The sequence below is a fragment of the Bactrocera neohumeralis genome, unplaced genomic scaffold, assembly GCF_024586455.1.
Source record: "Bactrocera neohumeralis isolate Rockhampton unplaced genomic scaffold, APGP_CSIRO_Bneo_wtdbg2-racon-allhic-juicebox.fasta_v2 ctg5232, whole genome shotgun sequence".
Taxonomy (NCBI): Eukaryota; Metazoa; Arthropoda; class Insecta; order Diptera; family Tephritidae; genus Bactrocera; species Bactrocera neohumeralis.
Genome location: NW_026092182.1, coordinates 1 through 51,549, shown reverse-complemented (window position 1 = coordinate 51,549; position 51,549 = coordinate 1). Strand labels below are relative to the sequence as shown.

Below are 51,549 nucleotides of genomic sequence, written 5' to 3'. Positions count from 1 at the left end.
TTTTGAGCCATGCGTCCCTCATGAGAAGGCCGTACTCCCCCGCCAAACTGGCTGCCGCCTCGGTGGTCACGACGGCCCAGCAGCGGCCGCACACTCCCAACAGCAGCCAAAGCCACGACGGTATCCATCACCACAGCCACAGCCACGGCAGTGGCCATCACCATCACAGTCACGCTGCCATCGAGAAGGAAATTGAAGGCGACAACCTGCGCCAGTGCCAGCTCGCCACCCTCGCTGGTGGAGCGACGAACGTCTTTTTCTGCGCGACAAAACTGTGGTTCGGGTCGTCGGGTGGATCCGTCGCCCTTGTCGCCGACGGCTTTCACGCGCTGACGGATATTGTGGCCGATGTCGTGTCCTACGCTTCGATTTCCCTGGCGAAAAAAAAGTTGCCGCGATGCCGCTTTCCTTCGGCATCGGCCGTCTCGAGACCTCCGGTGCCGTTTTTGTGGCTGCCGTCTTGCTAGCTGGTGGCATTCTGCTGCTAATGCAATCTTCCCAGAGCTGCCTGGAGGATCTAGGGCATTTTCTCGCGACGTCAACGGCAGTAGCAGGCACGGCAGCGGCCGTTGTCTCCTCTAGCGGCGACAACGAGGGTGCAGATACGCAGGAAGATCACGGCCACGACCACGGTGACCATCACGCACACAGCCTCGGCGGCGAGCACCACGGCCACAGCCACTTTGAAGTCACCAAAATTGACGAGGCCTCTGGCAAGCGCGTCGTGTTGTGGACCATGGTGATCATCGCCGCTTCGTCGGTTATTTGCAAGGAACTCCTCTTTCACTGGACGCGCCGCGTGGGGAAGAAAGCTGGCTCGCGCGTGGTCGTCGCGAACGCGTATCACCACCGCGCGGACGCGTGGAGTGGCGCGGCCGCGCTGGTCGGCGTTGCGGGAAAGATGATGGGCGTCCCCGGTGTGGACGGCATCGCCGGCCTTGTCGTCTCACTCTCATCTGCCAGATCGGGTACTCGCTGTTCCGCGACTCAGTGCTTGAGTTCTTTGACTACCAGAACGCGGAGGAGGTTGCACAAGTGCGGGAGCGGCTTCAGGACTTCCACTTGAGAGTGCGCGGCGATGGTGCGATTAGTGCGGAGCGCAACGCCGACGCCGACGCCGACAACAATGCTCCTCTCACACGCGCGCCTACCGGTCTGCAAGAGTGGAACATTCGCTACATCAACGTCTTTCTCATGCGCCACGGCCACAGCTACGCCCTTCACGTGCACCTGCTTGTCCACGAGACCCAAACCGCCACGCAGGTCCAGGAAGCCACCGAGCAACTCGAGAAGCTCGCCAAGGTGTCGTTGTCGGTGCAGGAGACCTTTATTTCAATCCTTGTGTGTAGCCCAAAGACGGTGTCGCGCGCGGAGTACTACCGTCAACTCTACAAAGAGACATTCTCTGCGAGCCCCAGCGTCTCCGACGTGGAGGGCGAAACGGGCAACGAGGGACACGATCACAATCGGGCCCACGACCCCGCGCCGGCGTCTGGCGACTCTTCTGACGTGGCGCGCGCGAAATGTTCATCGCCGCGCAGGGAGATTGGTGAACCCATCCCTCGAGAAGTGCCTCCGCGCGCGCTATCCGACTTCCACAACTTCACAAAACCGATCCGTTACAAATGGGAGGACCGCACGATCACAACACCTCAGGACTCCTCCTGCGACTGCAGCCGCGATGTCGAGTCGGTGGCCGAAATCTTTCGGTGCGTCCTCGTCGAGGCGGAGGGCAGCGACCGGGAAGAATGCCACAATCACACACACACACACCATCGCGGTCACACCGCGCACGACGCAGCGGTAAGCAAAAAAAAAAAAATGCAGTGAACAGAAGAGCCTCGCAATAGACGAGGAAAGCAGAAGCATCGTGAAAACGAGATGTAGCAAAAACGAAATTGTTGACCTCACACTTTTTTTTTCTTTCTTACATCTCCAACCCTAATGCTCCCTATTGCGCGCGTGTGTGCGTGTGTTAGCGGATGCTGTCTTTCATGTGTACAGAGACGCATTGCTTCCTCACCCGGTAATACGGTCAACCCCCCTCCCTCCCTTTTTTTCCCTGCCCCACCGCTACATTGAGTCGCCGTCAGTTTTATTTGTCTAATGCTTTTTTTTCTTCTTCTTTTTTTTTTTTTTTTGGATGTGACGCTTCACAGATTACAATTTACCTAAGTGAAGAAAGTTTATTAAAAAAAAAAAAAACGTACCCGCGAAAAACACGCACCGCTACCTTCACTTCCACGAACGGAAAAAAACTCTCGTCTTTTTCGTGTCCGCTCCACCTGCGTGGCAGAAGTGACAATGCAAACCAAAAGGGAGTGCATCGGCGCCTTTTGCTTAAACGTGATGAAACGTGTTTCTCTTCCTCCTTTCGGGGGCTGCTGTTTGAAATCTGTGATGGTGGGCACTCACTGGCATAGCAAAGCGGCACGTACACGCCAAGAAAACTAGAGCAAGCGAGAAAAAGGAACAAAAATGGATGACGACTTCATCTCGGATGGTGAGTTTGACTTCGACGCAGAGAACTTTGCCAATGCGGAGGGCGGCGCTGACATGAACGCGTTCGTCAACTCTGGTTTTCCGCTTGCCAACGACGGAGACGACGCGGATGGCGCGGAGCCGAACTCGAAGCGGCAGAGAACTGTCATAGGCGACTATGCTTCATCCTTCTCTACTTACAGGGAGCAGCCGGCGACGCATCACCAGAGGATGTGCCACCTCCCATTGAAAACGTTCAACTCTACCTCCCCAACGTGGCACCCGACGCGTTCCCGGTGGTGATAAACGTCCTTGCCCAGGCGACCATCCCGGAAGGCCCCGATTTGCGGAAGCTTAGCTGCGCGGCGCGTAACGTGGAGTTTATGCCGAAATCACGAAATGCGAGCGCGACGATGCGGCTGCAGGACCCCAACGCCGTTGTCACGATCCGAAGCAGCGGTTCCATGTCCATTATCGGCGCGGCCTCTATCAGCGAGTCGCGCCAGGCGGCCGAGCTCGCCGCCCGCATCGTCCGCAAGGCGCTAAACATGAGCTTTCAAACATTCCGCTTTCGTGTCCGCTCCATCTCCGCCCGCTTCAACGTTTGCAACCCTGTGCGCATCAACGACCTGGCGACGTTTCGTCTCGACCGTAGCGCGCGCGGGACTGTCCGAGGTGCACTGCAGCTACGAGCCTGAGCGGTTCAACGGCTGCGTGGTGAAGTTGGTTGGTACTGCGCAAGACAATAAGTGGGTGGTCACGAGTTTAGTTTTCGTCACGGGGAAAGTGACCCTCATGGGCGCACGAAGCGCGGATGAGCTCCGTTTTGCCTTTGATGCGCTGGTGCCCATCCTCGCGAGGTACATTGGCACGACTGAGACGCAGCCATTGGAGGGTCAACTCGGGAATTGACGAGGGAATGCTGTGACAGCATTGGTTGCCCTCTCCTTTTGTTCTTGTTGTTGGCGTCGTCTGGGAAGAGAGGCTTTCCGATGTCCCATTTGGAGACATGAGTTGAACGCCAACTGTGCACGCGCGTCTGTGTGTCTGTGTGTGTGTGTGTGTGTGTGTGCTCGTAGAGAAAGGAAGGGATGCGGGAACAGTGTCGGGCATTTATTGGGGTCACCCAAAAAGCTCGCACACGCAAAACAGAGAAACTGCTGTCCTACGCGCAGAACGGGAAAAATGTCGGCGGGGCAGTCGCATTCAAGTCGGCTCTTTGGAGCTGGTTGCAGCAACCTTTCCTAGAGCGTATTCGTCGTTTGGTCTACCACCACTCCTTTTGCTTTGCGCTTCACTGTGGCCTAGTTCGATCTCTGAATTGCGGTCCCTCCTCCAAAAACTATTCACGTAGTTTGATCTCTGAGAAAAAAGGAATTCTTCCTCCCCCCCCCTCCCCCTCCCCACACACACACACACACACATACTCCTTCCCAAAAGCCTCTTTCGCTTTCGCTTTGCAGGGCTACCTGAGCTTTGTTTTTTTAACTCTCAAAAAAAAAAAAAAAGGAATCCACTACCGCAAGAAAGAGAGAATGGCCGATTGGGAAGCCGTCGCCAAAGAGTCTGAGGCTATTCTCGCGAAGCCCGACATCAAGGGCTGTCATGAGTACCTCATCGCTGCCTACGAGGGCGGCAATCATCACCCTGAGATTCTCTGGCGCCTCGGCCGGTCCTACTACGAGATGGCAGAAGAGACAACCGACGAAAAGGTGCGTGCGCCGTACCTCACGAAGGGTCTTGAACTCTGTCAGGAGTCTGTGAAAGAGGAAGGCAACAACTTTGCCTCCCACAAGTGGCTCGGCATTCTCATCTCGGCCCAGAACGTGAGCACCAAGGAGAAGATTGGCAACGCCTACAAAATCCGTGACGAGTTTCTCAAGGCCATTGAGCTGAACCCTCACGATGCTACCTCACTGCATTGCATGGGCAACTGGTGCTTCTCCGTTCTCAAGGTTAGCTGGCTGGAGCGCAAGGCGGCTTCGCTTCTGTTCGCCGAGCCACCATCCTCTACCTACGAGGAATGCCTCAAGTACCTCCTTGCCTCCGCGAAGGAAGGTGACACCATTCACAACGCCACCATGATCGGTGATTGCTATTACCAACAGAGCCAGTACGAGGACGCGAAGAGTTGGTACCAGAAGGCCATTGACATGCCTGCCACCAGCGAACTGCAGAAGCGCAACCACAAGAAGGCGCAGGAAAAAGCTGGCCAAATGCTAAAAAAAAAAAAAACGAAAGGGTGGCATTCCGCGCTTGTTTCCGTAGGTTTTTTTTTTTTTTTTTTTTGGGAAGGGAGCTCTATTCCCGTCACTGGGTGCGTTTTCTCATCGTTCGCGCAGTCATCTCTGCCACCGCATTCAACATCCGACGGCCGAGTGCACCATTTTCTATTTACTGTTTTTTCCCGTTTTCTTCTTGCACGCGGTTTGTCCATCTTTGATGAATCAACCGATCGACATGCAGGCTGCAAAGAGAGGAGGAAGTCACTAGCATTTCCTTCTTTAAACGTGGGTAGCGGATGCTGCCCAAGGCAGCCTCTTGCGGAACTAAGGCACACGCGCGTGCGCGTCGCATTGCTCACTGCGGCCTTCTCTTTCGCGCGACTGAACCTCTCTTTTTTTATTCACTCTCCTTTTTGTTCATAGTTTATTCTTTTTTTTTCTCACCGACATTTTTATCATTTTTTTTTTTTTTTACGTGTGTGTGTGTGTTCAATCTGTGTACATATTCGTGTGCGTAGGCAGAACGTGGAAAGCGACATTTAGGCAAGGTAAAGAACACTCAGGAAAAATCACACTTGTCAAATACGCCCTAGTACCGAAACAAACACTTGTTTTTCCCCCGTTCCGTGGCGTACGTGTACACATATTCGCCAGTTTGCGAGAGCATCTTTGGGAGGATATTCTTGCCATACGCTACACATCTTTCTTCACGTAAAGCGCACAGGCACACTTCGATTTTCGTGCTTGGCGCCTTGAATTGTTGCTGTTTGGATTGCGCTGCTTTTCATCATCAGTTCATGTCTTCTGCAGACGAGACAAACAGTGAGGAACAACGGTTGAACACCATTCCTTCTCGTCCCATTGACCAAAGTGACGAGTCAGAGCTGGGTGCCGATGTAAAGTCAGTTGTTGCAGCACTTCAAAGCGAAGTGGCAGGCTACGTTCTCTGTGATCTGTGCAACGTCATTGTAACTAGCTCGATGGTTGCTCACATAGCTGACGAACACGGCGACGTGGACTACTCCATTGAAGATGCCGCATTCGTCGGCGACGCCACCAAGGAAGCCGACGACGCTAAAGACGAATGCGATGACAGCCATCTCAATCTACAGGTTGGCGCCTACGCGCGCCAGGCAGTGTCACACGCTGACAGGGGAGAGGAAATGTTTAACGTCATTACGAAAGCAACTGAGCAAATGAGAGCGCTGTTGGAAAAAGAGACAAGTGAATCTCGACTGTTCCTTTTTGGCAGTTGTGTGACGATGGGACTTTGGGACGGCATCGGAGATGCCGACTACACCGTCACCCTTCCGAGAAAACGAATCCGGAGACCGGTGTGCCCTCGGTCTCGGCGCAGAAAACTGCCATCATTGGTTTTGCTCGCCGGCTGCGACAAGGTGGCTTTCAGTTCAATGAACTCGAGTGCGTCGTGCACGCGCGCGTACCAGTCGTGCGCCGAAAACGCAATGCCAAGCGTCAACACGAGCTGCAGCATGAAGGCGAACAGTACGTTGTGGAGTTTTTATTCAGCACCGCTGAAAAGATGGGCCAGTTTGCGCACCACTCTGGCAAGGCACTCTTGAAGCACTATCGAGTGGAGGAGTTAACACGGGGGTCCAGAAGGAACGCGCTTGAGTACGGTTTTGCTAACGGCGTCGACGCACTGCAGGTCTTTGCGCGTCGCGAGCGCGTTGGTGAACCGACGAAGCGGTGGAAACCGCATTGTCGCCTCCCTGAGATCTTCTCTGTCGATTTTGATCTTTCGTGTCGAGTGTTCGGCGTCCGCAACAGCTGGTTTTGCGGAAGTACATGGAGCAAAACCCCATGTTTCGCGCAGGTAACCTCTTCACAAAACAATGGAGCAAGCAACGCGGCGTCAACAATTCCCGTCAGGGCTTTCTCACCAGCTACGCCGTCAGTAACCTTGGGTGTACTATCTTTTGCGCTCGGGCCAAGCAACCTTTGTTGACCCAGCGTCGGTGCCGGCGGCCCCAACGACGGAGGCTTGCAAGGATGTCCCTTACATGCCGCTCTGGCCTTTTCCGCAGGACGACAAGGAGCCGCTTGCTGCCCTCGGCGCCGCTATTCGCAAGTTTTTTCACTTCTACGCAGAGGTGTTCGACTGGGACAACGAAGTCGTTTCCCTGCGCCACGACTGCAGAAGCAACGACCCTGCCACAATAACGACAAAGAAAGCGCTTGGCTGGACCGTGGACAACGAAACAGACGCCATCATTCTCCGCGATCGCGTTTCTACCGCATCTGCATCGAGGACGTGTACGAGACGGATTTCAATCTTGGACGGCATATGTCGCCACCCAAAGCGGAGTGGCTCCGCGCGCAGTTCCGCAGCGCGTGGGCGCTGTGCAAGAGCGTGAACCCTACAAGCACTACCCCTAATGGCGATGTCGCGCGTGAGGTGAGCACGTGGTCCTCCCTGTTGAACGATGCCTACCTGCAAAGCACCGAACTGACTCTTCGCGTGGCAATGTGGCGCAACCTCCTTGAACAGGGCGGCACCATGCTCTGTCCCGCGCGCTGAAGCTCGCACTTCGGCGCAGCCACGCAAACCTCCTACCAACTTACGAGATGTTTCACCGCATCAGCGATTTGTGGTATGACTATGACGTCGTCGAAGAGGATGCGAAGAACAATGCGCTTCACCGGGATACCGGAGATTGCACCCCCGCTCCCTCGTTCATCAATGAGTGTTCGTGGGCAGCGGTGTGCTGCGCCCATCGCTCTTTCCCATTCCTAATGGACAAGACAAGGATGACCGCGACAACCGAATGGTGTTCCTTGCAAATGGTGACATGATAAACAGCCGACCTTCGTCAGACAACGAGTGTGAGGTCGCTCAGAAGCTTTATGGAGCACGCTCATTATTCTTGGAGGCTGCGAAAACCGTCGCTGACACCCTGAAAACATGACAAAGGCGGTGGCAGGCAGCAAAAACAACGAGCAAGGCGGAGCAGTCCTACCAATCAAAGTCCACACCTCCTCGGAACTGGTGACCAAAGCGCTTTTCACAATGGATGGGTTTGCTTGGCACCCTCAATGCACGAAACACCTTTGCCAAACACCTTGGTGCTGTTTCAGAGGCCCTTCGTGACAAAAGTGTTGCTCAGAACGTTGCCGACGCTCTTCATGGCAAAACGAAGAGGCTGGCGCAGCCGAGGCAGTCCCTTTGGTCGCTGATTTCTGCAGGCAAGCCACCGGGGACGCTATCAACCCTGACCTGGTGAGCTTCATCTTCTCGCAGAAGCAGTACGTCAATCGTAACGCGATGACTGGCAATCCCCGAGCCGACCCCTCTTCTCTGCAAGCACTTTGTGAAGGATGTCGTTGAGGAGGATAAACGACGGATTGCACCTGGCCAGCGAGCAAAAGTGTCCAAAAACCTGTCAAGCGGCCTATTCTCCGTGATTCCACGACGGGTGCGATGGACCGCTGCGCGCACAAAACGTCATGACGTACGCCACCAACCAACCGAACATGGACGGAGGCCGGTACTGCATGGTGTGCTGGGATGCCTATTGAAGGAAGAAGAAACTCACCAGCAAGTAGTGATCTAGCCTTGTTATCGTTCACTTCTTTTTTCCATTTGTGGAGTCGGTCATGTTTTTTTTTTTGGTCTTTGGTGTACCTTGGGCCGTTTCACTGCCTAGTATGCTCGGGCTTTAGATCGTTGAGGAACAACAATGTGCTGCATATCTTTGAACAAGCAAGAAGAAGATGAATCGGTCACGCGGAGAGGAATTGTTGCCCACTCTTGGGCGTTGACACAATTCTTGTGAGTGCCCAATTGATACTGATGTACACTACGACACAGCATCAGAGCAAGACAGTGTTGCGATATCTTGTTGGCGATCTGCATCATGGTTCTCTTCATTGACGCTTGTTGTTGCGCCGATGCCTCTCTGCATCTGTCCATTTGTTTTGCAAAGGAAAAAGGTCTCCTTTTCAGTTTAACTCTCTCACTCATTTTCTTTTTTTTTTGCCTTTTTGTAGCTACTTCTTGATTTTGCTTTTTCAGTTGCGCCTATAATACACAGGGTGGTCATTTTTTTTTTCAAATCAAGACTATTGTGACAGCTTCCTGGCACTTTTTACCGCACATTCACGCCATTTCTGCTTTCTGTGTCTTCACCAACTGTGATCCTGCGTTTTGTATTCCTTTTAGAACTTGCAATCAGGTTCCCAGCATCTCCCCCCTCCCCCCTCCCCCTCCCCTTTGCGCACACACACACTCACACACATACTCGCCGGAGGCTCGCTTTTCCGATCTCGTGTTTGCCTTTTTGTACACACAAAACGTTCGAACGGAAAAAAGATTAAAGCACGGACGAATGACCGCCAAAGTGATCGTTGTGCTGCTGGTAATGGTGGCCTTTGCCATGGCCACTACTGCCTCCGCCTTACCAAGTGAATTCTGCCGTTGAGGCGCACTTCGCTTCATTCAAGGAACAGTATGGCAAAGTGTACGCCACAAAGGCAGAGGAAAACCACCGCATGACGGTGTTCGCGCAGAATATGCGCACGATGCAGTCTCTGCAAGCAGTGAACCCCATGCCCGCTTTGCCCCTAATAAGTTCACCGATCTCACCCCGGAAGAGTTCCAGGCCCAGTACGCGAACGGCGCCTCCTTCTTTGCCAACGACGCGAACAAGCCAACGCCCACGGCTGAGGCTGTCGTCCGCACAGCCGCCCCGGCATCCTACGACTGGCGGGAAACAACGCCGTGACCGCAGTGAAGGATCAGGGCAGCTGCGGCTCCTGCTGGGCCTTCTCCGCCATCGGTGCCATCGAGGGCATCAACGCCGTTGCCGGTAACGGGCTTGTTACTCTCTCTGAGCAGCAGTTGGTTAGCTGCGACACGGTTGATGCGGCCTGCAACGGTGGCCTCATGGCCCAGGCCTACGATTGGCTTCTCCAGAACACCGGGGGACAAGTGTACACGGAGGACAGCTACCCGTACGCCTCTGGCGGTGGCCAGGTTGAGGCATGCAAGACCGCGCCGGGGGAGGTTGGCGCTACCATCACCGGTTACGTGGATCTCTCCGGCAACGAGGCAAACATTGCCGCTTGGCTCGCTGAGAACGGTCCCGTGGCCATCGCGGTGGACGCCACCACATGGCAAATTCTACTCCGGTGGTGTGCTTTCCTCCTGCTTCGGCTATCAGCTGAATCACGGCGTCCTTGCCGTTGGCTACAACGATTCTGCCACTCCCCCGTACTGGATCGTAAAGAACTCCTGGGGCCCCACCTGGGGCGAGGAAGGCTACATCCACCTGAAAAAGGGCGCCAACGTGTGTATGATGTCCGACTACGCTGTTTCCGTCACAGTCGGCGACAGTCCCACGACCTCTCGACACCCCACTTCCACCCCCACTCCCGGAGAGATGAAATTTGTGCAGCGCTCCTGCTTCAACTCGAAGTGCACCCTCCTTTGCTCCAGCGTCACCCAGCCCGTCGGCAGTTGCATCATTGGCAAGGGCAGAGGTTCGACCATCTTTGAATGCACCGCAAACGAAATTGTGGAGAAGTCATACAGTTCCGGTGACTGCACTGGTACTGCCTCGACTGCCACCATGCCGCTGCGCACTTGCCTTCAGAGCTACCTCGGATACTATGAAAACATCTGTCAGTAAAGCGTCACCGGTGTTCCTGCTGCTGCTGCGCACACCTCGGTGGCGCTCCGCCTCCAGGAGACCCACTACCACGAAGCGATGATCCCTCTGCAACTCTGAAGTTTCAAGTTTTCCACGCCTCTTTATCTCCTTTGCTTCCTTTACTTTTACCCTTCCCTCCCCCTCCCTTCCACCGTTGACTTCCTTTTCCGGCTGTAAAGATGCGAGTAACCAGCTTTTCTGTGACAGTCTCCCCTCTTGTGAATCCTGCAACCCCATGAAGGCCTCGCACGTGCCTCATCCTCTGCTTGTCTGACGGAATGAAAGCATACTTTGCTCTCTCCTTTTTTTCTATCACCCTCTTTATTTTTCTTTCTCCAGCTTTGTGCCTTTCCACTTTGCTGCCAGAGCGCGTGTCCGTTATTTCAATGATTTTGCTTTCCCGAACGCACAACCACAGAAGAAAAAAGGCTGCGGCGGCGACGGTCGACGCAGGGCGGCAACACAGCCGCTGGAGTCAAGATAAACTATTCCTGACGCGTTCACCAGTGTTATGCACCCATGTGCGGCAGTGTGCTCGTTATCTCTCGATGCGGATTTCTTTCCTGTCTTTGTCGACCCTCCCCCTTCTTTTCCTCCCTCTTCTTTCGCCCACTATGTTTAGGGAAACCTGCCCCACACGGGTGCTGTCGCCGGGCCGGCGAGGCCGCATGCCACACACGTCGCTTGGCGCCCAGGCGAGCGCGTTGCTTCTTCCGTCGAGGGGCGCCGAGGTCGGTCCCCAACGCGCCCATGTCAACAACCCTCTAGTTAAAACCTCTCGCTCTAGGAGTCACAGTTACGTGACGAGAAGGAGAAAAGAAAGAAGGAAGCGAAAAGGAAGAACTTTGTAGTGTTCGCTTCCGGGCGCTTGAGATGAAGCATTCAGGTGCGTATTCACCTTCCGCTGCGTGATGTCGCTCGCCAGGCGTGCGTTATCATCACGGCATTGCAGAAACATACACAGGTTCAATTCTTTGTGGGAAGGTCGTCGCTGTCGACGGTTTTGTGTCGCCTTCTCACTGGTGTGCCGGTCCCCTCTTTTTTGGCGTCGCCCATGTGGACCCATCTTTTGTTGATGTGCCCCCATAGGTCAACGCGACGCTTCGCAGAGCGGACAAAAGTACTTCGTAGGAAAGGGACCTCCTCACCCGTCCCTTCCCATTCCTTCAGCAACTCGTGGCCAGCGAACTGTCGTGAGAGACTGTCCGCCGGGTTCTGGGGACCAGGAATGTAGTAGAACACGGCGGCGATTCCGTCGGTGTGGAACTTGTCGTAAACCCACTCGTAAAGCAAGTTGAGCGAGCCACCACGACCGATGCCCCCATAGCCGTTAGCCTTTCTTTGTGCAAGGACAATGGCCACATGATCCGTCACCACCGCCACGCGCATGCGTTCCCGCAGCCTTCCTGTCTCGTGTAAGAGTTTGAGGCATTCCAGCACCGCGCGCGGCTCGGCGTGGGCCGAATGACGTTGTTGAAACAAGTGGTGTGCCCACTCGTTCTCTTGTGGCCTGAAGCGGCCGGAAACAAGCTCCTCATCCCAGCGCTTTTGTATGGAGGTCACGGTGTTGGCGCGTGTGTCTGTCACAATCGCGCCCCACCCCTCCGCCGAAGCATCCGTGAAGAGGCACAAGTCATAGTCGTGTTCGGCGTATGTCGCCAAAACCCTGTCAGGAATCTCTGCGCTCCCGTTGCGCTGAAGAACCGCGCTCACGTTGAAGAGGCTCTCCGCCACTCTTGGACTGATATGAGGAACGGGGGCGTCCCAGTCAAGGCCGGATGCCACCGCAATGTACACCGCCCGATAGGCCCCCAAAAGCAAGAAAAGCTTCGCCGGGTTCAAGCTCAGCGTATGCGTGGCAAAAAGAATGAGAGAGATCAGGCCCGCAAACTCGCGGCAACTGTAGTCCGGGTACTTTCGCAAAGACAGATTGAGCTTTGCGATCGTCTTGGTGGAGTTGCGCATTCGTTGTTCCATATTCGCCTCGCACCATCCGTACTCCTCCCAAGAAAGATACCTGAGCTTTTTCAGGTACATCGTTGCGTCGGTTGGAGTTCTCGCGTAGTCGGCGAGGAAACGTCGGAGGCGTCTCGGCAGCGTGTCTGCCGCCGCAATTTTGACGTCGAGCGGCACGGAATACAGGCAGGCGATCGCAAACAAACCGCAGTCCTCGCTGCCGCGAACCTGACGGGCACAAAAACGGTACTTCACTGAAAGCGTTGGCCAATACCTTTCCATCTTGCGCGCGATGTCGCGCTGCACCATCGGAGACGGCGCCGAGTCAAAAAGGTCGAGGCAATCAACGCCCTCAAAGACGTAGAGAACACCCGCGATCCAGTGACTGCGGGTGAAAATGGGGAAAAACACCGTCGCTCCCGCGCCAAGTCCGCCTTCAAGCGTTGGACAGCGCGATCGTCCAAAGAGGGAAAAGAGTGGGCCGGCGTGACCGTGTACAAAGAATTCACGCTTCCTATTGGCTTCAGGAAGAAATCCAGCTCCACATTTGAGGTTTTCCCCTCCGAAACACTGCCGCCAAGACAAAGGTGGTTTTTTGAATTTGCCTTGGTGGTGGTGTCGCTGGTACGGCCCGACGGAGCGGGCCACATTAGTTTTTGAAGAGCGTTCCGCCTCCGGCTCGCCGCCCATAAAACTCCCGCCGTTGCGTCCCGCGTCGCCCTGCTGCATGGGACCCGCGCGACGTTGATACGCGGCTCCGCCTCGACCACCGCCTCGGCCGTTCGAAAACGAGGCGCCACGCCCTGCCGGACGCGACTGCCTCGCCATCTCCTGCGTGAGGTGCTTCAGCTGCGCGTGCAGCTGCTGCAAGCGGGCGTCCGTCTCGGTCATCCGGACGGCAGAGATTTGCGTGCCAGATGCGTCAACGACCGGCTCATAGTAATTTCCTCCCTCGACCGTGCGCGTCCGGTAAAACTGCGAAACCACGTCTTTTGGCGGAGCTCTGCTGTCGGCACCCGCGCCGACGAGAAGATCACCCTCAGCGAGAATAGTCTCGTTCAGGGCTTTGAGCGGGCCAAACGGAGGGAAAAGCGGGACGGCCAAACGCAGGACCCGGTCGGCAATGCCATCGCGCTCCGCATCGTCGTAGTTGTACAGCATGTAAAGATTATGCTGCAGAACCCTCTCATGGTTTGAGACCTTGAGAAGCAGGTGTGTCATCAACCGTCGGGCCATGGCCGCATCCGAAAGAATGACCAAGTAGCTCCCCATCATGGCCTCTTCTTGCGTGAGGGACCGGGCACGGGCACGGAGGTAGAAGCTCTCGCGCAGCTCCTTCAATTCGTCCTTTCCTCCGTTTTCGACCGGTTTTTCGGCCGCCCTCCAACGTGCCATGGAGGATTTGAAAGGAACCCGCCACAGTTGAAGCACCTGCCGGTTTGTCGCGGCAAGGTGCTGCGCGATGGCCTCTGTGTCGCCGTTTGTTCCAAGAACGAGGTCCAGGGCCCTCTGTTCAAAAGATTCCTTTGTTATTGCGTTGTCCTCGCAAAGCTGGAACAAGCATTCAAAAGCGTGGCGTCTGGACTCCGGCATTCTTTCGAGCCACACCTTCTTGTCGAGCGTGGTCTCGGACATGTTGGAATGAATAAGCGGGCTAGAAGAAAAAGAAAAGAAAAAAAAAAAAAAGGGCAAGTGCCTATCGTAACGAATCTGTTGAGTCAGCTTTGTGTACGACGAATCTTGTTCTTTCAAATAGAGAAAACAATGAAAACAAGATGAGAGAAAGGAAGACGTTAAATACATGTAGGCAAAAGTGTTTCATGTCCAACCCTCGCCGTCTCAGCACAAGTGGAATAAATTAGTTTGTCAAAGTCCATTAGATAATGCTAAATCAATGTCAAGCCACATCTTCATCTCAACGTGTGGCCGTCCAACGTTCATTCAGATTAGCTAACCCAAACCCGCGCCCCAATTCTTGTCGTTTCTCCGGCGCCCCAATTCCGCCATGCTTTGCGCGCCCCAATTGAAGACGTTTTTACGGCGCCCCAGGCGCAGGCCGCAAAACGTCGTTTGACCGCTTTGGGGGACGCTCTGCCCATGGTCTGCGCGACTCCTGCAATGGGGTGCTTTTTCGTGCTCTCTGCCGAGGCCCGAGGGGGCGGTTGAGATGCGCGACGTGAGCCTGAATTCCTCAGCTGCTGGCAAAAGCGTCCCCGGAGCGAAAAGGACTACACCGTTCGTTTGCGCTTGGCTTTCGGATGTCAAGGGGACGCTGGCGAGGAGAGAGGCTAAGTGGACGTGCGTCTCTCACCGCGCATCTCTTTTTTTTTTTTTTTTTTTTTTTTTTTTTTGCGCGCCCCGGAGGCCACTCGGAGCCTTTCCGTAGCTCCGTTGGCATTTTCTTTTTGGCGCCCGCGTAGCGGTGGTGGGGGGGGGGGGGGGAGGCGCTCAGCTCAAATGAGGAACGGCCCGGCGCCATCCCACAAAAAGACATCTTCGTCAACGACGCGTTTGCAACCACCACGGGCAATCTTAGAGGACGCACCAATTCCCTGTGGCAAGCTCCGCCGAAAGGCACCCTCTGATTCGAGACGCGCCTTTTCCTCTCAGCCTCCCGCATCAAAACGTGGTCTACGAGAGAATCCCGAAAGTACCGCGGCGCGGGAAGACCACGCCAACCTTTGGCCTTCGTTCCCCTGTTCTGCTGTGGATTTTCGTCAGCCATCTGAAATGGTTCCCGATCCGCTTCCACGAACCGCGCCGCCGTCCTTGCCGGGCGGGAAGGCGCACCATGCACCACCACACCCCAAGCAACCCACCCGCGACAACGTCGCCCTTCGTGGGCCAAACTGCCCTCCCCAAGACACGCCGCCACCCGGGGTGCGGAAAAATATGCTCATTGTCCGGTATCGTCGGGGGCTCACCGAGCAGCCTGCTGCCATGCACGTCGTCTTCCTTTTCCCAACGCCCCGCAAGGAGTTAGCCGTCCTCACATGCGCTTCCCTGTTCTTTCCCCTGGCGGGTGAGGGCTTCTTCTCCAGCCGCACCCCTCCGACAGCTGACCAAAGCAGACGCACTGCACCTAAGCCGTCCCTCCTCACGCAATGTTCTCTGAGTAGCCCCGTGCTGGGCCACCGCGTGGGGTCTTTGAACGAATGGGGCGCCAAGAAACGCGGCACCTTGTCGAGGTTTGGTCGTGAGACGATTCGCTGGACAAAAGACTCGTAGCAGAGGAGGGCCGTTGCCCTCTTTGCGGTGTCCCAAAAAGGTTGGCTGCTAGCCCTTTTGCCTTTGCTCGCCTGCCTGCCTCAAGGCTGCGCTTGCCAATTCGATCGAATTGTTCGACGTACGTGCGTGGCTCTTGGCGGTTCTTTCCCACTGGAGCTGCATGAAGAGGCCCTACCGTCGTCCCTACGAGGGTTGCTTCTTTTTCGGCGCAGGCGGCGCTCATCGGAGGGAAGCCCCAGCGGTTCAGCGCCGCGAGCCCATCCCCTTGTCCACTCAATCTTCTGTTGATCACGGCTGGTCTGCAAGGGCCCTCGCCCATGTGTGCCCCAAACGCCCTTACAATTCCGAGGGAAGGCAACGCCTGGCAGCCTTAGTGCGGACACTTTGGGGCAGGTGACGGGCCAGGGGGCGTTTGTAGTCCCACCGGCCCCTTTGGACGAGGAAGGGCGGAGTACGGCCCACTCCCTTGTCCAAATCGCTACGGTTGAATTTGGGGCGCGCCTCATTCATGTCGAAGAGACTGCCCTAGGTCACCTTGATCTTCTTTAGTGCGGAACCGCTTGGGTAGCGACAGGGCGGGGCGCATCCCAGTCTCTGCGCCATCTCTCCGTTGGTGGAGTCGTGCGCCGCTTGCGGGAATCCAGCGATGTGGGGCTAGCGATGCTCCTGGGACACCTAAAACGGACGCCCGCTGGCCTTGCAAAAGAAAAAAAATGGGGCAAGGTTTGTCTTGAACCATTCCCAATTGGTGTCGTCAAAACCCCATGCAACCTGTACGCCTGTCCCTTGTGAAAGCGGATATCTGAGCAAACATTTTGCCTCCCGCGTACCCTCACAAAAGAAATGGGCTGCTTAGCTTTGTCTCGGATGTGGGTTCTGCCAGCGTGGGCTTCCATTCGCTCGCGCGGCGCGGCCCGTTGCTTCAGCTCACGCATCTTCTTTTCGGGTGCCTTCCTGAGTCTCCTGCGGCAACGGGAACGGGGAGGCGACGCTTGAACAGTTTTGGATAGGTGCCCAACGTTTTGGCGTCGACCTCGGCAGCGCCACATGAGAGACCCCAGGGCTCTGGAAGGGTCCTTTTTTGGGGCTGGCCGGCGGCGTCTGCGGGTTTCCCGTCGTTTGGGGCGGGGGTGTCCGTGAGCAAGCCCCGCGCATGGCGAGCGGCCTTCGCTGGCTTTGGGGCATTCGGAACGCCTGCCGGGCAGATGGCGGCGGCAAACAAAGCCACAAAGCGCCGGGGGAGCGCCCCCCATCGCCCCCATTCGGTTTCTGGCCTGCGACGCCCTGGGCCACCAAGTCGGTAAAAAGCCGCGGATTGGAGCGCACCGGGACCAGGTTGCGAGTTGCCATCCCGGCGAACTGCGGCGCATGATGGCCATCGCCCTGCTGCCGTCGCGCTGCCTTGACTGTTATCCGGGCCTCTGTTGCGCGCAGGCTGTGGGAAGCCAGGTGGGGCTTGGGTCCTGCGTCCCTGCGCCCCGGTGGGTGCTGCAAGGGGGGGCCGGCGGTAGGCCGCCCTGACCCCAACGGCGCCCCAGCCCCCGCCCCCGCCGACGGCTGGGCCGTGCGGGAACCGGCCGAAGATGCGCACCACCGACAGATTCCGTTTCCAACACAACGGGGTGCCGCGAACACTCCAAAGCAGTTTGACCTGGCACCTGCGCCCCGAGGTCGCACCCACCTTCGTGCCCATTTCCGAATTCCTTTACCGTCAGCGCCGCTGACGGTATCTTTTTCGACAACCGCATCATTTTCCGAGCAAACTGGCAGGCGGACCTCCACACACTGGAAGCTTGCAGATCGATAGCCGCCGGCTGGTATGTGTACAAGGGGAGGCTCTTGAGAGCCGATTGCACAAGACTCAGCTTGCGAACGTACGTTGTCCACGCGTAACGGTTCGCCACCGCGTTTCGGTTTAGCATCTCTAACAGCGCGTCCTCCGGCTTGTGGTCGAGCAGGTCCGCCGGCATGTCTCGAATTCGGCGGAGCCAGCGCAGATGAAGGCCTCGCTCTTCCTCGGACACCCCTCGCCATGCGACTTGGTGAATGTGGGGACTTTCTTTTGGGTGTATCACCCAGCTCCGCGGGCAGACGTTGCCCCAAAGAGAACGACCGAGCTGGTCGTAACGTCCGCCCCTGCGTTTTAAACAGATCGAAGCCAGGGTTTGGTTTTCCTCGACGTGTCGCAGAAACGCGCCTGCGTCGTCAGAGGGGTCAAACTCGTTCTTTTCTGCTTGCGCCTGTTTGTCAGGCGTCGGATTAAAGGAAGGATCTGGAACAGTCCCTCCGTTTTCATTCCGCACGATGTGAGTTGTCATCGTGCGCGTCACCTCGTCTAGGGGTTGAAAACTGGCAAGGAACGTTCCTTTTCTTCGGCTTCGTCGCGGCAGCAAACGCCTCTGCACACACAATCGTGGCAAGTACAGCCCGAGCGTGGCCTCCGCCAGATTGCTTGTCAGCTCGTAGTGCAGGAAGTTGTCCCCGTTGTCTCGTGCCACTCTGGCGCCGACGGTGAAGTACTTCCTTGGACAAGCCTCATGCGAAACGTTCTCTGGAAGCGAAAAACGAGAAAAGGGATCTGCCTTGTACAAAAATCAGTATCGAACGGACAGCGCTTCGCCAAATCCCAGGATAGTCTCCAATGTCAAAGACTCATTTCTTTTTTTTTTTTTTTGAATGAAATGCATGTCACTTCATTGAGGCAAAGCACGTCTACCGGGTCGGCGGTGTGCTGCGCCGGAATTCCCATTTTTGCGGCGCTGGAGGCAATGTTGCTGGGTGTCAAGACTCTCCGGGTCCGTTCCGCAATGCCAAGCAAGGGGAGAGCAACAAACACACCTCTGATCCTCCTGTTCCTTTGAAATGCCGGCCCCATGAATTTGCAAGAGATCTCAACCTTGCAAACTCTGTCTCCGTCCACTTGCGCGATTCCTCTTCGGGGGATTGGGCGTGGTCTTGTTCCTCCCCGTTTGTCGGGGAAGAATTTTCTTCTTCTTCGTTCCGATGCGTGTCATCAGACGATGGACCAGATCCACCTTCCAGAGTTGTTTCCTGGAGAAGATACCTGAGCTTTTTCAGGTACACCGTTGTGTCGGTGGAGTTCTCGCGTAGTCGGCGAGGAAACGTCGGAGGCGTCTCGGCAGTGTGTCTGCCGCCGCAATTTTGACGTCGAGCGCCACGGAATACAGGCAGGCGATTGCAAACAAACCGCAATCCTCGCTGCCGCGAACCTGACGCGCACAAAAACGGTACTCACCGAAAGCGTTGGCCAATACCTTTCCATCTTGCGCGCGATGTCGCGCTGCACCATCGGAGACGGCGCCGAGTCAAAAAGGTCGAGGCAATCAACGCCCTCAAAGACGTAGAGAACACCCGCGATCCAGTGACTGCGGGTGAAAATGGGGAAAAACACCGTCGCTCCCTGCGCCAAGTCCGCCTTCAAGCGTTGGACAGCGCGATCGTCCAAAGAGGGAAAAGAGTGGGCCGGCATGACCGTGAACAGAGAATTCACGCTTCCTATTGGCTTCGGAAGAAATCCAGCTCCACATTTGAGGTTTTCCCTCCGAAACACTACCGCCAAGACAAAGGTGGTTTTTTGAATTTGCCTTGGTGGCGGTGTCGCTGGTACGGCCCGACGGAGCGGGCCACATTAGTTTTTTGAAGAGCGTTCCGCCTCCGGCTCACCGCCCATAAACCCCCGCCGTTGCGCCCTGCGCCGCCCTGCTGCATGGGACCCGCACGACGTTGACACGCGGCCCCCCTCGACCACCGCCTCGGCCGTTCGAAAACGAGGCGCCGCGCCCTGCTGGACGCGACTGCCTCGCCATCTCCTGCGTGAGGCGCTTCAGCTGCTCGTGCAGCTGCTGCAAGCGGGCGTCCGTCCCGGTCATCCGGACGGCAGAGATTTGCGTGCCAGATGCGTCAACGACCGGCTCATAGTAGTTTCCCTCCTTCGACCGTGCGCGTCCGGAAAAACTGCGAAACCACGTCTTCTGGCGGAGCTCTGCTGTCGGCACCCGCGCCGACAAGGAGATCACCCTCGGCGAGAATGGTCTCGTTCAAGGCCTTTAGCGGACCAAACGGAGGGAAAAGCGGGACGGCCAAACGCAGGACCCGGTCGGCAATGCCATCGCGCTCCGCCCCATCGTCGTAGTTGTACAGCATGTAAAGATTATGCTGCAGAACCCTCTCATGGTTTGAGACCTTGAGAAGCAGGTGTGTCATCAACCGCCGGGCCACGGCCGCATCCGGGAGAATGACCAAGTAGCTCCCCATCATGGCCTCTTCTTGCGTGAGGGACCGGGCACGGGCACGGAGGTAGAAGCTCTCGCGCAGCTCCTTCAACTCATCTTTTCCTCCGTTTTCGACCGGTTTTCGGCCGCCCTCCAACGCGCCATGGAGGATTCAAAAGGAACCCGCCACGGTTGAAGCACCTGCCGGTTTGTCGCGGCAAGGTGCTGCGCGATGGCCTCTGTGTCGCCGTTTGTTCCAAGAACGAGATCCAGGCCCTCTGTTCAAAAGATTCCTTTGTTATTGCGTTGTTCGCGCGAAGCTGGAACAAGCATTCAAAGGCGTGGCGTCTGGATTGCCCTATTCAAATCCAAAAGCAGAACCAAAACCGAAACCAGAGCAACGCCCCAACACAACCTGACAGTCACAAGTTCAAGCCCCACAGACACCCATAAAAAGCCCACAAGCGCAAGAAGTCACCAATCCTGAACCAAACGCACTGCGTTGTTGAAGGCAAAAAGGAGAAGTGGCTGAGCACCAACCAAATCAGAAATGCACCAAGCGTCAAAGGCCCTCCAAAGAAGAGCACCCAGGAAGCAAGAGAGCAGGGAGATGCGCAGGGAGAGCAGCGCAGAAAGCAAAAGACGGCGGACACCCAATGCAAGTGCCAAAGCCGTGAAAAGGAAGCAGAGAAGAAGCCAACAGAACCGCACACAAAGAGACTGGCAAGCAAGGACACAAAGGCACACAAAGTCCCCGCACAAAAGCAATAGCCAACCAAAACGTCACCAGCAACGTCAGAGTACACGTTGATGCGCTCAAGCCGCAGGTTGGAGTCGCTCTGGTACGTGCCGGTCGGATTGATACCGTGCTCTCTCACAGCTTGGAGCCCAACTGGTTACCGCACTAGCCGACCTGGTGGGAAACAATCTCGCGCGTGGGTTTTGTTGATTGGTGTGCTTGTGTAAAAAGGGTGTATGCACGATGGTTGGTGGATTGAGTTACAAGAAGGAGGAAAATGGAAACAAGCATTATCTACTACTGCTCAGTTATGCTAAAGGAGAGGAAGTGAAAGGGGTGGTGAGGTGGCCGCAATCCCGCACGCTACGCAATGCAACAAGAAATACTCCCAAGAGTCCTGTCTCTTTTTTCTCTCTACGGTATGCTCACACACACACACACACACACACACACACACACACACACACACACACACACACACACACACACACACACACACACACACACACACACACCAGGTATACACCTATACGTGTGTTGTCTCTTTAAAAATGGAAAAGACGTGGTAAAAAAAAAAAAGAGTTTTGACAAAAAGCACTCACTGAACATAAATTGAAAATAAAAAACATGTTAGGAGGAAGAAGGAGGGGATGGGAAGAAAGCCGTTCCACCAGGCCCACCACTGAGCTCCGGCAACAATCTCCAAAAGCGCGCCTCACGTCTGCTGCAGCGCGTGCTTTTCCACCCCCTACTTAAGTGCTCGACGTCGCTGACAATGAAGTCAGGACCTGTCTCGACGACAACGACGCATTTGACAGGAAAACAAGCTCGCCAGTCGCGCGCTGTCCAAACGTCCGCGTTGAAAAGTAGCGCGTCGAAGCCAACGCGTCGGCTTTCGTTCTTTTCTCGAAAGCCGAAGTCGCAATCGAAGGGGAAAAAAAAGGAAATGAAACAAACATTTTTTTTTTTTGCTTTTGATCAGCCGTGCGACTTCTGCTTTCGAGAGAAGAACGAACGCAGACGCGACCATGACTTTGGCTTGGACGCGCTACTTTGGACTGCAACGCGGACGTGTGGACAGCGCGCGACTGGCGAGCTTGTTTTCCTGTCAAATGCGTCGTTGTCGTCGAGACAGGTCGCTGACGGTTCATTGTAATCGTACTCGAACACGTTAAGTAGGGGGTGGAAAGGCACGTGCTGCGGCAGACGTGGCGCGCGCTTTGCTGAGATTGTCGCCGGAGCTCAGCGGCGGGCACTGGTGGAACGGCGCATCCTCGTAGACGTGAAGAACGTGCTGGCCGCCGAGCACCAGCTGGCAGTAGCCTTCGTACGGAAAAACGACATGGACCCACACGGAAGCGGGTGATGGCGGTGGCGGGGACCACGCACATCGCCGAGAAAGGCTTGATGTTATTGCGGGAACGGTTTGCGCGCGTGCAGACGCGGCATCCGCGGCGTCGTCGCAACCGAGGGCGTGGTCACCGGGAGACCGACTGGGGTAGCGGTTGAACGGGCGGGGAAGGTGGACGAGTGAGCGGCCCTGCGAGGGACAGCGCAGTGCCTTGGCGATGATGTTGTGGTTGGTGCTAGAAAAAGTTTTGCCAGTCGCGAACGCGACGTTGGCCACCGGCCGGGTGAACACAGGAAGCCGGAGGTGGGGACGACACACTCTGTAGCGCGCGTACGAATTGTCGCCCGCCTCTGCGGGCACCGGAAGGTCAATGTGCGTGCACAGAGTGGACAACTTCTGCTGCAGGCTACGTGGCGTGGGCCTCTCCTCGGGAACGAGCGTGAACATGGTCTGCACCAAACCGCGCAGCTTGGAGCGCAGTTCTCCTGTCCGCTTCCCGTTCCAGCTCCTCACACAAGTCTTTTGGGTGGCGCATTCGTGAATCGCAGCAAGGGAGCTGCCTTTAAACGGAACCACACCGACAATGAGCTCGTAAAACGTGCACCCGAGGCTCCAAATGTCGCGGGCGTGTGGGGCACGCCTGCCAAAGGTGTTGACGGTCTCCGGGGCCATGTAGTAGGGTGTCCTGACGGGGTTTGGCACCTTTTGGTCGACAATCTCCAGCGATAAGGAGGACAGCCCAAAGTCGGCCAGCTTCACCTGGGGCACGCCAACGTCACGCCCCTTCGGCCACACCAGGAGGATGTTCGGGGGCTTTATGTCGTTGTGCACGACGCCCCCACGCTCCAAGTCCGCCAGAGCCATCAGACACTGGAGAAGCAAAGAGCACAAGATCTTCCCAGGGATGCCAGCGGGTGCAAGACGGTTGCGGTAGTCCCAAAGTGATTCGTCGCAGTGCTCCTGTGGCAGACAAAGAACACGGCGTTGGCAATCAAACCAAGGACAATAGGCGCGCACCACGTGGGGACTCGTGTTAACGTGATGCATGGTCATGAAATAGGTTCGCGGCCCACTTCGGATATCCGCGCGGCAACGTCGCCGATGCTTAGAGCATCTCGAAGGTCAATCTCTTTGACAGCAGCGCGCACCCAAACCCCGAGGCGACAGTGTGATAGGTGACAAAAACGGAGCCGTAGCTTCCTCTGCCGATGCAGCACTGCGTGTGAAGGTACGTCGCGGCGTAGCGGGGGTCATGGGAGATGTGGTTGGCGTCTAACAAGGATACAAGCTGACTGCTGATGGCCATTTGCGGTGATGACCAAAGATGTTTGGAAAGAAAAAAGAGAGAGAAAGAAAGATGGTAATGGAGTAGAGTAAACGGAAGAAGTACAAACTTGGGAGGAGTGAAAAAAAAAAGTGAACAGACTGCGTCCTTGTCGGACTGTGATCTGGTTCGAAGACAAAAAAAAAAAGGAATAAAACAAAACGAAAGCGGCAGTAATGGCGAGAGCCAAACGTGTCCGCCTGTGCTGACTGTAGAGGGTGGGGAGGTTAATTCCAAAAAGTTGTCCTAAAGGAGTTCAAAAAGAGGAACGAGGGAGGAAGAGGAGGAGGGGAGCGCCAGTTGCGTAAAGCAAAGAAGGAAACGACAAGCAGAGAAGCAAAGCGGTCCATTGCATAGCGCACGGCCGTTACTCATAAAAACACCTGCAAAGGGCGCTTTCCATTGAGACGCCGCTCATTCCTTGCACGCGAGGCGCCAAGGAAGCCAACAACCGAGACGAAGTAAGCGTTACTTCTCTCGCTGTCTCAACCGAGACGGCGAGAGAAAGAGAAAGAGTAAGAGATGGGATCAAATCAGTCGGTTTAAGTAGAGCGTTAGCGTTAGGCATTAACCTTGTCAATCAGAGAAAACAGACAACGACAAAAAAAAGAGAAGAAGGGAAAAGGTGGTAGTAAAGAATGAAAAGACAGAAACTGGCGCTTGCATAGCCACGGTTCAAAAAGGGGAGAAAGGAAGAGAAAGAGAATGAAACGGGAAAAACAAGAATAGGGCAGCAGTCAGTTACGCGGTGTCCTGTCTCATCTGCTCGGCAAGACGGCGCTTCTCCTGCTCGAGCAGCTGCTGCTGTTCGTCGCGCTTGGAGACCTTCTCGCCACCGGCGGCGCGCTCCCACTTTTCCATGAAAGCCTCCGCGTCGGGCAGGAACTTCTGCAGGACCGCGCGCTCCTCCAGGCGCTTGTCGAACTCCTTGCGGTGCTGGATAAGGTTGTTCTGGCGGGCTGCGGCGCGTTCAGCCTTGTGCTGTTCGGCCATGCTCGCCCGCAGTTCCTTGCAACGCGGGATCTCCAACTGGCGGAGCGCGCGTTCAAAGAGGTTGCCGCGAAGAGCGTCTCGACTCTCATCGTCAACCTCACGCCGTTTGTAGGCGGCGAGGGCCGAGGTCAGCTCATCCTCGAATGCGTTGGCACTCTTTTTGATAATGGCATTGTCAATCTTGAAGCGCGGGTACTTGACGCGAAGCTTCTCCACGACCTTCTTGCATCGCTCCTGACGCTGCGCCTCGCGGTACTCGGCGAGCAGTTTCCTGTACACGCCTCCTTCACCTTTGCCTGTCTCGTCTCCTCGGCCATGGTGCGGGCCTTGACCTTCGCCACGCGCTCCTCGTCGACCTTCTTCTCGAGATCCTGCTTACGCTGTTCCGCCGCCTTGCCGCACTCAATCTGAATGTCGCTGAGTGCCTGGCGCGCCTGCGCGCACGCCGCAGTTCCTCCGAGATGGCGGCGATCGCCCCGCTGGAGGTGGGGAGAGGCCGGGCGGGCTGGTTCCTGCTCAAGTTCACCGCCGCCGCCAGCTTGGTGAAGGACGTGAGCATCCTGACGCGCGTGGAGTTGCGGAAGATGACCGATTTGGTCTTGGCGTCAATCTCAATGGGCAACGACGAGTCTTGCAGGAAGGACGGTTCAACGTCGCGCAGATACTGCTCCACACTCACCTTCGCGGTGCTCTGGGAAAGGTCCTGCAGGTTGACACGCGTCGTCACGGCGGCGAGGGCTTCCATCTGTCGGCGGAGGAGCACTTGGCGGAGCGGCTTTGCATACCGCGCGCATCCGGCGTCGGCGGCGGAGAGCTGTGACACAACAGCGTGCAGCGCCGCAAAGTCCGTCGATGGAGCAGCCACTTCAGCGGCGAAAGCCTGCACCAAAGGCTTGGTAAGCGGGTCGGCGTTGGCGAGGGAGCCGTCCAACTGCAGCACGTTCAGAAGCTGCGCGCGCGAGATGTCAGCAGAGTCGAACAGCTCGACAATATCTTTTGAGTTTTCCAGAACGATCCTGCGGGCTAGCGGTTCCGCACGTGCCGATCGCCGCTCTGGGAACTGTTTCTCTCCCGCCAAAAAAGCGCAACCAGCCGAGCAGAAAGATTCCCGAGAAAAGGCGACAATCAAACCGCCCATTCGCGCAGTCATGCGCCAATCTGGAGGGCAAACTGGCAAGCCGCATCGTCCCAGATGCCCATCACCCCCTAAGCGAGGCGGCACCATCGTGGGCCGTGCAACGGCTCGGCCCCTAAAAAAAAGCAAAGCTCCGGCTGATCCCGCCAAAGGCCCGACACTATTGCGCAACCAATCGCCCTCCACACGCCACGCCATGCAAACTGTAGGAACCAACCTGCAGCTTGTCCGAAAAAAGCGAATTCGGCCAGCAATGCTGCCACCGCAACGGACGAGTCAGTGTCTTTTCAGTATTCAATGGTCAGCGCCTGCGTTTCCACAACCCAGAAAGATCCTAAGCAGGTCGGCTCTTGAAAGCGCCGCGCACTGGTTCGCGGCCTTTATGCATTTCCAAACCCCTTTAACAGTGCAACCGGGTCTGCGTTTCGGACCCAGGGTACCATCGCGTCAGAACACCATCAGCCATCGCGCGGCAGCCAACGCTTATGTCTCGTTTTCGCGTCTTTGTGCTCTGTTAGGACGCTTTTGGCAACGCACACTGCCAATGCAGCCTTCACTTGTCGTGACGTTGACCTGGATCCGGTGAGATCGTGCCGGGAAATGCGGAAAAGTCTCTGTGGAACGCGCGCATTTCCTCTTTCCTAGAAACGCTGTTGCTGTTCGCGGTTGCTTACTTGCCTGAACAAATCATAAGAGAAAAAAGGAAAAGGCAAGAAGCAGCTTGGCCAACATCGGTTTTCCACGGGCAAGGGTGTACGCGCACATTGAAGAGCAGCGTTGCAAAGCAGCCAGTCGCCAAGCCAACGTACATTTTCGCGTGAACACGAGCTGCGCAATCGCAGTTTTGCTGAGAGGATGTTTTGGTCCGGGTGCCTTGTGAACGGCAGTTGTAGTGACAATGACTCTTTAGAAGCTCACCGTCAAGTGAAGCGTCTATCCTCAGTTATGCGTTCTGAGAGGTACTACCCTTCACGCCGGCTTAGCGCAAGCGGAAAGTCAATGGCATACTTCACCAGTAACAAGGGGGGCAATCTTTGTCACACACACACACACATACACACACGTCTTCTCGGCACCAGTGGATGAATCTTTAAAGCGTGACGATGTTTAGTGACAAACAGAACGCTTTATCTTCGGGGGAAGAAGACAAGTTGCGATGGCATTTGTCGTGTTTGTGGGTGACATAATGAAACCGCACACTGAATTCTACACAAAAAAGGGCAACAACCCTGAATGTCGACTCACAGGCGTTTTTATCAAAACGCATAGTGAGTTCGGCTTTCTTTCTTCACGTATTGAAACAAAAAAGAGCAAAAAAAAAAGTAGAGAAGTGCACAAAGGTCAAGTTAGAAGTGGCGGACCGTTTCTTCGATCTTACGACTACAGGTCGACTTCTTCGCTGTCGCTGAGATACGGTGACAAAAAGCTGTTCAGACAGCGTGAGTTGACGTTTTCCTGGGTCAGCGATAATTAGAGGTTTGAAGAAGGAAAGGGAGAGAAATTGAACAAAAAAAAGAGGACGAGAGGGTGAAATAAAAAAAAAAAAGCAAAATGTACAAAATGCAAAAAAAAGAATAAACTGCTGTTGAATGGAATCGCACTGTTTATACGCGCAGTCAAAAGAATGACGAAGACGACCGTCGCAGGAACGACAAAAGGTGAAAAAAAGGAAAGGAAAAGGTGCGTAGAGCTTCGGCAATGGTCCTAATCGGCAGGATCAGGACAGCGCTGCCCGTTCGGTGAAAAATGGCATTGAGAGGAGTTGCTCGACCGTCGGTCAGTTTTCGGGCTGCATTTGTGTGCAAGCAACGAACACAGCTTTTGCTTCACTGCTGCCTTCACTTTCAATTCTCTGGCACCACGCACTCTTTCCGTGTCACGGAGCTCAACTGATGAGAAGGAGGCCGGCCGGTAATCACCTCTCCGAGCATAACACCGAAACTGTAAACATCTGATTTTTGTGTAAGGTCGCCCTGAACGCTTCAGGAGCCATGTACATGGGCGTCCCGTTGTTTGGCCACTTTGAAGGGCTCACTTCAGAGATGGTTCTCGAAATGCCAAAATCGGACAACTTGCATGGGCCGACGTCAGGTACCAGTACGTTTTGCGGTTTGATATCGCAATGGACAACCCCTTTGGTGTGAAGGTACTTGAGACTCTCAAGAACCTCGCGCAAATATCTCCGCGCCAGCCACAGGGGCACTCGCGAGTCCTGATGGCTTCGAGCAATGTGATGCAGGCTTCCCCCACTGACGTACTCCATCACCAAAAACAGTTCGTGGCGCTCGTCGAAAACAGCTGCCGTAACATATCCGACAATCTTGGTGCTCCGCAATGCAGACATAGTCTTCACCTCGGCTAAGATGGTGTCAAGGCTGCTTGCCACCAAGTACCCATCTCGCACGCGCCTCCGCCGACTCATTGCACTCAAGTTCATTGGGGCAAACTTGACAATCTTGACAGCGACAAGGCTGCCATTCCCGATCGACAGTCCAAGAACGACCTTACTCGTGGGCGTGACACCAAGTTCCTTGTTCGTGAGACGAAAATGCATTTTGCTACTGTCCCAGAAGTCGCGGTTTGAATTCGGTGCTAACGCATCAGGCTGGCGGCTGCCCAGTGCACGGTTACTCTGCGCCATTTCCGTCCCATTATCCGGTGGAGTTGGGTTTGCCGCAACTGTGGCGTCCGAGTGCGGGGAAGCTGGGGTTGGTGTGCTTTTCAGCACGTCTGGGTTCGTCTGAGCTACAATCGAAACAGCCGTGTTCACATCGGGGACGGCGGAGGGTTTGGTGCGCCACGCTGTTGCTGCAGCTGTGCCTCGAGGGTCGGACGTCGGTCACGCCAGTGGTGATGAGAGGGCTCTGCGACCGTGTTGACGCCCGGTCCCTCTCGCGGCGATGACGGCAGTGGAGTGGCAAACGCAGCATCCGATGGGAACTCTGCCCAATGTGGTAGGTTGTGAGTATACTGAAGCCCTGTCCCACAATAGCTTTCGCTGAGCATCTTTAGGCGCTCCCACACGCTGAACAGCGTCTTGGCACTGCCAGACAATCCCATGAAGCGGTGTATGTCCATGGTTGAGTAACGCTCACTGTCGCCAACATCCTGAAGAACCTTCAACGCCGCGTCATAGCGTGAGAAGTAGAACGCCTTAAAGGCCTCTTGTAGCTTCTCTGCTGCCGCAAGCGCGTCTGAATCCGGAGTGCCATTTGTTGCGTCCAGAATTCTATACAGGACGTATTTGCCGCCCTCACAGGTGGTGACAAAATCGTAGGGGACGTGCAGTGGGTGCGGCCACACGCGTGCTGCCGTCTCTGGAGCCATCCATGCACGACTGCCGGGGACGCCTTCGAGGAGCTGGTGCATGCAGAGCAAGTCACCCACCTCGTTAATCACCGTGATGCAGTCACCAAAAATGACACGATGCCTGCTTTTATTGGTCTTCACGAGGCCGGCCACAACGTGCCCCGTCACACCAACCACGGAGCAGCTGCATTGGCCGTGCACTTCCTGGAACCGCTCTTCAAGTGCTGCTCCCAGACGCGTCGCACATTCCAGGCCAAGTTTTTCGTGGTCCGGCTGTTTGGTAAAAGGTTCCAGCACATTACGAAACGATCGGGTTGATGAGTGAGGACCCAACCTTTTGTTTCTCGGCAGCATTTAAGAGCAATCTCAACGAACGCTGTGGCATTTGCTGGTCCCGTCTCAGCGTCTCTGAAAAATGAGTGACTCGGGATAGTAAGCCATCACAATGGTTGCAGTACGGCGCTCAGCGACTTTGGTAAAGCAGCCCTGTTCACTGCTTTCCTGTCAGCATTAGTGGCGTCTGTAGGGGACACTGTGACACTATCATCCCCGTCCTGCGTGTGGTCTGTAGGCAAAATCGGTGCAGTCCGTCTTCGGTTCTCTGTAGACACCGATGAATTGGCAATGCGTGTTAACCCCGACGTCTGCTCCTGCTGCGAGGAGCTGCCGAGGCCCCGATCTTGAGATGCTAATCGGGCTTCTTCTTTGAGTGTCATTACAACACTGATCAGCGTCATCGTCGCCTGCGCCATCCATGGCAGTGCCGTCGAGCAAAATTTTTCGTACTCCCTGAGCCACAGATTTGACAAACTCTTCCCGCTGTGCAGCAGCAATATGCTTGTAACGGGAGAAAGTGATCCCGAGGAACCTCGTGTGACTCCGTAATCTTCTCGACTTCTGTTTGGTCACGAAAGGCAACTTCTGCCTCTGTAGGTTGTTTCGGATAATCGCATCAAAAAACGTGCGAACAAGCGCATCGCAGAATCAACTGCGGCAAACGTCGAGGCCATATACCGGAAGAAGTACACAGAAATGACAACGTGGATAACAAGGGCAGCCAAAGTAACCGCTAAAAGCACGTACCTTGCTTTATCCCTTGCATGCTCTCGTCAAGTTCCCCCGGTCGCTTATTGACTGTCCAACTACTGGAGACGATGCGCTTCGCGACGTTTGCGTTTTCGATGTTCACGCAGCAGCAATGTTACACAAACAGACCGTCGGAACGACCCAAATCATCCATACTGCTGGCGAAACGCCATGTGGCTTGCTGGCAGCGGCTTTCAGTGTTTCTGATCTAACTGAAACGATCTCTTCATCTGTATCGTCCGTCTCTTTGCTTGACATCGACTCACAAAGAGATCACTTGTCGACAAAAAAAAAAGAAACAGAGTCAACTGAAGCGAATGAAAGGAAACAATGAGTGACGCCTTAAAGCACGGAACCACCTTACAGCATTAAAATGCTAGGAAAGCAGACACTGAAGAACAAAAAAGAGAAAAAGTGTTCGGTGTCATTTGGCTACCTAACAAACACTCCTGTCGATCACTCCCTTGCATTAATGCTACCAACACTATAGCGTTTGGCAGACGTGTCTCTTTGGCAGTCATGCGAAGATTAAAAATACACCAAAGACGGACATGCAGGTTGAGCTCGTGTAACAAAAACATGTCAGGGCGACATCTCGTCTACCGCGTTCTTTTTATCGTTCCCGTGGTGTTGTTCTTTACGTGTGTGTGTGTGTGTGTGTGAAAAATGGTGGCACAATCGCACGCAACAAAACTCCTAGAATTGATCATCCGAGACAACGACAGAGAGAACAGCAATAAACCGGGTAGTAATGTAAAACAAAGAAAAGCGCTTTTGTTAGTAAAAACCGTTTCAGGACACCAGAAATGAATAAAAAAAAAAGGGGCCTGGCCGGGGCTCTTGCATTGTCGGTCGCGCTTTCGCGACACTATAGTCTTCTTTCACTTTCTAGGATGGCTCACGTTGGGGATGACAGAAGAAAGACGTCGCATAGCCGTCGCTCGGCTCCCGTGTGTAACAGCAGGTTGCGAACTCATTAACGCCGTTCGCCAGCATACGTCGCGTTAAAAACTCGTTTTGCCGGCACACCTCATTTAATGGACTTTGAGCCTTCTTTCCAAAGCTTTTCTTGCGCCAAAACAGCGTCACATTGGAGGCCAGGCACACCAGCCGGTTTATACGGCATTTGACCGATCATACCACTAACGCTAACAAAGCGAAATGTAGACAATTGATCGCATTTGGGACAGTGATCCATGCGTGTTGTCAACTTCCTAAAATAGCTGTTCGACACGAGAAACTCATACATGTACCTGCATCTCAAACACGAAAAACAAAGCCATGATACGACACGTAATGATCAGAGCTGCAGCTGATGCTAGTTGCGTAGTTATGTGTCGATGCCAGTTGATCCGGTAAAAGCGGAAAAAACAAGGCTTCTACAGTCAGGAAAAAAACGGCAGACAAGGTAAAAACGAAAGCTTGCTGACAAAGGTCATGCAATTTTTTATGTCGCAGAAATACGCCACGGCGGCATGAGTTGTTCCTCCCCCTTTTTTTTTAACGAGGTGGTGGTGAAACTCAAGTAAGCACAAATACAGGAATACAGCACCAGTCGTTGCCCTCAATTGATAATTGTGTATCGGCGATTTGACGGCCCGTTTCTGTGTTCGTTTTTTGATGTGTGTATGTATTTGTAAAATCAGAAAGGAAAAAAGGAAATTGGGTTGTACTTGGTACAGGCGATACGGTACTGCTAAGTAAAAAACGATGAAACGTGAAAACAAGTCTCGATAAAGCCCAGAAAAGAAAAAGGGGAGAAAGAAAGAAAGTGCGGTGATACTGCAGAGTAAAAACAAAAAATGGATGATATGCAAAAAAAAAAAGCAATCAAATACAAAACCAACGGAAGAAAAGAAAGGTACTTATTTCTGGAAACGGAATCGTATATTGAGGGGTGGTGAGGGGTGTGGAAAAAAAAAATTTGCGGAAAGTACGCTTTCAGCAGAAAAAAGAATCAGGAATCAGGCGTCAAGGGTGCTCTGTGAGAGGAAAGCATAGTAGCATGCACGCCAACAATGAACAATGACAAAAAAAAACGATAGTAGGATAATCACTGAAAAAAGAAAAGAAAGCGAAGAGGCTTGCACAACAGCAAAGCGTCGTCCGCGATGAGATAAAACCATAACGCTGGTGAAAAAAAGATCTGCTGAAACGGTGAGTTTGAGTTCATGCAGAATAAGAAACCATGATGAGTTTAAAGGGAAAAGACTAATTGCCGTAGAAGCGGGAAAAGAAAAAAGTACAGATACAGGTCATAAAGTGTTACAGGAGGTGAAAGGAACGATGATTAAGAGTCTACACGCACGTCTCTTTTCGGAAACAGCTGGAAACACAGAGACGGCTTTAAAAAAAAGGATCAGTATTATTGGAGATGCCTGTAGCCCTAGTCTTAATCATGGTCATAGGTTGCTCCAGTGATCTGGTCTCCAGTGACGTTGCAAGCAATGCTCGAATCAATGACAAACGCCGCGTTCAGAGCCTCAGGCCGATCTCGAAGAATTGCTACCCAGTTACCGTCAAAGATTTTAGTAAACGGTGAGTGGTCTTCCCTTTGCCAGTCTCTCCGCGCAGCGCGGGATCCCGCTTTTTCAGGTCATCCAGTTCCTTTTGAAGGCGATCCATCTCATTAGACTTATCTGAAAGGTCTTTGGGCCGATTCAAGGTCATCCCTCGCGGCAGAAAAGCTCAGCGTTGCGACTCCTCTAAGGCGTCAGCCATCTTTTCCTGCCTTTTAGCGTCGCTTAAAAGTGCCTCTACCTCAGCCAGGTTGTTCGCAAGGTCAGCATTCAGCCTTTGCCGCGAGATTTTCGCAGCGCATCTTCAAGATCACCGTGGGCAGTGTCCAACTCTGTCTGTAAACGGTCTGCCGCATCTTCGGCTTCCTTCGCTGCTTCGTTCAACTGATTGTGGGTATCTTTCGTCCGCAAGCTGGTTGGCCAACTCCTCGTTGTTTGCCAACTGGTGTTCTACTTCATCCGCGAGTTTGTCGTTATCGCCCTTGGCGTCCTCCAACTGCCCCGTCAGCTCGTCAACCACGGCTTCTTGCTTCTCGAGTTCATCAGCGAGCTTGTTTTCCATGCCGGCCCGCTGCTGCTGCACCTCGCCCGCCAGCTTCTCGTTCTCCGCGGCCAGCTCGTCGGCGGCGCCACGCTTGTCGTCGTACTCGTCCATGGTCACGGCGTACAGCGGCTCAGACGCGATCAGGCGTCGGGGTCAACAGGCACGGTGGACGAGCGTCCTCGGCCGCGCTGTGGGGACCAGCGCTGGCGGCGGCAGAACCGGGGCGACGAGCGGCAGGCCCGCCGGCTGAGGAACCGCGAGGTCACCGCCGCGCCGCGGGGAGCGTCGAGTGTCCGCCGCAGCTCCAGCAGGCGCGGCACGGGCACAGGACAGCCGTCGCGTTCGCTGAGTTCATCAGGATCGGCGGCGCGAGCATCCTTGGCGCGCTGGCGCTTCTGGCGGCGGCCACGCTGCGCGGCAACGGCGTACAGCGGCTCAGACGCGATCACGTCGGGGTCAACAGGCACGGTGGCAGCGTCCTCGCACCAGTGGCGGCGGCAGAACCGGGGCGACGAGCGCGGCAGGCCCGTGGAACGCCGCGCCGCGGAGCGTTCCGCTGCTCCAGCAGGTCACGGCACGGGACACCGTCGCGTTCGCTGAGCTCAGGATCGGCGGCGCGAGCATCCTTGGCGCGGTGCTGGCGCTTCTGGCGGTGCGCGCTCGCGCTGCTCGCCAGCAAGCGTTGCGTTTTCAGCTTTCTCGCGTCAGCTGGTTTCGCCACCTTCCTCGCCCGATCTGGGCGTCCTCCAACTGCCCCGTCAGCTCGTCAACCACGGCCTTCTGCTTCCTCGAGTTCGTCAGCGAGCTTGTCGTTGTCGGCCTGCTGCTGCTGCACCTCGCCTGCCAGCTTCTCGTTCTCCGCGGCCAGCTCGTCGGCGGCGCCACGCTTGTCGTCGTACTCGTCCATGGTCACGGCGTACAGCGGCTCGCCAGACGCGATCACGTCGGGGTCAACAGGCACGGTGGCAGCGTCCTCGGTACCAGCGCTGGCGGCGGCAGAACCGGGGCGACGAGCGGCAGGCCCGCCGGTTGAGGAACCGCACCGCCGCGCCGCGGGGAGCGTCGAGTGTCCGCCGCAGCTCCAGCAGGCGCGGCACGGCACAAGACACCGTCGCGTTCGCTGAGCTCAGGATCGGCGGCGCGAGCATCCTTGGCGCGCTGGCGCTTCTGGCGGTGCGCGGCAAGTTCGCGCTCAAGCGCTGCGAAGTCGGCAGCAAGCGTTGCGTTTTCAGCTTGCTGCTCGAGGTCGTCTGCGAGCTTGCCTGCAGCGCCTCTTCGCCACCTTCCTCGCGCAGCTGGTCGATCTCGCCCTTGGCGTCCTCCAACTGCCCCGTCAGCTCGTCAACCACGGCCTTCTGCTTCTCGAGTTCGTCAGCGAGCTTGTCGTTGTCGGCCCGCTGCTGCTGCACCTCGCCTGCCAGCTTCTCGTTCTCCGCGGCCAGCTCGTCGGCGGCGCCACGCTTGTCGTCGTACTCGTCCATGGTCACGGCGTACAGCGGCTCAGACGCGATCACGTCGGGGTCAACAGGCACGGTGGCAGCGTCCCGGCACCAGCGCTGGCGGCGGCAGAACCGGGGCGACGAGCGGCAGGCCCGCCGGCTGAGGAACCGGCACCGCCGCGCCGCGGGGAGCGTCGAGTGTCCGCCGCAGCTCCAGCAGGCGCGGCACGGCACGGACACCTGCCGCGTCGCTGAGCTTCAGGATCGGCGGCGCGAGCATCCTTGGCGCGCTGGCGCTTCTGGCGTGCGCAAGTTCGCGCTCAAGCGCTGCGAGGTCGGCAGCAAGCGTTGCGTTTTCAGCTTCTTGCTGCTCGAGGTCGTCTGCGAGCTGCCGCAGCGCTCCCTTTCTCGCCACCTTCCTCGCGCAGTTGGTCGATCTCGCCCTTGGCGTCCTCCAACTGCCCCGTCAGCTCGTCACCACGGCCTTCTGCTTCGAGTTCATCAGCGAGCTTGTCGTTGTCGGCCCGCTGTTGCTGCACCTCGTTCTGCCAGCTTCTCGTTCTCCGCGGCCAGCTCGTCGGCGGCGCCACGCTTGTCGTCGTACTCGTCCATGGTCACGGGCGTACAGCGGCTCAGACGCGATCACGTCGGGGTCAACAGGCACGGTGGCAGCGCGTCCTCGGCACCAGCGCTGGCGGCGGCAGAACCGGGGCGACGAGCGGAGGCGGCCCGCCGGTTGAGGAACTGGCACCGCCGCGCCGTGGGGAGCGTCGAGTGTCCGCCGCAGCTCCAGCAGGCGCGGCACGGCAAGGACACCGTCGCGTTCGCTGAGCTTCAGGATCAGCGGCGCGAGCATCCTTGGCGCGCTGGCGCTTCTGGCGGTGCGCGGCAAGTTCGCGCTCAAGCGCTGCGAGATCGGCAGCGCGTTGCATTTTCAGCTTCTTCTGCTGCTCGAGGTCGTCTGCGAGCTTCGCTGCAGCGCTCCCTTCTTCTCGCCACCTTCCTCGCGCAGCTGGTCGATCTCGCCCTTGGCGTCCTCCAACTGCCCCGTCAGCTCGTCAACCACGGCCTTCGCTTCTCGAGTTCGTCAGCGAGCTTGTCGTTGTCGGCCCGCTGCTGCTGCACCTCGCCTGCCAGCTTCTCGTTCTCCGCGGCCAGTCGTCGGCGGCGCCACGCTTGTCGTCGTACTCGTCCATGGTCACGGCGTACAGCGGCTCAGACGCGATCACGTCGGGGTCAACAGGCACGGTGGCAGCGTCCTCGGCACCAGCGCTGGCGGCGGCAGAGAACCGGGGCGACGATGGCAGGCCCGCCGGCTGAGGAACCGGCACCGCCGCGCCGCGGGAGCGCCGAGGTCCGCCGCAGCTCCAGCAGGCGCGGCACGGCACAGGACACCGTCGCGTTCGCTGAGCTCAGGATCGGCGGCGCGAGCATCCTTGGCGCTGGCGCTTGGCGGTGCGCGGCAAGTTCGCGCTCAAGCGCTGCGAAGTCGGCAGCAAGCGTTGCGTTTTCAGCTTTCTGCTGCTCGAGGTCGTCTGCGAGCTTCGCTGCAGCGCCCCCTTTCTCGCCACCTTCCTCGCGCAGCTGGTCGATCTCGCCCTTTGGCGTCCTCCAACTGCCCCGTCAGCTCGTCAACCACGGCCTTCTGCTTCTCGAGTTCGTCAGCGAGCTTGTCGTTGTCGGCCCGCTGCTGCTGCACCTCGCCTGCCAGCTTCGTTCTCCGCGGCCAGCTCGTCGGCGGCGCCACGCTTGTCGTCGTACTCGTCCATGGTCACGGCGTACAGCGGCTCAGACGCGATCACGTCGGGGTCAACAGGCACGGTGGCAGCGTCCTCGGCACCAGCGCGCTGGCGGCGGCATAACCGGGGCGACGAGCGGCAGGCCCACCGGCTGGAGAACTGGCACCGCCAGGTTGTAGGGGAGCGTCGAGTGTCCGCCGCAGCTCCAGCAGGCGCGGCACGGCACAGGACACCGTCGCGTTCGCTGAGCTCAGGATCGGCGGCGCGAGCATCCTTGGGCGCGCTGGCGCTTCTGGCGGTGCGCAGCAAGTTCGCGTTCGAGATTCTCTTTTTCGGCCTTGCTTGTTTCGTGAAGGGGTGGTGTATTCATCTGCCGTGATGCAATACAAAGGGTCTTGCCAAATGACCGCAGGAGACACCGGTTTTTTAGCTGCTTCTTCAGGAGTGCTGGAGTAGCCTTCCTGGCCGTCAGATACACGCTTTATGTCTGGAATGCCTTCCGCGTTTTGTCACTAACAAATCGCTTCGCGCGGAAAGCCCGTTTCGGCAGAAGCGTCTCAGCTGCGCCTGCATCGAGCGCACCATGGTATCAGTTTTTTCCTGACTGTAACAGCAGCAGTCACGTTCGTTTTCAGCAAGATTCTTTGCTTCATGGCTAGTTCAAGAGTCCCGTGTAGGTAATGATGAATAAGATTGCTTCGCTCTTCGAGTTCAGCTGTGTATTGGCGCAGCGTGTAAAGCTCTGCCAGCGAGTCTACGAGCAGACCTCCAATTTCGACAGTTGATGCTTCAGTTGAAATCGCATTTTGGCAGCATCTGCCAAGATGCTCCACTTCGTCGTTCGTGAGTGCGCACCCATCAACGCTCCCATCAACAGACACTGGGCAGATCACTGCAGAGAGTGGAATCGGCATCGTGACGGAAGTACGCGTGAAGGAGGTAACTCTACCAGAACTCTCCGGTTTCTGCGCCTGAGTTCTTGTTCTAGTTTCATCCGTTTCTCTCGTGACGACCTCATTGCTGAGATAATGTTCGATTTTGTCGTTGAGTTCCTGGATGCGTTTGTCCTGCGTGAGATTGTTATACGCTTGCTGGTAGGCAAGCGCCGTCGTGACCCAGTCGTGAAGTGCCTCCGCCACAGGCGAGTCGCGAGCGGCAGCTGCCCGAGTGAGCCGCTTGTCCTTTCGGTTTTGCAATCAGTGCATCAGTCGGTGGTACACTTCGCAACAACGTCAACCTTGAAAAGTTCGGCCAGTGCATTGGACTTGCGGTACTCGATCTGGATGTCAGTCCAGTTGTAGTACTCGTCAATGCTTGGGTCTGCACGGGCAACAGCCATGGCAGCCTTCAGTACAGCCATGGCGACAGGAGACGGTGTTGCTTGGGAAGTGACTCTCCGTAAGCTCACTTCGTCAACACAATCAAGTGCTTCGCGGGCCATTTCGTACTTCTCGCGGACTCGAGAAACCTGATCTTCGTTCTTGCTGCGCACAGAGGCAAGCATTTCGCGTGCTACAGCCAGTTGATTCAGGTAGGTCTTTGTCGAGCATTCTCAGATTCGATTTCCTTGGATAGAATTGCTTTGAGCGTATCCGAAGTGCCCTGATGAACCCCCAAACCTGCACTACAGCTTTGCGTTCATCTAAACGTCGAATTGTGCCAAGATTCCACGTCCAGTCCTCATTCGGTCCTGAAACCTCATCAAAGGCAACCACTTGCCCCAGTTTAATTGTGGGGGTAGGGTGGAGAAAGAGCTCGGGCAAGCATTTGCAAAATGAAGAAACTTTGGAGGTTTGTAATCAAAGTGCTGTGGGTAATGATATGATGACAAGGCGTCTGTTGAGAATCTTAACTGACACGAGAGATGAAGATGCCGAGCGTAAAAGGCAGAGAATGTATGCGAACAGTACAGGCTGCGCAATAGCAGTGCGTAAAAGAAGGAGGTGAAACGTGATCAAATGTTTGTCTGTGATGGCCTCTTCCATTCTTTCGCATGTGCGAGACCATGTGTCCCGTCAGAGGTCAGCGGTCGATAATCCTTCCCAACGACAGCAACAGTCGGAGGGAGCAGGTGCAACTATTGCAACTTTTTGTTGCGCACAAACAACCCGTAAAGTAGAAAAAAAGAAAAATGTCGGCTGCCACGTTTAAAGAAATGAAAGAAATAAAAAAAGAGAAAACAAAAGGACTATGTATAGATGTGAATCCCGTTTGCGACAATCAAAAAAAAAAACGGTCCCTTGTAACGGTAACGAATCCCACGCACGCCACCCGAATACAACGAGACAGTTTAGTCGTGATCGAACGAATTGGGGCGACTCCGTCAGTGTTGACGTTACAGGCATAACTTGCATCAATCATCAATCATTACGGGAGAGCCGCAGGACGTTCACTGATCAACCGTTTCCAGTCCCCATCAAACACTTTCGTGAAGCGATGCGTAACTTTGCCTTTTGCATTTTCGGTTGCTTCGGCACGGTCCCACTTTTTCTTTTCTGCAAGCTCACCAGCCAGTTTGTCGTTGTCGGCCTTCATTCTTCTCGAGCTCGTCGGCCAGCTTTGTCGTTGTCAGCCTTCTGCTGCTCCAGTTCATCAGCAAGCTTGTCGTTGTCCCCCTTTATTTTCCTCCAAGTCGGCCTGTCGTTGTCGGCCTTTGCTCGAGCTCATCAGCAAGCTTGTCGTTGTCGGCCTTGTGAGCTCATCGGCAAGCTTTTCGATGTCGGCAACCTTGAGCCTCGACCTCGTCGGCCAGCTTGTCGTTGTCGGCCTTCTGCTGCTCCAGCTCGTCGGCCAGCTTATCTTTTTCTGCCCGTAGTCGCTCCACCGTCAGCAAGCACCTCGTTATTAGCGAGTTGTTTCTGTAACTCACCAAATACCTTTCATTCTCTGCCTTTTGATCGTCCAACTCAGCACCGCGAGCTTCCCCTTCAGACTCTTTGCCGTGAGAACATCGGCCAGCTTGTCGTTGTCGGCCTTCTTGCTGCTCCAGCTCATCGGCAAGCTTGTCGTTGTCGGCCTTCCTGCTCCCAGCTCATCGGCCAGCTTGTCGTTGTCGGCTTTCTGCTTTCGAGCTCGTCGAGCTTTTCGATGTCGGCCTTGTAGATCGACCTCGTCGGCCAGCTTGTCGTTGTCGGCCTTCTGCTGCTCCAGCTCACCAGCCAGCTTGTCGTTGTCGGCCTTCTGCTGCTCCAGCTCATCGGCAAGCTTGTCGTTGTCGGCCTTCTGCTGCTCCAGCTCATCGGCAAGCTTGTCGTTGTCGGCTTCTGCTTTTCGAGCTCGTCGGCCAGCTCGAGTCGGCCTTGTGAAGTCGGCCAGCTTGTCGTTGTCGGCCTTCTGCTGCTCCAGCTCATCGGCCAGCTTGTCGTTGTCGGCCTTCTGCTGCTCCAGCTCATCGGCCAGCTTGTCGTTGTCGGCTTTCTGCTTTTCCGAGAGCTCGTCGGCAGTTTTCGATGTCGATTGTGTAGCGACCTCGTCGGCCAGCTTGTCGTTGTCGGCCTTCTGCTGCTCCAGCTCATCGGCAAGCTTGTCGTTGTCGGCTTTCTGCTGCTCCAGCTCATCAGCAAGCTTGTCGTTGTCGGCCTTCTGCTGCTCCAGCTCGTCAGCAAGCTTGTCGTTGTCGGCCTTCTGCTGCTCCAGCTCATCGGCAAGCTTGTCGTTGTCGGCCTTCTGCTGCTCCAGCTCATCGGCCAGCTTGTCGTTGTCGGCTTCTGCTTTTCGAGCTCGTCGGCCAGTAACGATGTCGGCCTGTGGAGCCCGGACCTCGTCGGCCAGCTTGTCGTTGTCGGCCTTCTGCTGCTCCAGCTCATCAGCCAGCTTGTCGTTGTCGGCCTTCTGCTGCTCCAGCTCATCGGCCAGCTTGTCGTTGTCGGCTTTTCTCGCTGTCGGCCTTGTGAGCTCGTCGTCGGCCAGCTTTTCGATGTCGGCCTTGTGCTCCTCGACCTCAATCGCTCCAGCTCATCGGCTTGTCGTTGTCGGCCTTCTGCTGCTCAAACTCCACCAGCCAGCTTGTCGTTGTCGGCCTTCTCCTCCTGCTCCAGCTCGTCGGCAAGCTTGTCGTTGTCGGCTTTCTGCTGCTCCAGCTCATGGGCAAGCTTGTCGTTGTCGGCCTTCTGCTGCTCCAGCTCACCAGCCAGCTTGTCGTTGTCGGCCTTCTCCTGCTCCAGCTCGTCGGCAAGCTTGTCGTTGTCGGCCTTCTGCTGCTCCAGCTCACCCAGCCAGCTTGTCGTTGTCGGCCTTCTGCCCTGCTCCAGCTCATCGGCAAGCTTGTCGTTGTCGGCCTTGATGTCGGCTGCTCCAGCTCGTCAGCCAGCTTGTCGTTGTCGGCCTTCTGCTGCTCCAGCTCTGCATCGGCCAGCTTGTCGTTGTCGGCCTTCTGCTGCTCCAGCTCATCGGTCGGCTTGTCGTTGTCGCCAGCTTTCTGCTTTTCGAGCTCGTCGGCCAGCTTTTCGATGTCGGCCAGCTTTCTGCTGCTCCAGCTCGTCGTACCGTTGTCGGCCTTCTGCTGTCTGCTTCAGCCAGCTTGTCGTTGTCGGCTTCTGCTTTCGAGCTCGTCGGCCAGCTTTGATTGCCGGCTCCAGCTCATCGTCGGCCAGCTTGTCGTTGTCGGCCTTCTGCTGCTCCAGCTCATCGTACAACTTGTCGTTGTCGGCTTTCTGCTGCTCCAGCTCATCAGCCAGCTTGTCGTTGTCGGCTTTCTGCTTTTCGGCCTCGTCGGCCAGCTTTTCGATGTCGGCCTTGTGAGCCTCGACCTCGTCGCTCATCAGCAACTTGTCGTTGTCAGCCTTCTGCTGCTCGAACTCATCGGCAGCTTGTCGTTGTCGGCCTTCTGCTGCTCCAGCTCACCAGCCAGCTTGTCGTTGTCGGCTTTCTGCTTTTCGAGCTCGTCGGCCAGCTTTTCGATGTCGGCGCTCCAGCTGCCGAGCCTCGACCTCGCGACCAGCTTGTCGTTGTCGGCCTTCTGCTGCTCCAGCTCATCGGCAAGCTTGTCGTTGGTCGGCCTTCTGCTGCTCCAGCTCATCGGCCAGCTTTTCGATGTCGGCCTTGTGGTTTCCTCGACCTCGTCGGCCAGCTTGTCGTTGTCGGCCTTCTGCTCCAGCTCATCGGCAAGCTTGTCGTTGTCGGCCTTCTGCTCCAGCTCATCGGCAAGCTTGTCGTTGTCGGCCTCCTGCTGCTCCAGCTCATCGGCCAGCCTGTCGTTGTCAGCCTTCTGCTCCGGCCTTGTATTTCGACCCGCAAGCTTGTCGTTGTCGGCCTTCTGCTGCTCCAGCTCACCAGCCAGCTTGTCGTTGTCGGCCTTCTGCTGCTCCAGCTCATCGGCAAGCTTGTCGTTGTCGGCCTTCTGCTGCTCCAGCTCATGTCGGCCTTGTAGACCAGCTTGTCGTTGTCGGCCTTCTGCTGCTCCAGCTCGTCGGCAAGCTTGTCGTTGTCGGCCTTCTGCTGCTCCAGCTCATCGGCCAGCTTGTCGTTGTCGGCTTTCTGCTGCTCCAGCTCGTCGGCCAGCTTTTCGATGTCGGCCTTGTGCTGCTCCAGCTCATCGGCCAGCTTGTCGTTGTCGGCCTTCTGCTGCTCCAGCTCGTCGGCCAGCTTGTCGTTGTCGGCCTTCTGCTGCTCCAGCTCATCGGCAAGCTTGTCGTTGTCGGCCTTCTGCTGCTCCAGCTCATCGGCCAGCTTGTCGTTGTCGGCTTTCTGCTTTTCGAGCTCGTCGGCCAGCTTTTCGATGTCGGCCTTGTGAACTCCTCGAACGGCCTTCTGCTCGGCCAGCTTGTCGTTGTCGGCCTTCTGCTGCTCCAGCTCATCAGCCAGCTTGTCGTTGTCGGCCTTCTGCTGCTCCAGCTCATCGGCCAGCTTGTCGTTGTCGGCTTTCTGCTTGAGCTCGTCGGCAAGCTTTTCGATGTCGGCCTTGTGAGCCTCGACCTCGTCGGCCAGCTTGTCGTTGTCGGCCTTCTGCTGCTCCAGCTCATCAGCCAGCTTGTCGTTGTCGGCCTTTCTCCAGCTCATGGGCAAGCTTGTCGTTGTCGGCTTTCTGCTGCTCCAGGCTCTTCGATGTCGGCCGGCACCTCGTCGCCAGCTTGTCGTTGTCGGCCTTCTGCTGCTCCAGCTCATCGGCCAGCTTGTCGTTGTCGGCCTTCTGCTGCTCCGGCTCACCAGCCAGCTTGTCGTTGTCGGCCTTCTGCTGCTCCAGCTCCATCAGCCAGCTTGTCGTTGTCGGCCTTCTGCTGCTCCAGCTCATCGGCAACTCGTCGTTGTCGGCTTCTGCTTTTCGAGCTCGTCGGCCAGCTTTTCGATGTCGGCCTTGTGAGCCTCGACCCTCGTCCGGCCAGCTTGTCGTTGTCGGCCTTCTGCTGCTCCAGCTCACCAGCCAGCTTGTCGTTGTCGGCCTTCTGCTCCAGCTCATCGGCCAGCTTGTCGTTGTCGGCCTTCTGAGCCGTCGGCCAGCTCAGCTCATCGTCGGCCAGCTTGTCGTTGTCGGCCTTCTTGCTTTTCCAGCTCGTCAGCCAGCTTTTCGATGTCGGCCTTGTGCTGCTCGTCGACCTCGTCGGCCAGCTTGTCGTTGTCCGGCCTTTCTGCTGCTCCAGCTCATCAGCCAGCTTGTCGTTGTCGGCCTTCTGCTCCAGCTCATCGGCCAGCTTGTCGTTGTCGGCTTTCTGCTTTTCGCCAGCTTGTCGTTGTCGGCCTTCTTTTCGATGTGTCGGCCTTGTGAGCCTCGACCTCGTCGGCCAGCTTGTCGTTGTCGGCCTTCTGCTGCTCCAGCTCATCGGCCAGCTTGTCGTCGGCCTTCTGCTGCTCCAGCTCATCAGCCAGCTTGTCGTTGTCGGCTTTCTGCTGCTCGAGCTCGTCGGCAAGCTTGTCGTTGTCGGCTTTCTGCTGCTCCAGCTCGACCTGTCGTCGCAGCTTGTCGTTGACCGGCCTTCTGCTGCTCCAGCTCGTCGGCCAGCTTGTCGTTGTCGGCCTTCTGCTGCTCCAGCTCATCGCCAGCTTGTCGTTGTCGGCTTTCTGCTTTTCGTCGGCCAGCTCGTCGGCCAGCTTTTCGGCCAGCTTCGTCGGTCGGCTTGAGCCTCGACCTCGTCGCTCCAGCTCACCAGCCAGCTTGTCGTTGTCGGCCTTCTGCTGCTCCAGCTCATCAGCCAGCTTGTCGTTGTCGGCCTTCTGCTGCTCCAGCTCATCGGCCAGCTTTTCGTTGTCGGCTTTCTGCTTTCGAGCTCGTCGGCCAGCTTTTCGTTGTCGGCCTTCTGCTGCTCCAGCTCATCGGCAAGCTTGTCGTTGTCGGCCTTCTGCTGCTCCAGCTCATCAGCCAGCTTGTCGTTGTCGGCCTTCTGCTGCTCCAGCTCATCAGCCAGCTTGTCGTTGTCGGCCTTCTGGTTTTCGAGCTCGTCGGCCAGCTTTTCGATGTCGGCCTTGTGAGCCTCGACCTCGTCGGCCAGCTTGTCGTTGTCGGCCTTCTGCTGCTCCAGCTCACCAGCCAGCTTGTCGTTGTCGGCCTTCTGCTGCTCCAGCTCATCGGCAAGCTTGTCGTTGTCGGCCTTCTGCTGCTCCAGCTCACCAGCCAGCTTGTCGTTGTCGGCCTTCTGCTGCTCCAGCTCATCGGCCAGCTTGTCGTTGTCGGCCTTCTGGTTTTCGAGCTCGTCGGCAAGCTTTCGATGTCGGCCTTCTGCTGCTCCAGCTCATCAGCCAGCTTGTCGTTGTCGGCCTTCTGCTGCTCCAGCTCATCGGCAAGCTTGTCGTTGTCGGCCTTCTGCTGCTCCAGCTCGTCCGCAAGCTTGTCGTTGTCGGCCTTCTGCTGCTCCAGCTCACCAGCAAGCTTGTCGTTGTCGGCCTTCTGCTGCTCCAGCTCACCAGCAAGCTTGTCGTTGTCGGCCTTCTGCTGCTCCAGCTCACCAGCAAGCTTGTCGTTGTCGGCCTTCTGCTGCTCCAGCTCATCGGCCAGGTTGTCGTTTTCTGCCCGTAGTCGCTCCACTTCGTCAGCAAGGACCTCGTTATTAGAGAGTTGTTTCTGTAATTCACTAGTTACTCTTTCATTTTCTGCTTTTTGATCGTCTAACTCAGCACCGCGAGCTTTCCCCTCGGACTCTTTTTTGCCGTGAGAACGTCAGCCAGCCTGTCGCTCTCGGCCTTCTGCTGCTCAAGTTCGCCCATCAGCATGTCGTACTCGGCCTTGTGTTGGTCAGGTGCGGCAACGCACTGCCTTAAAGGGCATCACATCAATAGGCCATTCTGTTGCAAGCTCAGCAGCAGCGCCGCGTTTGTCTGCGTACTCGTCCATTGTCACAGCGTACAACGGTTCCGGATGTAGCACCAGGGTCAACAGGAACACGGGCCGTCTTCGGCGCCGGTATCCATTTGCCGCGGTTGCTGCTTTATAAAGGGATACGCCGGAAGTGCAGCGGCATCGCCATCCTTCCTCACCGAGCCCGGGGTCGCCAGGCCCGCGTTGCCCCTTTACGCCGCGACGTTTCTGGCGATGCCAGGCAGTTTTCCGCGATCCTGGGTTCGCGCGTCCCCTGCAGTCGATCGTTCTCGGCCTTTTGCTGCTCGGGATTTCATCGGCCAGCTCGTCCAACAGCCCGCTTACGTTGAGCCCGCCAGCAGTTTGGCGTTCTCCGGGCTGCAAGCCTGTCGGCAGCGCCGCGCTTGTCTGCGTACTCGTCCATTGTCACAGCGTACAACGGTTCCGATGCAAGCACTTCAGGGTCAACAGCGACACGTGCTGGGTCTTCAGCGCCGGCACCACGGCCACGGTTGCTGCTCGCGCGTGGAGTACGCCATGCGCTGCGCAACGGCACGCCATCCTTCTCGCTGAGCTCAGGGTCGCCAGCTCGCGGTTCCTCTTGCGTCATGGCGTTTCTGGCGATGCCCGGCAAGCTTCGCGATCCTTGTCTGCAAGGTCCTCTGCAGTCAAGGCGTTCGTTCTCGGACTTCTGTTGCTCGAGTGCAGCAACGGCTTGGCGGCATCAGCCAACTTGTCATTCTCCGCTGCAAGCTCGTGCAGCGCCACGCTTGTCCGCGTACTCGTCCATCGTCACAGCGTACAACGGTTCCGATGCAAGCACCTCAGGGTCAACAGCAACACGTGCTGGGTCTGCCAGCGCCGGCACCACGGCCACGGTTGCTGCTCGCGCGTGGAGTACGCCGAGTGCTGCGCAACGGCACGCCATCCTTCGCTGAGCTCAGGGTCGCCAGCTCGCGTCTCCTTTGCGTCGTGGCGTTTCTGGCGATGCCCGGCAAGCTCGCGATCCTTGTCTGCAAGGTCCTCTGCAAGGCGTTCGTTCTCAGCCTTCTGTTGTTCGAGGCAGCCTCCGCCAGCTTGGCGTTCTTCGCTGCAAGCTCGTCGGCAGCGCCACGCTTGTCCGCGTACTCGTCCATCGTCACAGCGTACAACGGTTCCGATGCAAGCACCTCAGGGTCAACAGCGAACACGTGCTGGGTCTTCAGCGCCGGCACCACGGCCGCGGTTGCTGCTCGCGCGTGGAGTACGCCGCGCTGCGCAACGGCACGCCATCCTTCTCGCTGAGCTCAGGGTCGCCAGCTCGCGTCTCCTTTGCGTCATGGCGTTTCTGGCGATGCCCGGCAAGCTCGCGATCCTTGTCTGCAAGGTCCTCTGCAAGGCGTTCGTTCTCGGACTTCTGTTTCATCGGCCAGGCAACAGCCCGCCTTAAGGGCATCAGCCAACTTGTCGTTCGCTGCAAGCTCGTCGGCAGCGCCACGCTTGTCCGCGTACTCGTCCATCGTCACAGCGTACAACGGTTCCGATGCAAGCACCTCAGGGTCAACAGCAACACGTGCTGGGTCTTCAGCGCCGGCACCACGGCCACGGTTGCTGTTCGCGCGTGGAGTACGCCGGAGCTGCGCAGCGGCACGCCGTCCTTCCGCTGGAGCTCAGGGTCGCCAGCTCGCGTCTCCTTTGCGTCGTGGCGTTTCTGGCGATGCCCGGCAAGCTCGCGATCCTTGTCTGCAAGGTCCTCTGCAAGTCGTTCGTTCTCGGACTTCTGTTGCTCGAGTGCAGCAACGGCTGCCTTAAGGGCATCAGCCAACTTGTCATTCTCCGCTGCAAGCTCGTCGGCAGCGCCGCGCTTGTCCGCGTACTGTCCATTGTCACAGCGCAAGCAACGGTTCCGGATGCAAGCACCCACAGGTCAACAGCAACAGCGCTGGGTCTTCGGCGCCGGTACTTCGACGGCTGGCTTTCATATTGTTTGCAGCGGCAGAGTACGCCGGAGTTGCGCAGCGGTATCGCCATCCTCTTCCACCGAGCTCAGGTCGCCAGCACGCGCCCCTTCGGTAGTCGGCATTGCTTTGCGACAGTGCCCGGCAGTTTCATCCTTTGCCTGCAAGGTCCTCTGCAAGTCGATCGTTCTCGGCCTCTTGTTGCCTGGAGTGCAGTAACGGCTGCCTTTAAGGGCATCAGCCACTGTCATTCTCTTTGCCGTGCTTCCAGCAGCAGCGCCGCGTTTGTCCGTGTACTCGTCCATTAATCGGAAGCGTACAACGGTTCTGATGCAAGCACCTCAGGGCCACGGGATTGCGCAACACGCTGGCCTGAAAACGGCACCACGGCCGCGGCTGTTGCTTGCGCGGAGTACGCCGGAGGCCAGCGGCAGTACGCCATCTCGCCTGACGAGCCAGAGTCGCCAGCCCGCGCCCCTTTGTAGCCGTGACGTTTCTGACGATGCGGCCTTCGAGCTCAGCGGTTAGGCCTGCGTTCTCTTTGTGAGGGTATCGAATGCCTTTGCTGTCATCAAGAGCAGCCACTGAGTCCTGTAGTTTATTAAACAACTGTTCAGTGCATCCTGTGTCTTTGAGGACTTTTGGCAAATCGCTGGCATTGTTTTCTTATGCGTCATATCGCAGTTCTTCACCGTCTCCACTCAATACCCATAGTCACGGCGTACACGGGTGTTTCTTTCCTCGAGGGCGAAAAGGCGGAGAGGTTACGCTGGGCGCGAATCTGTTGGGCCTGTTGCTGTTGGATGTGGTACGCCTCCAATCCCACCCCTTTGCTTGTCAGCCAGATCTTTGAGTTCTTCAACCAAACCGCGAAGGCGGTCGATCTCTTCGTTTAGACTTCAGCGCTTCCTGCTGCTGCATCCTGTTCACGTTTGAGAGCCGCAGTTTGCTTTGAACGTTCGGCTGACGCGGCGGTCAAGGTAAACTGAATACCGGTTTTCGTTGCGGGATCTTATCCGTGGAGCATCAGCAAGTCGCCAATTTCACTTTCGTACGCGTCCTTGTCACCAAAGTAGTCAAATCCTGACAACTGACTGACAAAATCATAAAGCATCATTCCTTCGAACTTCCCAGCTCTTTATCTCCTGAGTGGTGCCAGCGTCGCAGATCGCCTGATCCAGACCAGTCTTGGGATCCTCCACATGGCGGTACAAACGGTTCATCGCACGCCACGGTGATTCAGTCACGATCTTCGGCTTCGTCTCGTCCGACGACAGCAGGATGCACAACTTCGAAGTTGGACATTCGCCAGACGGTGTCGAGGCAGCGTCAACGGGATGTTCACGTCGGGTACGTGGCAAGCAGCGGCAGCAATGCTGATAAAAGCAGCTTGTGTCTCTTCGGGCTTTTGCCGGTTGGATTCCTCCCCAATCCTTCCCATTGAAGCTCTTATTGCAGCTGTCATGGTGGGGGCACTCTTTATCGTACCTCCCAGCGATCATCATGACGGTGCAGGTCGTCAAGAAGAGCTTGCATCTCTCAGCTGATCATTTGCAGAAGAATTCTTCTTGGCTGCTTCCTCTGTGCTTCGGCGTCGCGGAAAAGAGAAAGGAAAGAGTGTTCTTTGGAGATAAAGACGTTTTTTCCAACTCCGGCCGTGTACATGGGATAGTGTCTCCGCTACACCACCCGGCAATTATTCACAAACACTGGATGCGCCCTGCTGAACGAAAAAGCTTCGCATCTGCCAAGATTTCTTCCACTGCCGTTCAGGAAAAGCACCATCAACGCTCCCATCAACAGACACTGGGCAGATCACTGCGGAGAGTGGAATCGATATCGGTGACGGGAAGGCCGCGCAGATGAGCAACGGCCCGGATCCTGAAAGAGGATTCTTCCGTTCCAGTTCTTCCTTCAGCTTTTCGTCTTGTCTCGGCAAGCTTTCATCCCAGCGATGGCCTCTGCGATTTGATCGTTTGAGTTCCTGGATACATTGTCCTGCATGAGATTGTTATACGCTTGCTGGTAGGCAAGCGCCGTCGTGACCCAGTCGTGAAGCGCCTCCGCCACAGGCGAGTCGCGAGCGGCAGCTGCCCGAGTGAGCCGCTTGTCCTTTCGCCCCAGGTTTTGAATCAGTGCATCAGTCGCAGGGTACACCTTCGCAACAACATCAACCTTGAAAAGTTCGGCCAGTGCATTGGACTTGCGGTACTCGATCTGGATGTCAGTCAGGTTATGGTACTCGTCAATGCCCAGGTCTGCACGGGCAACCGCCATACAGCACCCTTCAGTACAGCCATGGCGACAGGAGACGGTGTCGTTTGAGACGTAATTTTCCGGAGCTGCACCTCATCAATAGAGGCGGTGCGCGTGCGGCAAGCGTCAAAACGCTCGCGAGCATGGGACACGCGGTCTTCGTTACCGCTGCGGATAGCGGCGAGCCTGTCTCGGGCGCGTGCAAGCATATCCTGGAAACTCTTCATACGACCGTTTTCCGAATCGATTTCCTTGGAAAGAATTGCCTTGAGAGTATTCAAATCACCCTGATGAATACCCCATTGTTGCACGGTGGCAGAATAACTGTCCATTTTCCGGATAGTTCCAAGTGTCCATTGCCATTCCTTCTCATCGCGCATGTAGTCAAAAGCAACAACTTGACCAACACGGAGATTCGACGGTGGTGCCTTTACACGTCGAACGGGGATTTGCTGGACTGGTCCATCGTGAAGGGTGGAGCCAGGGGTAAAAGTGCGCAAAAAGAAGTGACAGGCAAGTCAAATTGCAGCGACCAATGCCTTGTAGTCCAAAAAAAAAGAAATGAGTTGAGTATTCTACGGGTGAACCTGGAGCCGGGAGTAAAATGATTGTCCCTGTGTCCGATCAAAAGGATGGTTCGTTGCTCTGGTGGGTGGGTTTGCAATTCTGGTGAGTTCGCTGCGTTGGTGTTTTCCTCGTTCTTTGCAAGCCGTAGGGATGGCAAACACCTCAGAGACACAATGTAAAAAGGGAGTTTGCATGAGGAATGGCCCTTGAAAATGATCGCTCTTGTCAAAAATAGAAAACTGTTGATTAGCCCCGGGTGCACGTTTTGTACAATGTCCACTCCAGTACAGCGTGTTTTTTGTGAGTGGATTAAGAGTGTTTAAATGGAAAAAGGGGGAAAAGGGTTGCCAACACTCAGGTGGTTACGCTCAAAAAACGTTAAAAAAGGCAGTGTGTGTAGTAGCGCAAGTGAGTGTGTTGACAACTCGTTTCGTAAAAGATTCAGTGGCCTATCCCAACCAGGATTTATGCTGAAAACTGTTTGCGGGGTGTACGGGATCGCAGACCTCTTCTAGGCAAAGATGAAGAAGAGAGACCGTCAGAGGGAGTCAATGCAAGTGACACAAATTAACGGTAATTGAAAAAGATCGATAACTTTGCGCGCTGGTATTGCTCTTGTCGTAGTTTTCTTGCTTTACTCACAGTTAACTGAGAGCGAACTTGAAAAAAAAGAAACGGAGAGAAAAAGCGGAAGGGTGGAGAAAAAAAGAAAATAGAAAGACAAAAACGAGACAGGAAGAAAAGAAAAAAGGAGGTGGCTGGAGTGGTGTGGCTGTTTGTCAAAGTAAAATGGAAAGTGGAAAAAAAAAAAAAGAAACGGAGAAGGCACTGAGAAAGCAAAAACAAACTATGATACCAAACGACCGATTGGAAAAAAAGAAAGTATTAAGGAGAGCTAAAAAGAGCTGCAAATGCTAAGATTGTGACGAGTTTCGGCGGAAAGAACTTGAGGGATTTCTTTTGCACGCTTTCGCAGATTTAAAAAATAAAAAAACAAAGTGAGAAAGATGAAACAAAACGGTAGATGCGGCTTCGTCTTTTTGGAGGGAATGAGAGAAAAAAAGATGAAGGACTGATCTACTGCTGCACAAGCAAATGGAGTAAAATGGTCAGTCAGACGGGAACAAAAAAATGTCTTGTTTTCTTCGTTACTGTGGGTAGAAAGGGAGTTCTGGAGAAAATGTACTGCTACACAGAGTGCGGACGAGAAAGACTCAATCAAAACAGGGGAAGAAGAGATACCGGTAGTTCCTACTACAGTGTGAGGCACACAAAGAGAAGAAAAAGGAGAGAGAGAGGAGAGAGAGAGGGAGTAAACCATTGTAAAAGCAAACATATAGAGAGAGTGTCACGGGAAAGGTACAGTATCCAATCCTTTGCTCGTCAATGCACGGTTGAGTAACTCCTTTGCCGTGGTGTCTTTTGCTTAGTGATGTGGGAAACGGGAGCCGATTACATGAATTGAGTTCTTCTTAATAGTGGCTGTCGGAGTTTTTTTTGCTGATGAGTATTTGTCGCAGCACGAATTAATCGTGGGGATATCAGCTTCTTATTGTGGGTGTGAGCAACCTGAAGAGGACACATTTGCCCTATTGTTCAGCCTGCAAATACAGGAGTCGGTCGCACTTCATTTGAGAAATTCTCTTCTCTATTTCATGTATAATGCACTGCAAAGCATTAGTGCCTCGGTGCGCGGTGTTTGCGAACGTGAAAATGTGCTGGTCGCAGTGCCTCCTGATGGATCATACTTGTGCAAAGCGAGAGCGGTAACACTGTTCCCGCGTGATCAGCGTCACCCTTCTCATCGAGAGGCACTAGAAAGGAGCGTGAGGAACGACCATCTGCGAAAACAACGAGATTATTTGCGTAGTGGGGATTGGCCTCGTTTTACATGACCAACACCTCTGTGCACCGCTACACATGTATTGTTGTTCGCCCATTCGAGAAGTGCCTGCCTTCAGCTCATGAGCGACATACGGCACTTGAGAGCATACGTTCAAAATAAGCTTTTAAAAACAAATAGGCGTATAGGCGTCCCCTCTCATGCAGGAGGGGAGAGGAAAATTCAAGCAACCGAGCGCCACAAACGGCGGCAGTTAACTAGAGAAAGCAAAAAAGAGTTTCCCGATTAATTTGTGTCGCGCGTCGTTGCATGTTACGGAGAAAAACGCTTGCCGCATTTCCACTGCGGTGACACTCACTCAATCATCGTTACTCTCTTGAGAACAATTGGGCTGTGGTGAGCCGTACCGCTAGCGTGTTGATACTGCTGGCCATCCTCGACCCTCCCCTCTCCCTTCTTCCCCCGACCGCCACAAACGCAGGCACGACAACAAACAACCAGAACCACTTTTCTTACAACTGCCTTGCTGCGGCTCAGTTCCCAAGTCGGCAGCTTCCCCTCCATTAGAAGGCAGCAAGCCTGTCACAACCTGGTCTACTTCAAAGTCCGCCTACCGCCTGTCCTTCCAAGCGTTGGTCACTTCGGTGGTGTTGCTTTCCACGCCCCAAGACTCCGCTTTCCCCCCCCCCTCCCTGTAAGTCTTTGGGGCTTCCTTTTACGGGTCTGATGCGCTTTCCCAAGCATCGGGTT

General features: G+C 55.8%; 4 protein-coding genes and 2 pseudogenes across 4 annotated transcripts; 3 read left to right on the top strand and 3 right to left on the bottom strand.

Moving 5' to 3' along the window:
- The first annotated feature begins 20 nt into the window (after positions 1–20).
- LOC126767299 (uncharacterized) lies at positions 21–1,830 on the top strand (annotated as a pseudogene).
- Positions 1,831–2,478: 648 nt separating this feature from the next.
- Positions 2,479–3,393, top strand: LOC126767298 (uncharacterized; annotated as a pseudogene).
- A 5,662-nt stretch (positions 3,394–9,055) lies between these two features.
- Positions 9,056–10,357, top strand: LOC126767297 (cruzipain-like). Its single transcript, XM_050484852.1, is given in 4 exon segments — positions 9,056–9,131; positions 9,177–9,437; positions 9,440–9,849; positions 9,851–10,357. Coding segments are annotated over 4 exon segments (1,254 nt in total).
- Positions 10,358–21,704: 11,347 nt separating this feature from the next.
- On the bottom strand, positions 21,705–22,931 carry LOC126767296 (uncharacterized). Its single transcript, XM_050484850.1, has one exon. The coding sequence runs from the start codon at positions 22,929–22,931 to the stop codon at positions 21,705–21,707; it is 1,227 nt and encodes a 408-aa protein (XP_050340807.1).
- A 4,320-nt stretch (positions 22,932–27,251) lies between these two features.
- Positions 27,252–27,977, bottom strand: LOC126767295 (uncharacterized). Its single transcript, XM_050484849.1, has one exon. The coding sequence runs from the start codon at positions 27,975–27,977 to the stop codon at positions 27,252–27,254; it is 726 nt and encodes a 241-aa protein (XP_050340806.1).
- A 12,754-nt stretch (positions 27,978–40,731) lies between these two features.
- Positions 40,732–44,806, bottom strand: LOC126767294 (flagellar attachment zone protein 1-like). Its single transcript, XM_050484848.1, has 7 exons — positions 44,542–44,806; positions 43,618–44,039; positions 43,382–43,540; positions 42,756–42,851; positions 42,125–42,616; positions 41,637–41,798; positions 40,732–41,322 (listed from the first exon to the last, which is right to left on the bottom strand). The coding sequence occupies exons 1-7, from the start codon at positions 44,804–44,806 to the stop codon at positions 40,732–40,734; spliced, it is 2,187 nt and encodes a 728-aa protein (XP_050340805.1).
- Between the last annotated feature and the right edge of the window lie 6,743 nt (positions 44,807–51,549).

What these genes read in the sequence shown, in the direction of transcription:
- LOC126767296 (XM_050484850.1), bottom strand. Translation starts at nt 22,931, where the DNA reads ATGCATCACGTTAACACGAGTCCCCACGTGGTGCGCGCCTATTGTCCT.
- LOC126767295 (XM_050484849.1), bottom strand. Translation starts at nt 27,977, where the DNA reads ATGGCGCAGAGTAACCGTGCACTGGGCAGCCGCCAGCCTGATGCGTTA.
- LOC126767294 (XM_050484848.1), bottom strand. Translation starts at nt 44,806, where the DNA reads ATGACGCAAGAGGAACCGCGAGCTGGCGACCCTGAGCTCAGCGAGAAG. An exon ending in ATGAGCTGGAGCAGCAGAAG is followed by an intron (nt 43,541 to 43,617) that starts GCCGACATCGAA and finishes GAGCTGGAGCAG; the next exon opens with CAGAAGGCCGACAACGACAA. An exon ending in AAGCCGACAACGACAAGCTG is followed by an intron (nt 41,323 to 41,636) that starts GCCGATGAGCTG and finishes GGCCGACATGAG; the next exon opens with CTGGAGCAGCAGAAGGCCGA.